General features: G+C 44.6%; 3 protein-coding genes and 1 pseudogene across 5 annotated transcripts in view; 2 read left to right on the top strand and 2 right to left on the bottom strand.

Moving 5' to 3' along the window:
- Nucleotides 1–4,325, top strand: part of rgp1 (GP1 homolog, RAB6A GEF complex partner 1) — an 18,115-nt gene extending 13,790 nt beyond the window's left edge. Inside the window, exons 7-10 of the mRNA XM_055900956.1 lie at nt 2,278–2,421; nt 2,748–2,875; nt 2,961–3,138; nt 3,747–4,325. Coding sequence (XP_055756931.1) covers nt 2,278–2,421; nt 2,748–2,875; nt 2,961–3,138; nt 3,747–3,970 — 674 coding nt within the window. The 3' untranslated portion in view covers nt 3,971–4,325. The remainder of the gene's footprint in view (nt 1–2,277; nt 2,422–2,747; nt 2,876–2,960; nt 3,139–3,746) is intronic.
- A 97-nt stretch (nt 4,326–4,422) lies between these two features.
- LOC129835248 (prostate-associated microseminoprotein-like) lies at nt 4,423–5,853 on the bottom strand. The gene is made up of 3 exons (XM_055900783.1): nt 5,706–5,853; nt 5,317–5,425; nt 4,423–4,942 (listed from the first exon to the last, which is right to left on the bottom strand). The coding sequence occupies exons 1-3, from the start codon at nt 5,821–5,823 to the stop codon at nt 4,765–4,767; spliced, it is 405 nt and encodes a 134-aa protein (XP_055756758.1). The 5' UTR covers nt 5,824–5,853; the 3' UTR covers nt 4,423–4,764.
- Nucleotides 5,854–14,736: 8,883 nt separating this feature from the next.
- Nucleotides 14,737–32,485, top strand: LOC129835457 (phosphatidylinositol 3-kinase catalytic subunit type 3-like; annotated as a pseudogene).
- A 12,957-nt stretch (nt 32,486–45,442) lies between these two features.
- LOC129835342 (dual specificity testis-specific protein kinase 2-like) lies at nt 45,443–64,082 on the bottom strand. 3 transcript variants are annotated; one of them, XM_055900950.1, is made up of 10 exons: nt 63,876–64,082; nt 61,953–62,690; nt 52,295–52,416; nt 52,046–52,094; nt 51,559–51,705; nt 50,836–50,918; nt 49,049–49,223; nt 48,655–48,741; nt 48,352–48,475; nt 45,443–47,398 (listed from the first exon to the last, which is right to left on the bottom strand). In XM_055900950.1, exons 2-10 carry the CDS (start codon nt 62,136–62,138, stop codon nt 46,320–46,322), a joined length of 2,052 nt encoding a protein of 683 aa, XP_055756925.1. In that variant the 5' UTR covers nt 62,139–62,690; nt 63,876–64,082; the 3' UTR covers nt 45,443–46,319. The 3 variants fall into 3 exon arrangements, with proteins under 3 accessions (XP_055756925.1, XP_055756926.1, XP_055756927.1); XM_055900951.1 differs by having other exon boundaries at nt 61,953–62,161; XM_055900952.1 differs by lacking the exons at nt 61,953–62,690; nt 63,876–64,082 and adding an exon at nt 54,522–54,619.
- Between the last annotated feature and the right edge of the window lie 8,007 nt (nt 64,083–72,089).

Below are 72,089 nucleotides of genomic sequence, written 5' to 3'. Positions count from 1 at the left end.
TTATTGTGTACAGTCTTCCTCCTTTTCACTGCCATGTAGGTTAGTATTGTGGAGTACGGTGTTGTTGAGCAATGCTCAGTTTTCTCATATCGCAACCATTAAACTCTAACAGTTTTAAAATCAACATTGGCCGGGCCTCCCAAGTGGCGCAGCGGTCTAAGGCATTGCTAAAGGCGCCACTATAGACCCGAGTTTCATTCCAGGCTGTGTTGCCGGTCGCAACCCGGGAGACCTGTAAGGAGGCACACAATTGGCCCAGCGTTGTCCAGGTTAGTTGAGGGCTTGGCTGGCCGGGATGGCCTTGTCCCATCGCGCTCTAGCGACTCCTTGTTGTACAGTGTTTCCTCTGCCACAGTGGTGCTGCTGGCTTCCGGGTTAAGCGAGCAGTGTGTCAAGCAGCAGTGAGGCTTAGCAGGGTTGTATTTTGGAGGACGCATGGCTCTCGACCTTCACCTCTACCGAGTCCGTACGGGAGTTGCAGCGACGGGACAAGACTAAGAACCAATTGGATATCATGAGAAAGGGTTAAAAAAAACGAACACAAAAATCTATATTGGCCTCATGGTGAAATCTATGAGCATGTTCCTTCCTCTCCAGCAACTATGTTAGGAAGGGCACCTTTATCTTTGTAGTGACTGGGTGTATTGTTACACCATCCAAAGTGTAATAACTTCACCATGTTCAAAGGTAATGTTCCCTCTGCTGAGCGCAAACTTGAACGTTGTGAAAATTCTGTGCCACTTCCAGCATGTGCACCAATGTACCCACTTTAAGTTTCAGAAAGTAGAAACGTAGGTTACTGTGGATGATCATATTGTAGGCCTACCATCAAAAACAATGGTGTAAATGCATCTCAGAACATGGAAATAGCTGTTCTATCATTCAGCCTGCATTAGCAGCCAATGTGTGGTGTTCAATGTAGGCCTACATTCCATGAGACTTTTGATAAAAACATGCAGGGCTTGACATTAACCTGTTTGTCCACAGTGTTGTGTGATGGAAGACACCACTTTACAAGATAAAATGCATTATTCCCCATACCATTATGCTACCCTCTGCCTATTGGCTACTTAGCTTATTCAACCTTGTCTCAAAATACAACACTTCCCCTGCACGTGGCTACATGCAGCTCTTGCTTTTATCTCAAAACAAGCGCATCTACTCATGACCGCTCATGCTGTAAACACAGTCAGTTCAAAGTGAATGGCAAAGTTGCATTTATGGCATCTATTTACATATAGGCCTACTGCAGCTCTGATTGGTTATGGCGCACCATTCTGTGTAGAGTACGGGCTGTCAATGCAATAGAATCCTACTCTGATGCGTTCTGCCTATAGTAAAATGTCTTGCATAATTAGTTTTGCATGCTAAGTCTGCAAATCAAACTTTATTTGACACATCCGCCAAATACAACAAGTGTAGACTTTACCGTGAAATGCTTACTTACAAGCCCTTAACTAACAGTGCAGTTCAAGAAGAAAATATTTACCTAAAATAAAAAGAAATAATAAAAGTAACACAATAATGAGGCTATATAAAGGGGGCACCGGTACTGAGTCAGTGTGAAGGGGTACAGGCTAGTTGAAGTCTTGCGTAGTTAATTTTTGTTTTCTGTATGTTGCATGGAGTTGGCTAATATTGTATTTATTTGATCAGAATTGCCACAGTAAAGGGAAATGGTGATAACTAAGGGGGAAGTTCAATCTCGTGCTTCTCTCCACAGCTTGGAGGGAGCTGCGGAGATATTCAACATCTGTTTTTTTTTTTTTTTTTTTTTTCCCCATCACCAATAGGTGCCCTTTGTGAGGCGTTGAAAAACCTCTCTGGTCTTTTGGTTGAATCTATACTTGAAATTCACTACTCGATTGAGGGACCTTACAGATAATTGTATTTGTGGGGTACAGAGATGCGGTAGTCATTCAAAAATCATGTTAACCACTATTAATAATATAGCATGGAACTGATTTATGTGACTTGTTAATCACATTTTTAGTTCTGAACTGATTTAGGCATGCCATAACAAAGGGGTTGAAATACTTATTAACTCAAAACATTTCAGCTTTACATATTTAAAAAATCAAAAAAAATCACTGACATTATAGAGTATTGTGTATAGATCAGTGACACACAATCTCAATTTAATCCCTTTGTAATTCAGGCTGCAACACAACAAAATGTGAAAGTGTGCACTGTATGTATGAAATGCCTGTTGTGGACATGTTTTTCTCCTATAAAATGACATTGTTCAAAATGAGTGACACGATGTCCCTGTCGTAGGCATGCCGGAGCCGCCGTTCCCCCAGGACGAGGAGGTGGCCCCCTCTAACCCCTTCCTGGAGGAGGAGGAGGGTGGCCGGAGAGACGATCGCCCCCTGGAGAGAGCCTTGGACATGCTGACGATCACCTCACGCCGCTGTCCCCGTGAGTCTCTTGTTCTCCTAGGCTAATTCTCCAATGACAACCTATTCCCTTTATAGTGCACTACTTTTGACCTGTGCTATGTGGCAGCTCTTCTTATGCGCCTCCTTCTGTAATGTGATTTGTGTTCCAAATCAGCTAGATGATGTACTGAGGGTTTTTTGCAGACTCCAATCCATTGATCTCTTATCTCAGTTTGTTTCTGATTAGATTTATTAGGGTCTCCATGGCGAAAGATAGTCTTACTGGGGTCCGACATACATTGCACACGTGTGTGTGTTTAGCAGCAATGTGGAATGCATGTGACCTTTGACCCCTTTCTCCCACAGATCTGTTCAACATCACCAACATGCGGGGGAAGGTGGCCAAGTTCTGCATCTTCAAGACCGTCTACAGACTAGGGGAGGACATCATCGGCACCTTCGACTTCTCAGAAGGGGATATTCCCTGTATACAGGTGTGTGTGTGCGCATGTCTGTGTGTCAGGGCCTGTCGTATTTTTACTTGAATGAGGATATTAAAAGTGTGTGTTTGTGTGTCAGTACTCGGTCAGCCTGCAGAGTGAGGAGGAGATCCAGCAGGGGTACCAGCGCCGTCCTGGTCAGTCGATCAGTGTGATGGGTCATGGTCGTCACTTAGAGTCCTGCCTCCACACAGCTTCCACCCACTTCTCCCTCCCTGTCCCCCTCAACGTCACCCCTGGCTTCAGCACAGACATTGGTACGTAGCTAAGTCAAATTTCCATCAAATGTATCTCATTAAGCCATTTTTACGTCACAAGTGGCACGAAGTGCTATACAGATACCAGCCTAAAATCGCAAAGCGCTAGCAATGCAGGCAGGAGCACAGTGACCAGGAAACATAGGAAGATACCTAGAGAGGAACCAGGCTCAGAGGTGGCCAAGGGGCATGAAAATCAGGAGTTCACCACTCATCTCTCTGCCCTATGTTTATTAATAGCAAGTAGCCTGCCCTGCTTGAGTCTGTCAGTTAGTTTTTTGTTTATCTGGCTTAGCAGAGCGGGCACTTGACAAGAGAAACCATTGTTCTCATAGATGACTGAGGATGTTGGGCATGATCCGGGCTAGTCATTGTACCGTCACAATAAAATAGTTTCCCCAGACACAGATTATACCAAGTCTTGGAAGCACTTTTGATGGTTAATCTCCATTTGAAAAAGCTTTTTAAATGTAGTCGAAGATTTGTTTTTAATCTATGCGATAAGACGCGCTTCTCAACCCTTTGTCTTTGTCTCCAAAGCTTCCCTGTGTATTTAACCCTCTGTCTACTCCTAGATAGCTTCATGACATTCTCAACTCATTCCTCAGTGACCCTGCGATGGCGTCTGCACTTTGAGTTCGTCACGTCCCGAGAGCCTATGGAATCACACAACGTGCTGCAAAACCAACCAGAGGTCACCGTGTGGACTGGGGCGGAGCATGTTGATGTGGATACCTTCAGTTGGGACCTGCCAATCAAAGTGCTCCCCACCAATCCAGCCCTGACGTCTTACGTCTCCCAGTTTACAGGGACCAACAGCATCAACATTTAACTGTGTGTGAGGAAGAATGTATTCCAGATATAAAGCAGGCAACTTCTTTTGCTGTTTTTAATATTTTAACATTATGCAGTGCATCCTATATTTTTCTTTGAATGCTCACCTTCCTGTTTTTCTAGCTGAAACATGATGATGATGACCAGTGTTTAATGCTACTATCTGTGGGGTCATTCACAGCATTTCATTTTTTACCCCTTTATTCAAAACCCCCAAAAGAGTCCATTGCTTTGTCACATGAATAGTGTGTTTTATTTTCAAGAGCTATATGCTCTACAACTGTATTTTTGAAATTGTTAATGAAACACTGTTCAATGTGAATCAGGAATTAAAATGTGGGATTTGACATGAATCTGAAAGGAGTCTTTTATCCATGCATAATCAACAAATGACTTTCACGCAACAATAATTTTATTTAGAGGATAACTGCAAGACAGGACAGAAGAAATACAACAATTGTTATATATTACTATAAAAGCTTTACAGTAGTGCATTACAGGGTGGTAAATGAGGGATTCCATTATGTGGGCTCACCTCTGCTTTCCAACTGAGTATCATTTACTGCTTATGGTATTGTAATATTCATGCGGTTTAAATGTCAACTGATCACTGATCTGCAACTGAAGTGAGAATGGACCGTTAGATTACACTGACATGGTCGGTGGTGGAGGGAGTTGATCTTGCGACTTCAGTGGAGGCTGGTGCCACTTTAAATCGGAGGACAGGCTCATTGTAATGGCGACATTCATTCCAATGAGGCCGTCCCTCCACTGTCCGACCGGGGTCCCGGTCTACTCCACCATCTGCAGGTAGTTGTTGTCCCGTGAGCTGTGGCTGGGGCCCAGGTTGTGTCCATTCCCAGGGAGGCAGGGCAGGCGAGGGTCAGCGCTCTGCACCAGGGTCACTTTACAGGTTAAAACGTCCACCCGAGCCTCGCACCAAGCTGGGAAGTCTACCGGGCGATGCACCCTGTGCGGAGAGAGGGGTGTAGGTTTTCAAAGTCCATATGTATGTATGCGCTCTGAAAGAGCATGATGCTCCCTGTACGGAGAGAGGGGGAACGTAATTGACAGCCCAGCATGCGCACTGGCATTTGTGTTCTGAAAGGACATAATGACAATATCCTGATGGAACAATGCTATGTTGAAGTTGTCCCAATTCTACACATCAAATCCAGACCCAACCCTGGTTTCCTTACATTACTTGACTCTGGGCACAATGTACATGGCTGTGTTGAATGGCAAGCTCATCCCAACCATGGAAATGACATTCCTATTACCACCACTGCTAATGCTAACACAACTACCCAGAAAGGCACATTGATTACAGGTGTGTGTACTCACGTCTCACAGCAGCCGACGCCCATGGGGTGCAGACAGGTACACTGCAGACAGCCGTCCTCCATCCAGGACTCCCCCATGGAGTAGTGTCTCCCCTCGTACACACACAGGGCTGGGACAGACCACCAGGGGTGTTAACCCAAGTCCCACACATATTATACAAATCAACCTATATTCATCCACATGAACTTTGTACTCAACTTCAAGTGGATTCATCCATCCAAGATATTTAGAATTTTGAAAAGTATACTCTGTCCTAAATGTACAATGGATGAGTTTCGACAGGTCCCCAAAACGTTTCTGCTTTACCAAATACTCTCTGAACAGAATCGGAATCTTCAACCTAAAGAAATTTGTTGAATGAAAAACACCCTTCAGTTTGATATTCTCACCTTTAGAGTTGAAGTGACAGTGCATGGGAGCAGCTAGGCAGCAGGTGGTCCAGAGCAGAGTCCCGGCCAGGAAGGTCAGTGTCCAGTTTCTCCCAACAATGGAGTCCATCATCTTCATGTTCTTTAGTTCTAGTTCTGTAATTCTAGATCTGGTTCTTAGAGTTTTCTGATTCCTCTCCTCCACCTCGCACCTCCATTTATACCCCACAATCTTTACGACAGCAACGGACGGGGGGAGGTGGGGTTAGTTAGCCTCATCAGGAGGACCGGCCGGGGCAGGGGCAGGGGTGTGAGGTGCAGGGGGGGCTTGTGGGGTGTCACAGGGTTGGGGTTGGGGGGGGCAAGGGGAAAAAGGCTGTGTCTTGGCACCACCTTGGCACTCCGGAGATCAGCTCCTCTTCGCTCCAGTGGGCATGACCTCTAAAATGATAGAAACATTGACACATCCTAAGATGACTAAGACAGGGAGGGAAAGAAAGAGGTGAGAGGAAGGAGAGAGGGAGAAGGGGAGAGAGGTGAGGGATGAAAGAGAGTGAGAGGTGAGAGGGTGGAGAGCGAGGAAAATGAGAGTGAGGGAGAGGAGGGGTGAGAGGGAGGAGAGAGTGAGAGGTGAGAGGGGGAGGAGAGAGTGAGAGGTGAGAGAGAGAGAGGGAGAAGGGGAGAGAGGTGAAAGGGGGGAGAAGGAGAGGGATAGAGGGGGGAGAGGGAGAAGGGGAGAGAGGTGAAAGGAAGGAGAGGGAGGAGAGAAAGAGAGGTAAGAGGGAGCAGAGAAAGTTGTGGGGTAGAAGAGAGAGAGAGAAAGGAGAAATGAATGGCTAACATGATTTAAATGCTGGTCGATCTAGTGATTGAAATTTTAACTATTTCTGTATTCATTCACATATAGTTTCCGTATTGGGGATGAAGTAGATATCTTCAATCTTCATTACGGTCTCACTTAGGATTCCACCTGAGAAACAAAGTGACAGTGGCTGTGTCTCCTTTGATTTTTTCCCACCAGATGTGTTACTATGTGGTTACTAAGACATTCTGACATGCAAACACAGATGCATATTGTATATGAAGTCAGCGGCCTATTGCCTCCACTGACCCCTGTCTGTCTTGTTGGGATGAGCTCATAGTGATGTCATGGCGTGCCTGCCGTGTCTCCAGTCTGTGACCTCATGCAGGACCTGTCCAGCAGCAGCAGTCAGTTGCCCCCCAGAGGAGACAGAGACAGAGAGGGAGATGGAGAGTGACCTGCTGGATTTGTGGGAAGAGGAAGCTCATAAAGGACAAGATTAGTTTTATGACTTTTCTAGTGGCCGCTGCTATGGCTGCTGCAGGCCGGTGGCAGGCGTGTGTGTTTTGTGTGTGTGTGGACCATAGAGATGAAAAAAGGTCTCAACTTTGTATCTGTGCAATTATAGTGTATTTGATAGCATGGGTGGCACCATTGAAGCTATCTACAAAAGTATATATATATATTATTTTAATGTTTAAAAAAAGTGTAAAGCTAATGGTGGTATTTTACCGCCACCTGCAGCGCTGGAGATATAGCTCAAAGCCATTTACAAACTAGGCAAAACAATTTCAAGAAAAGACAATGATCCCAACCCGTAGGAATCTCCACACAGTTGACTACTGTAAAATGGTGGAAGCCCTCAATGGCAATGTCCATGCAAAACCGTTTATTACCAAGTAGAGATCGCTATACATCTCTATGGTGTGAACCAACAACCTGTTGTGAGAGGTAGGGACACAGCGTCCCCAGCCTTCAATGACCCACTAACAGAATAGACGTCTCAGATTGACATAATGTCTACAACGAACGAGAGATTGAAACATCATTCAAATGTACTTGCTCAGAGGGCCTCAAAAGAATTGTTGCCTACTGTATCAAAATGTATCTTAGCAAGTATTGCTCTCAGAGTTTGGTGTTTCGTGATATTCTGAATTTCAGAGAGGTAGAATTATCAACATTTCTCACATATGCATTTGTAGGCTTTTCTACATCCAAAATCCCATTTAGGAAGAAATGTGCAATGAAAAGTCAAATGGAAAAGGAGAGAGACAGTCTCACTGCTCGACTATGAAGGTATCAATGGGTGTGACAATAATTCATTTATTTTTAAGAGGGCTATCCTACACAACACCTTGTCAATCAAAGTGTGTGAATCCGTCATAATATTGTATAGGATCTATAGGTTCTAGGAGGGGAGAATATTAGTGCCAATGACATGGACGTTGATTAAGGTAGCCCCCCGCACCTCTCTGATCCAGAGGGGTTGGGTTAAATGTGGAAAACACATTTTGGTTGAATGCATTTAGTTGTGCAACTGACTAGGTAAACCCTTTCCCCTTCCTTACTTTTGAGCAGGACCCATATTGCTCTGGTACAAAAGTAGTGCACTATATAGGGAATGTGGTGCGTTAGTGGTGACAAGGCCCCAGAGTCAGGACATGTTCCTCCTTAGACTGTGACAAGTTGAGCTGTGGATCTGTAGAGACCAGGGGCAACTCTGAGTCAGACACACATACACACGCACACACACCAATACATGACCAAGGCACGTCAAGGCCCTGTGGTCAGTGGCACCCCTGGCTGGCGAGGGAGAACCTATCAACACCCTCCAGACTTCTGTGGGGGTATGAGGGAACACGGGCGTAAAACACAAATTGTGAGGCCCCCGGGGTGCATTGTGAAAAACTTGTTCCTCATCGCAGGTTTTTCCTATGATCTCTGTCTGTCTGCAGACTTGATAGAGAAAGTGGAAGGAGATGAGCTAATGTTTTGTTCTGGCTCAGGGAGCGTTACCGCGCTACCTCGGATAGGACGACTCTACCCGACCAATCACATGTCCCGAACAAACCCTCCTTTTTTAGGATTGACACTGTGCGGACACAGAAGGAGCGGTTGAGTTGGGTATGAACTTTCTCTCTGACTCAAACACTTACACATTTACACACACACGCACGCACGCACGCACACACGCACGCACACACACACACACACACACACACACACACACACACTAACACACACAGAGGGCACCGGGGAGGCAATGGGCCTTGCCTTCTTAAACACCTCTTTAATTATAAGTGGAGCGTGTCGCTGCAGAGCAGAGGACACAGCTACCTCTACTCTGTGTCTCAAAAGGCACCATATTCCCTATAAAGTGCAGTACTTTTGACCAGACCTCTGTGGAACCTGGTCAAAAGTAGTGCACCATCAAGGGAATAGGGTTCCATTTGGGACGCAGTCCTGCTGTTGTGGAGACTGACTCATCAGCTTGGGTTATGTAACCAGGGGTGTGTTCATTAGGCCGTGCTGGGCAAGATACTCTGAAAATATAGTTTACCAAGCTACCAATTACTTCACACTGGAAGAAGTTAAGCTACACTGAAGCTACCCTTAACTGCCGAAAACATTACCAATATTTGAATTTAGTTCAACTACCACCAAGCTACAACCAAATGTAATTAAATGATTAGTTAAACTACATTTTTCAATTTTTTTATTTAACTAGGCAAGCCAGTTAAGAACAAATTCTTATTTACAATGACGGCCTACCCCAGCCAAACCCTAACCCGGATCAAATCAAATCAAATGTATTTATATAGCACTTCATACATCAGCTGATATCTCAAAGTGCTGTACAGAAACCCAGCCTAAAACCCCAAACAGCAAGCAATGCAGGTGTAGAAGCACGGTGGCTAGGAAAAACTCCCTAGAAAGGCCAAAACCTAGGAAGAAACCTAGAGAGGAACCAGGCTATGAGGGGTGGCCAGTCCTCTTCTGGCTGTGCCGGGTGGAGATTATAACAGAACATGGCCAAGATGTTCAAATGTTCATAAATGACCAGCATGGTCAAATAAGTATAATCACAGTAGTTGTCGAGGGTGCAGCAAGTCAGCACCTCAGGAGTAAATGTCAGTTGGCTTTTCATAGCCGATCATTAAGAGTATCTCTACCGCTCCTGCGGTCTCTAGAGAGTTGAACATAGCAGGTCTGGGACAGGTAGCATGTCCGGTGAACAGGTCAGGGTTCCATAGCCACAGGCAGAACAGTTGAAACTGGAGCAGCAGCACAGCCAGGTGGGCTGGGGACAGCAAGGAGTCATCATGCCAGGTAGTCCTGACGCATGGTCCTAGGGCTCAGGTCCTCCGAGAGAGAGAAAGAAAGAGAGAATTAGAGAGAGCATACTTAAATTCACACAGGACACCGGATAAAACAGGAGAAGTACTCCAGATATAACCAACTGACCCTAGCCCCCCGACACATAAACTACTGCAGCATAAATACTGGAGGCTGAGACAGGAGGGGTCAGGAGACACTGTGGCCCCATCCGATGATACCCCCGGACAGGGCCAAACATGAAGGATATAACCCCACCCACTTTGCCAAAGCACAGCACACACACCACTAGAGGGATATCTTCAACCACCAACTTACCATCCTGAGACAAGCCCGAGTATAGCCCACAAAGATCTCCGCCACGGCACAAACCAAGGGGCGGCGCCAACCCAGACAGGAAGATCACGTCAGTGACTCAACTCATTCAAGTGACGCACTCCTCCTAGGGACGGCATGAAAGAGCACCAGTAAGCCAGTGACTCAGCCCCTGTAATAGGGTTAGAGGCAGAGAATCCCAGTGGAGAGAGGGGAACCGGCCAGGCAGAGACAGCAAGGGCGGTTCGTTGCTCCAGAGCCTTTCCGTTCACCTTCACACTCCTGGGCCAGACTACACTCAATCATATGACCTACGGAAGAGATAAGTCTTCAGTAAAGACTTAAAGGTTGAGACCGAGTCTGCGTCTCTCACATGGGTAGGCAGACCATTCCATAAAAATGGAGATCTATAGGAGAAAGCCCTGCGTCCACTAAGCTGCACCCTTAGAAATTCTAGGGACAATTAGGAGGCCTGCGTCTTGTGACCGTAGCGTATGTGTAGGTATGTACGGCAGGACCAACTCGGAAAGATAGGTATGCGCAAGCCCATGTAACGCTTTGTAGGTTAACAGTAAAACCTTGAAATCAGCCCTTGCCTTAACAGGAAGCCAGTGTAGGGAGGCTAGCACTGGAGTAATATGATCAAATTTTGGGGTTGTAGTCAGGATTCTAGCAGCCGTATTTAGCACTAACTGAAGTTTATTTAGTGCTTTATCCGGGTAGCCGGAAAGTAGAGCATTGCAGTAGTCTAACCTAGAAGTAACAAAAGCATGGATTAATTTTTCTGCATCATTTTTGGACAGAACATTTCTGATTTTTGCAATGTTACGTAGATGGAAAAAAGCTGTCCTTGACACAGTCTTGATATGTTCGTCAAAAGAGAGATCAGGGTCCAGAGTAACGCCGAGGTCCTTCACAGTTGTATTTGAGACGATTTTACAACCATCAAGATTAATTGTCAGATTCAACAGAAGATCTCTTTGTTTCTTGGGACCTAGAACAAGCATCTCTGTTTTATCCGAGTTTAAAAGTAGAAAGTTTTCAGCCATCCACTTCCTTCTGTCTGAAACACAGGCTTCTAGCGAGGGCAATTTTGGGGCTTCACCATGTTTCATTGAAATGTACAGCTGTGTGTCATCCGCATAGCAGTGAAAGTTAACATTATGTTTTCGAATGACATCCCCAAGAGGTAAAATATATAGTGAAAACAATAGTGGTCCTAAAACGGAACCTTGAGGAACACCGAAATGTACAGTTGATTTGTCAGAGGACAAACCATTCACAGAGACAAACTGATATCTTTCCGACAGATAAGATCTAAACCAGGTCAGAACTTGTCCGTGTAGACCAATTTGGGTTTCCAGTCTCTCCAAAAGAATGTGGTGATCGATGGTATCAAAGGCAGCACTAAGGTCTAGTAGCACGAGGACAGATGCAGAGCCTAGGTCTGACGCCATTAAAAGGTCATTTACCACCTTCACAAGTGCAGTCTCAGTGCTATGATGGGGTCTAAAACCAGACTGAAGCATTTCGTATACATTGCTTGTCTTCAGTGAGTTGCTGCGCAACAGCTTTTTCTAAACTTTTTGAGAGGAATGGAAGATTCGATATAGGCCGATAGTTTTTTATATTTTCTGGGTCAAGGTTTGGCTTTTTCAAGAGAGTCTTTATTACTGCCACTTTTTGTGAGTTTGGTACACATCCGGTGGATAGAGAGCCGTTTATTATGTTCAACATAGGAGGGCCAAGCACTTGAAGCAGTTCTTTAAGTAGTTTAGTTTGAATAGGGTCCAGTATGCAGCTTGAAGGTTTAGAGGCCATGATTATTTTCATCATTGTGTCAAGAGATATAGTACTAAAACACTTAAGTGTCTCTCTTGATCCTAGGTCCTGGCAGAGTTGTGCAGACTCAGGACAGCTGAGCTTTGGAGGAATACGCAGATTTAAAGAGGAGTCCGTAATTTGCTTTCTAATGATCATGATCTTTTCCTCAAAGAAGTTCATGAATGTATTACTGCTGAAGTGGAAGCCATGCTCACTTGGGGAATGCTGCTTTTTAGTTAGCTTTGCGACAGTATCAAAAATACATTTTGATTGTTCTTATTTTCCTCAATTAAGTTGGAAAAGTAGGATGATCGAGCAGCAGTGAGGGCTCTTCGATACTGCACGGTACTGTCTTTCCAAGCTAGTCGGATGACTTCCAGTTTGGTGTGGCGCCATTTCCGTTCCAATTTTCTGGAAGCTTGCTTCAGAGCTCGGGTATTTTCTGTATACCAGGGAGCTAGTTTCTTATGACAAATGTTTTTCGTTTTAGGGGTGCAACTGCATCTAGGGTATTGCGCAAGGTTAAATTGAGTTCCTCAGTTAGGTGGTTAACTGATTTTTGTCCTCTGACGTCCTTGGGTAGGCAGAGGGAGTCTGGAAGGGCATCAAGGAATCTTTGTGTTGTCTGAGAGTTTATAGCACGACTTTTGATGCTCCTTGTTTGGGGTCTGAGCAGATTATTTGTTGCGATTGCAAACGTAATAAAATGGTGGTCCGATAGTCCAGGATTATGAGGAAAAACATTAAGATCTACAACATTTATTCCATGGGACAAAACTAGGTCCAGAGTATGACTGTGGCAGTGAGTAGGTCCAGAGACATGTTGAACAAAACCCACTGAGTCGATGATGGCTCCAAAAGCCTTTTGGAGTGGGTCTGTGGACTTTTCCATGTGAATATTAAAATCACCAAAAATTAGAATATTATCTGCTATGACTACAAGGTCCGATAGGAAATCAGGGAACTCAGTGAGGAACGCTGTATATGGCCCAGTAGGCCTGTAAACAGTAGCTATAAAAAGTGATTGAGTAGGCTGCATAGATTTCATGACTAGAAGCTCAAAAGACGAAAACGTCATTTTTTTTTCTAAATCGAAAATTTGCTATCGTAAATGTTAGCAACACCTCCGCCTTTGCGGGATGCACGGGGGATATGGTCGCTAGTGTAACCAGGAGGTGAGGCCTCATTTAACACAGTAAATTCATCAGGCTTAAGCCATGTTTCAGTCAGGCCAATCACATCAAGATTATGATCAGTGATTAGTTCATTGACTATAATTGCCTTTGATGTGAGGGATCTAACATTAAGTAACCCTATTTTGAGATGTGAGGTATCACGATCTCTTTCAGTAATGGCAGGAATGCAGGAGGTCTTTATCCTAGTGAGATTGCTAAGGCGAACACCGCCATGTTTAGTTTTGCCCAACCTAGGTCGAGGCACAGACACGGTCTCAATGGGGATAGCTGAGTTGACTACACTGACTATGCTAGTGGCAGACTCCACTAAGCTGGCAGGCTGGCTGCACCCTATTTCCTTGTGGAGCTAGAGGAGTTAGAGCCCTGTCTATGTTGGTAGATAAGATGAGAGCACCCCTCCAGCTAGGATGGAGTCCGTCACTCCTCAGCAGGCCAGGCTTGGTCCTGTTTGTGGGTGAGTCCCAGAAAGAGGGCCAATTATCTACAAATTCTATCTTTTGGGAGGGGCAGAAAACAGTTTTCAACCAGCGATTGAGTTGTGAGACTCTGCTGTAGAGCTCATCACTCCCCCTAACTGGGAGGGGGCCAGAGACAATTACTCGATGCCGACACATCTTTCTAGCTGATTTACACGCTGAAGCTATGTTGCGCTTGGTGACCTCTGACTGTTTCATCCTAACATCATTGGTGCCGACATGGATAACAATATCTCTATACTCTCTACACTCGCCAGCTTTAGCTTTAGCCAGCACCATCTTCAGATTAGCCTTAACGTTGGTAGCCCTGCCCCCTGGTAAACAGTGTATAATCGCTGGATGATTCGCTGGATGATGCTGGGCCAATTGTGCACTGCCCTATAGGACTCCCAATCACGTCCGGTTGTAATACAGCCTGGAATTGAACCAGGGTCTGTAGTTACACCTCTAGAACTGAGATGCAGTGCCTTAGACCGCTGCGCCACTTGGGAGCCCCACTCGGGAGCTCCACTACTCTCCATCACTGTCATTAGGAACCAAAGCAAACGGGACTAAACAAGGAGGGACCTACCTGAATGTGTTCAATAAAAACTCTTGTTTTCATTGCAAAATGTTTTCTGTTGTGAAACATTTTGCTACGGTGTACATAATGAATACACCTCTGGTAAGGCGGTTGGAGTACCTGGACTTCAGTAATGCAGAGAACATTACACTGAGGAAGCCTGGCCAGTACATTATAATCTGGTTTCTTGATGCCCATTGCCACCAAAACAACAACCATAGTCAAGACTACCCTACAAAGATGTGCTAGTTCATAACATATGAACTCTGGCCAATGAACTGTGGCCACCTTGAATTGAAAACTCAGTTGAAAGTAAAACATTTAATTTGCACATAGCTATATAAAAAAAGACACTTGTTGCAAATGTTTTTATTGAAATCAAATGCCATATATTTACTTATGTTGGCTATGCCTTTAAGATTATATCCAGTAAACTGGCCCCCAAACTCCCTTTCTTTAGGAAGTAAGTGAACCATCAGACCAGCTAAATCAACCGTAAAAGACAACGATTGACAACACACGCCATTATTAGCAGAGGAATAGAGATCGATTACTTTTCCCTGACGTCAGCTTTATATGCCTTTGCGGTGCTCACAAAAAAAACATAATCATGTCCGAAAAGTCATCTGTCGCTATAATGTCATTCCCGTGAATCGAGACGATTAAAGTTGACATTTCGATTGGACTGCTCGTTTATAAACTGACTGTATTTCAGTATTTTTTTTGCCAAGTGGAGAGACTATTAGTTGAATGCTAACGTAACCCATGGTGTTGTTTCACATAGGCCTTGCAAGCGAGCCCACCGTCTGTGAGAAGGCTAAAGTTAGTAGCTTCAATCCAATTTCCCGCTGTGATTTATGAATAACGAAGTCGACGAAAGATGGACACAGACAAGTTTAACTATGTCTACAGTTGTGACTTGGATATTAATGTTCAACTGAACATGTTAGTGTTTTATTACTTGGGTTACTGTCTGGCCACATTAAAGTAGCAAGTTAACATATAGCGCAAAGAAAATGTTTTACATAATGCTGTCAAGCAAACAATAGCAGTCAGTTTAGCTACTACTAGCTTTCTAACTGCGTACGATTGATTGATAACATGTTGACAGCAATGACATCGTGGACCTCGAGTCTCCAATGTTGACCAGCTAATGCCACTTTGCATGGATGAAAAATGATTGCACCGCTCGCCCAAAAGTCACATCATTTCTACCTAGTTGTTTGTCTTCTATTTACCTAAGCGAGCATGGCAACATCATGACTCAACCGATATCACGGCACCATAACGTGCCCGGTGAGGGTTCTTATTTGGGAGCACAATTCGCTTGTTGACATCATGCACATTCCGACGGCTCATCGGTTTAGTGCTCCTCTCTTGACTTCTATTAACGAGCTGGGCTCCGCTATGGTGGCCCGTAAATAACGTCCATAATTCTCAACAAACCATGTAGTGTAGCGCTTCCAGTTAGGCCGTTATGTACTGGAATAATATTGTGATGCATTTTGTCACAATTTGTCAGGGGATTGTTAACCGTCGTCTCAACACAGCAGCATGCACACATATAATCACAAGTGGCAATGAAAGTAAATAAGCCAAATGTGAATATTCTTGCAAGTGATCATTCATAGATATATCGTAAATCGACACCCACAGTGTTAGATATAACATTGATCTACTACTTTTTTCTAGATTCTAGAACCTCAGCTAAGCAGAGGGAAATATTTGTGCTTCTGAAAGGAAAGAAGACCAGGGACAACTGTGGTGGTGGTGTCAAACTACTCCTCTCCCTCATCTGTCTCTAATCCGGCTTTGTATTTCACATTGTAGTCCAATCTCTCTATAATAGATCCAAAATAATATAGTCCTTGTGAACTGTTCTGTAAACTTTCTCTTTCTCACTCTCGCTCTTCCCTTCTCCCCTCCCCAGCTGGAATGAGTGGTTGAGGCTGCCAGTGAAGTACCCAGACCTGCCCCAGAGTGCCCAGGTGGCCCTAACGGTGTGGGATGTGTACGGGCCGGGCCGAGCCACCTCTGTGGGGGGAACCACCGTCACCCTCTTCGGCAAATATGGGTGAGTCCCAAGTCCATCTCAACAAACAGGACAAATGCTTTATATTACTGTACTGTGTTGGCAAAATCAAAATTAACGATTTGTGTTGTCTGTGTATAATTTATCTATTCTATTTTACATTCGATCCTTTGCGTATGAATAGGAAGTTACAGAAAAGCCAGACTGAATACTGCTGACTGTACACTACCGGTCAAACGTTTAAGCACACCTACTCATTCAAGGGTTTTTCTTTATTTTTACTGAAAATGTGTCCTGTGGTTTGGAGTCCAAATTGGAGATTTTTGGATCTAACCGCCATGTCTTTGTGAGACGTGGTGTGGGAGAATGGATGATCTCTGCATGTGTATTTTCCCACCGTGAAGCATGGAGGAAGAGGTGTTATGATGTGGGGGTGCTTTGCTGGTGACACTGTCTGTGATTTATTTAGAATTCAAGGCGCACTTAACCAGAATGGCTACCACAGCATTCTGCAGCGATACGCCATCCCATCTGGTTTGGGCTTAGTGGGGATATCATTTGCTTTTTAACAGGACAATGACCCAACACACCTCCAGGCTGTGTAAGGGCTTTTTTACCAAGAAGGAGAGTGATGGAGTGCCGCGTCAGATGACCTGGCCTCCATAATCCCCCGACCTCAACCAAATTGAGATGGTTTGGGATGAGTCGGACCACAGAGTGAAGGAAAAGCAGCCAATAAGTGCTCAGCATATGTGGGACCTCCTTCAAGACTGTTGGAAAAGCATTCCAGGTGAAGCTGGTTGCGAGAATGCCAAGAGTGTGCAATCAATCAATCAATCAATTTTATTTTATATAGCCCTTCGTACATCAGATAATATCTCGAAGTGCTGTACAGAAACCCAGCCTAAAACCCCAAACAGCTAGAATGCAGGTGTAGAAGCACGGTGGCTAGGAAAAACTCCCTAGAAAGGCCAAAACCTAGGAAGAAACCTAGAGAGGAACCAGGCTATGAGGGGTGGCCAGTCCTCTTCTGGCTGTGCCGGGTGGAGATTATAACAGAACTATGCCAAGATGTTCAAAAATGTTCATAAGTGACAAGCATGGTCAAATAATAATCATGAATAATTTTCAGTTGGCTTTTCATAGCTGATCATTAAGAGTTGAAAAACAACAGGTCTGGGACAGGTGGCGGTTCCATAACCGCAGGCAGAACAGCTGAAACTGGAATAGCAGCAAGGCCAGGCGGACTGGGGACAGCAAGGAGTCACCACGGGCGGCAGTCCCGACGCATGGTCCTAGGGCCCAGGTCCTCCGAGAGAAAGAAAGAGAGAAGGAGAAAATTAGAGAGAGCCAAGATTTTCAAAATGTTCATAAATGACAAGCATGGTCAAATAATAATCAGGAATAAATCTCAGTTGGCTTTTCATAGCCGATCATTGAGAGTTGAAAACAGCAGGTCTGGGACAGGTAGGGGTTCCATAACCGCAGGCAGAAGAGTTCCTTGTGCAATGCTGTCAAGGAAAATGGTGGCTATTTGAAGAATCTCAAATATAAAATATGTTTTCATTTGTTCCACACTTTTTTTGGTTACTACATGATTCCATATGTGTTATTTAATAGTTTTGATTAGAGGTCGACCGACTTGGATTTTTCAACGCCGATACCGATTATTGGAGGATCAAAAAAAGCCCATACCGATTAATCGGCCAATTTTTATATATATATTTGTAATAATGACAATTACAACAATACTGAATGAACACTTTTATTTTAACTTAATATAATACATAAATAAAATCTACTTAATATCAAATAAATGATACTTGTTCAATTTGGTTTAAATAATGCAAAAACACAGTGTTGGAGAAGTGGAATAGTGATAGTGGAGTATGTGCCATGTAAAAAAGCTAACGTTTAAGTTCCTTTCTCAGAACATGAGAACATATGAAAGCTGGTGGTTTCTTTTAACATGAGACTTCAATATTCCCAGTTAAGAAGTTTTAGGTTGTAGTTATTATAGGAATTATAGGACTTTTTCTCTCTATACCATTTGTATTTCATATACCTTTGATTATTGGATGTTCTTATAGGCACTATAGTATTGCCAGCCTAATCTCGGGAGTTGATAGGCTTGAAGTCATTAACAGCGCTGTGCTTCAAGCATTGCGAAGTGCTGTTTGAATGAATGCTTCTGTTTGGAAGTGCTGTTTGAATGAATGCTTCTGTTTGGAAGTGCTGTTTGAATGAATGCAGTCTGACCGCTCAGTCAGACTGCTCTATCAAATATCAAATAATAGACTTAATTATAATAAACACACAGAAATACAAGCCTTAGGTCATTAATATGGTCAAATTCAGAAACTATCATTTCGAAAACAAAACGTTTATTCTTTCAGTGAAATACGGAACTGTTCCGTATTTTATCTAACGGGTGGCATCCATAAGTCTAAATATTGCTGTTACATTGCACAACCTTCAATGTTATGTCATAATTATGTAAAATTCTGGCAAATTAATTATGGTCTTTGTTAGGACGAAATGGCCTTCACACAGTTCGCAACAAGCCAGCCGGCCCAAACTGGTGCATATACCCTGACTCTGCTTGCACTGAACGCAAGAGAAGTGACACAATTTCACCTGGTTAATATTGCCTGCTAACATGAATTTATTTTAACTAAATATGCAGGTTTAAAAATATATACTTGTGTATTGATTTTAAGAAAGTAATTAATGTGTATGGTTAGGTACATTGGTGCAACAATTGTGCTTTTTTGCGAATGCGCTTTTGTTAAATCATCACCCGATTGGCGAAGTAGGCTGTGATTCAATTATAAATTAACAGGCGCCGCATCGATTATATGCAACGCAGGACAAGTTTATTAAACTAGTAATATCATCAACCATGTGTAGTTAACTAGTGGTATGTTAATATTGATTGTTTTTTATAAGATACGTTTAATGCTAGCTAGCAATTTACCTTGGCTTCTTGCTACGCTCGCGTAACAGGTGGTCAGCCTGCCACGCAGTCTCCTCGTGGAGTGCAATGTAATCGGCGTCTAAAAATGGCGATTACCGATTGTTATGAAAACTTGAAATCGGCCCTCATTAATTGGTCGACCTCTAGTTTTGATGTCTTCACTGTTCTAAAACTTTTGACCAGTAGTGTATATGCTAGTAGTATGTGGCTATTATTTAAACTGATACCATCTGACTGATACTATCTCACATCCCCTCTCAATCTCCCCTTCCTCTCTCCCAGAATGTTCCGGCAGGGGATGCATGACCTGAAGGTGTGGCCTGGGGTAGAGGGGGACGGAGGGGAGCCCACCAGCACCCCAGGTAGGACCAGCAGCAGTCTAGCAGAGGACCAGATGGGAAGACTGGCCAAGGTAGTCACGGGGTCAGGGGTCTCCTGGAGGTTTGTCTGTCTGTGTGCGTGTGCGTGTGCGTGTGATATACTCCCGTGACAGGATCTGTCTAAATCACTGTCTATTCCAGCCCTCTGACCTGGAGTTTCTCAGTGATGTGAGTACTAGGGATTGGAAGGAGAGGAGTGAGGGTCAGAATGCTGGATGTGTGTGTATTTGCCTGTGTGTGTTTGCCTATGTGTGTGTAGGCCTGTGTGTTTCTCTAGGTCTTAGTTGGTACACATATTAGGCCCAATAGCTACTTCTTGATGACTTTTTGTTGTGTGTGTGTGTGTGGGTGTGTGTGTGGGTGTGTGTGTGTGTGGGTGTGGGTGTGTGAGAGGAAGATGGTCCATCAACCCCCCTGCCATTTTTCATGAGAAACAACTAAGAAGCACCACCTTTGCATATAATATAATAATCCCAATCGTTACAAAATGTGTCTTTAGCCTTTGGTGTGCTTGTTTTCATTTTGTAGTTTTTACAGTGCCTTCAGAAAGTATTCATACCTCTTGACTCATTCCACATTTTGTTGTGTTACAGCCTGAATTCAGAATTTAATACATTTATATATTTTTTCTCACCCATCTACACACAATACCCAACAATGACAGTGAAAACATGTTTATATATTTTTTCAAAATGAAATATCTAATTTACATAAGTATTCACAGCCACACGTTAGAATCACCTTTGGCAGCCATTACAGTTGTGAGTCTTTCTGGGTAAGTCTCTAAGAGCTTTGCACACCTGGATTGTACAATATTTGGTATTGTTATTAAAAAAAGTATTCAAGCTCTATCAGATTGGTTCTTAATCGTTGCTAGACAGCCATTTTCAAGCCGATTTAAGTCAAAACTGTAACTAGGCCACTCAGGAATATTCAATGTCATCTTGGTATGTAACTCCAGAGTATATTTGGCCTTGTGTTTTAGGTTATTGTCCTGCTGAAAGGGGAATTTGTCTCCCAGTGTCTGTTGGAAGCAGACTGAACCAGCTTTTCCTCCAGGATTTTGCCTGTGTTTAGCTCTATTCCGTTTCTATTTATCCTAAAAATCTCCCTTGGATTTTCCCTAAACATAACGCTTTGTATTCAGGACGTAAGGTACATTTCTTTGCCTTTTTTTCAGTTTTACCTTAGTTCGTGTAACGGCTTTCCTCCTCCTCTTCATCCGAAGAGGAGGAGCAGGGATTCGACCAAAACGCAGCGTTTGAATAAGACATGATTTTTAATTAAACAAAACAGAAAACACGAACGAACACTTGAAATACAAAACAAATAAACGATGTAGACAGACCTGAACGACGAACTCACATGAAACACGAAGAACGCATGAACACGAAAATTGCCTACATAAAACGAACGAACAAACAAAACCGAGACAATCCCATGTGGCGCAACGACATACACAGACACAGGAGACAACCACCCACAACAAACAGTGTGAAACACCTACCTTAATATGACTCTCAATTAGAGGAAACGCCAAACACCTGCCTCTAATTGAGAGCCATACCAGGCAAACCTTAAACAAACATAGTAACAGAAAACATAGACTGCCCACCCAAACTCACGTCCTGACCAACTAACACATACAAAACTAACAGAAACAGGTCAGGAACGTGACAGTTCGTTATTGCAAACAGGAATATTTTTATTCTGTACATGCTTCCTTCTTTTCACTCTGTCGTTTAGATTAGTATTGTGGAGTAACTACAATGTTGTTGATCCATCCTCAGTTTTCTCCTATAACAGCCATTAAACTGTCACCATTGGACTCATAGTGAAATTCCGTGAGCGGTTTCCTTCCTCTCCGGCAACTGAGGAAGGACGCCTGTATTTTTGTAGGGATACACCATCCAAAGAGTAATTAATAACTTCACCATGCTCATTCATTGTCTGCTTTTTTATTTTTGTTTGACCCATCTACGAATAGGTGCCCTACTTTGTGAGGCATAGGAAAATTTCCCTGGTCTTTGTGGTTGAATTTGTGTTTGAAATTCGCTGCTCGACTGAGGGACCTTACAGATTTGTGTGTGGGGTACAGAAATCATGTTAAATACTATTATTGAACACAGAGTGAGTCCATACAACTTATTGTGACTTGTTAAACACATTTTTACTCCTGCACTTATGTAGGCTTGCCATAACAAAGGGGTTGAAAACTTATTGACTGCATACTTTACATTTTTTATTAATTTGTACAAAAAAATAATAAATTGGACATTATAGGGATGTTGTGTGTAGACCGGTGACATTCTCAATTGAATCCATTTTAAATTTAGGCTGTAACACAACAACAAAAAGTCAAGGGGTGTTAATACTTTTGGAAGGCACTGTAGACCCACGAGTGTGTAGACTGATTGTAAATAGTGAAAATGAACTGTACCAAGTTCCCGGTGAGTTCTAACAGCCCTGGTGAATGGTGTTCTTGTGTGCCCCGGACACATACACTGACGCTGAGCTGAGTTTCTGTTCCGTACTTCCGTTGCGCTGGATTGGCCGCTGCACCCAAACTGCGCTCTGATTGGCCGAGCTATCTCTGCACATCTCTGCTACACCTCTGTTGCATCCTCTATTCCTAATCTCACTACATCTTTCCTCCACTGCTCCGTCTTTCTTTTTCTCCGTTCCTCTCCCTCTACCTCTCTTCATTCTCTCCTTCTAGCTGACCAAGGCTCACCGGCAGGGTCACATGGTGAAGGTAGACTGATTGGACCGCCTCACCTTCAGAGAAATAGAGATGATCAATGAGGTGAGTTAGAGGATCTGGTGTCAGTTCTTTAAATCACTATAAATCATATATTGCATCATACACTTACAATCAGTTGGGTCAGACCCCATCCATCACAAATGCTTTTGCGTGTGAATATGTAAAGATATTAATCTCTCCTTTCTCTACACTGTTGTGTTATCTTCCTCTATCAAAAGTCAGTCGTATGTTTGTGTTCCCACAGAGGGAGAAACGCAGTTCCAACTTCATGTACCTAATGGTGGAGTTTCCTCGTGTCAAAACTGGTGAAAAGCCAGAGTACAGTATTGTCTATTATGAGAAGGTAGGTACTGTATACACACACACACGGTTGGTATTATGTTTTTGTGGCATTAAAATGTTGTGGTAGTTCTGAAAGGGATTATTGATTGGTTGATGGCCATGGTGATGTGGTAGCTGATTGACTTGAACTCCTCCCCTTCCAGGATGGAGATGACGCCTCACCTGTGCTCACCAGCGCTGACATCGTCAAAGTCCCTGACCCTCAGATGTGCATGGTGAGAAACACACACACACACAAAGGGAGACGTTCACTTATCGACATATTGATCATGTATTGAGTTGAATGCATTGTATTGATTCTTTCCCTGCTGTAGGAGAACCTTGTGGAGAGCAAGCACCATAAGCTAGCCCGTAGCCTACGGTGCGGACCATCAGACCACGACCTAAAGCCTAACGCTGCCACACGAGACCAGCTCAACGTCAGTACTGTTACTCGACAACAACCACGTGTGTGTGTGTGTGTTCGCGATGTGAATGTGTCTGATGTTAGCAGTAGACTCAACCGTGTGTGTGTCTGTCTCTGTCTGTCTACAGGTCATAGTGAATTACCCCCCCAACGAAGCAGCTGAGCTTTGAGGAACAGGACCTGGTGTGCAAGTTCCGTTACTAACTCACCACTCAGGAGAAGGTGTATATCCTGCTATATTTCAACACCTTTTATTGTCCCATGGGCCATTTCTTTGAGTGTAAAGTGTGCGGACACATGGACAGTGTTTATGTGTTTACAGCAGAATATATTTATATATTTTTCCCTACAAAAACGGAAACAAAGTTGGACAGCATCTAGGGCCCTGAGTTTTCCTGACCAGGAAACCATCCTAGTTTAAGCATGGTCCCAGTAAAGGACCCAGAGTTGTTCCTGGTCAAGTCACGTGGTCAGAAAATCCAGAGCCCTATTTTCACCACAACACTCAAGGACATTCCATCTCTGTTAACGCACTGGTCTAAGAAGCGCTCCTCCCCTCCGCTCTCTCCTTTCCCCTGTCCCCCTCCAGGCGCTGACTAAGTTCCTGAAGTGTGTGAACTGGGCTCTGCCCGGGGAGGCTAAGCAGGACCTTGAGCTGCTGGGGAAATGGAGGCCCATGGACGTAGAGGACTCCCTGGAGCTGCTCTCCTCCCAGTTTACCAACCCCACCGTACGACGCTACGCTGTGACCAGGCTGCAGCAGGCCGACGACGAGGTAGGTGGGAGTGGGGGGAGTGTGTTGAGGTGTTTGGAGGTGGGGTGGGGTGTGTGTGTGTGTTTGTAGAGTGACACAGCAGAGCCATACATATGCAGTATGTACACACACACTAACACCAACGTCTCTCCCCCTGTGCTCCAGGATCTGCTGATGTACCTTCTCCAGCTGGTCCAGGCTCTGAAATACGAGATCTTCACTGACATCCAGGGAGGGCTGGAGCCAGGCAGCAGGAGGGACAGCCAAGGCCTGGGAGAGAGCTCCAACCTGGGGGACCTGGACAGGTGAGAGGGGGGTCTGTAAGGGTGGACGACTGGCTTTGTAGAGTAGAACTTTAGGCACGAAACAGGAAATATTTTAAAACATGAAACAGAAATGTGTGTGTTCTTTCAAAAACAGGTCAGGTAAATGTTCCAGTTCAGAATTTGTTGACCTTCTGCATTTAGATCATTTTTAATATATAGAATTGTTTATCATTACTGTGTTCTAACAGTGTAATATGATAGGTTTACAGGCATCCTTGCTCGCACACACTTGTTCAGTTCTGCCCACACATTTTCTATGGGATTGAGGTCAGGGCTTTGTGATGGCCGCTCCAATACCTTGACTTTGTTGTCCTTAAGCTATTTTGCCACAGCTTTGGAAGTATGCTTGGGGTCATTGTCCATTTGGAAGGCCCATTTGCAACCAAGCTTTAACTTCCCGACTGATGTCTTGAGATGTTGCTTCAATATATCCACATAATTTTCCTTCCTCGTGATGCCATCTATTTTGTGAAGTGCACTAGTCCCTCCTGCAGCAAAGCACCCCCACAACATGATGCTGCCACCACCGTGCTTCACGGTTGGGATGGTGTTCCTCGGCTTGTAAGCGCCCCCCCATTTTCCTCCAAACATAACGATGGTCATTGTGGCCAAACAGTTCTATTTTGGTTTCATCAGACCAGTGGACATTTCTCCAAAAAGTACGATCTTTGTCCCCATGTGTACTTGCAAACCGTAGTCTGGCATTTTTATGGTGGTTTTGGAGCAGTGGCTTCTTCCTTGCTGAGCGGCCTTTCAGGTTATGTCGATATAGGACTCGTTTTACTGTTGATATAGATACTTTTGTACCTGTTTCCTCCAGCATCTTCACAGGGTCCTTTGCTGTTGTTCTGGGATTGATTTGCACTTTTCGCACCAAAGTATGTTCATCTCTAGGAGACAGAATGTGTCTCCTTCTTGAGCGGTATGACGGCTGCGTGGTCCCATGGTGTTTATACTTGCGTACTATTGTTTGTACAGATGAACGTGGTACCTTCAGGCGTTTGGAAATTGCTCCCAAGGATGAACCAGACTCGTGGAGGTCTACAGTTCTTTTTCTGAGGTCTTGGCTGATTTCTTTTGATTTTCCCATGATGTCAAGCAAAGAGGCACTGCGTTTGAAGGTAGGCTTTGAAATACATCCACAGGTAAACCTCCAATTGACTCAAATGATGTCAATTAGCCTATCAGAAGCTTCTAAAGCCATGATATAATTTTCTGGAATATTCCAAGCTATTTAAAGGCACAGTCAACTTAGTGTATGTAAACTTCTGACCCACTGGAATTGTGATACAGTGAAATAATCTGTCTGTAAACAATTGTTGGAAAAATTACTTGTGTCATGCACAAAGTAGATGTCCTAACCGACTTGCCAAAACTATAGTTTGTTATCAAGAAATTTGTGGAGTGGTTGAAAAACAAGTTTTAATGACTCCAACCTAAGTGGATGTAAACTTCCGACTTCAACTGTATGTAGCCTACGTGTGTGCATGTGTTAAATCTGTGTGTACCCTTTCAGGTATGTAATAGTGGAGTGTGAAGACCAGGACACCCAGCAGAGAGACCTGAAGACCCACAATATGTACCTCAACGTCATCGGGAGGTTCAGCCAAGCACTGCTCAAGGTCTGTCTTTCACAACTCCTATTTTACTTCACCTTGCAGTTTGTAATGTGAAAGTTCAGCACTATGAATTTGCATGTGCAGTGAGTGATACAGCACAGGATGTTGAAGAAACACTGGAGTGTTTATGATTGGTTACGCACGCACGCACGCACACACACACACACACACACACACACATCAAGAAGTAGCTATAGGGCCTAATATGTGTACCAACTAAGACCTAGAGAAACACACAGGCCTACACACACATAGGCAAACACACACAGGCAAATACACACACATCCAGCATTCCGACCCTCAAGTCTTCCTTCCTTGTGACTATAGGGTGTTATGATTGGGATGGTTCACAGTGGCGCCCCCTGTGTTTCAGACGGAGCGACTGCAGGCTTTGCTAGCGGACAATGAGAAGTTGAACCTGTGTGAGATTGACCCCATCCCTCTGCCTCTGGAACCCGTCCTCTCAACCTCCTATCTCTTCTTCTTCCTCTTCCTCTCTTGCTCTTCTCCTTTTCTCCTCCCTCTCAACCTCTTCTTTCTCCTCCCTCTCAACCTCTTCTTTCTCCTCCCTCTCAACCTCTTCTTTCTCCTCCCTCTCAACCTCTTCTTTCTCCTCCCTCTCAACCTCTTCTTTCTCCTCCCTCTCAACCTCTTCTTTCTCCTCCCTCTCAACCTCTTCTTTCTCCTCCCTCTCAACCTCTTCTTTCTCCTCCCTCTCAACCTCTTCTTTCTCCTCCCTCTCAACCTCTTCTTTCTCCTCCCTCTCAACCTCTTCTTTCTCCTCCCTCTCAACCTCTTCTTTCTCCTCCCTCTCATCTTTTATTCCTGCTCCACCTCTACCTCTCCCCCGGATTAGTGTGTAGTAGTCGTGTTTGGGCCATACATAGACAATGCTTGCTGTGTGATAGTGTAATGGGTACGTGATAATGTACCTTTATGTGTTTCTGTAGTCTCGTCACTGTATCTCTGTGTATTATAGAGTGCTCTGATGCCAGCCAAGCTGATCTTCAAGGCTGAGGAGGGGAAGATGTATCCTGTCATCTTTAAACACGGAGACGACCTGAGACAAGACCAGCTCATCCTACAGATCATCTCTCTCATGGACAAGGTCAGAAAGTTACGTATTATTACCATATAAACCTATTATTACAATATTATCAACATATTATTATCATATCAAATAAACATAATACTGTATTATTATGGACAAGGTCCGAAACAAACATTACTGCCAAACAGACTGCTGTTTATTTTATCCTGACTCAGAAGGTTAAGTGGCTGTGTTCTGTTAATGGAAATCTGATGGAAATGATCTCAGCTGCTGAGGAAAGAGAATCTAGACCTGAAGTTGACGCCTTACAAAGTGCTGGCCACAAGCACCAAGCATGGTGAGCACCAATGATGTAAGATCGAATACTGTCTCAGGAAGTGACTTCTGACCTTTAACCTCTGATCTGGGTGCTGTTGTTCCTTTAGGGTTCATGCAGTTTGTCCAGTCGGTGCCTGTGGCTGAGGTCCTGGCCACTGAAGGAAACATCCAGGTAGGAGATCAAGATATTTCTGTCTAAGAGCCTATTTACCATTGTATCGTATACAAGATGTTTGTCTACCATCTTCACTCTGTGCACGTCTGTGTCTGTAGACCTGTCTTGTGATATCATGTCTGTGTCGGTAGGCCTGTCTTGTGATATCATGTCTGTGTCGGTAGGCCTGTCTTGTGATATCATGTCTGTGTCGGTAGGCCTGTCTTGTTATATCATGTCTGTGTCTGTAGACCTGTCTTGTGATATCATGTCTGTGTCGGTAGTCCCGTCTTGTGATATCATGTCTGTGTCGCTAGTCCTGTCTTGTGATATCATGTCGGTAGTCCTGTCTTGTGATATCATGTCTGTGTCGGTAGTCCTGTCTTGTGATATCATGTCTGTGTCGGTAGGCCTGTCTTGTGATATCATGTCTGTGTCGGTAGACCTGTCTTGTGATATCATGTCTGTGTCGGTAGTCCTGTCTTGTGATATCATGTCTGTGTCGGTAAGCCTGTCTTGTGATATCATGTTTGTGTCGGTAGTCCTGTCTTGTGATATCATGTCTGTGTCGGTAGTCCTGTCTTGTGATATCATGTCTGTGTCTGTAAGCCTGTCTTGTGATATCATGTCTGTGTCGGTAAGCCTGTCTTGTGATATCATGTTTGTGTCGGTAAGCCTGTCTTGTGATATCATGTTTGTGTCGGTAGTCCTGTCTTGTGATATCATGTCTGTGTCTGTAGACCTGTCTTGTGATATCATGTTTGTGTCGGTAGACCTGTCTTGTGATATCATGTCTGTGTCGGTAGTCCTGTCTTGTGATATCATGTCTGTGTCGGTAGGCCTGTCTTGTGATATCATGTCTGTGTCGGTAGACCTGTCTTGTGATATCATGTCTGTGTCGGTAGTCCTGTCTTGTGATATCGTGTCGGTAGTCCTGTCTTGTGATATCATGTCTGTGTCGGTAGTCCTGTCTTGTGATATCATGTCTGTGTCGGTAGTCCCGTCTTGTGATATCATGTCTGTGTCGGTAGTCCCGTCTTGTGATATCATGTCTGTGTCGGTAGTCCCGTCTTGTGATATCATGCCTGTGTCGGTAGTCCCGTCTTGTGATATCATGTTTGTGTCGGTAGACCTGTCTTGTGATATCATGTCTGTGTCGGTAGTCCTGTCTTGTGATATCATGTCTGTGTCGGTAGGCCTGTCTTGTGATATCATGTCTGTGTCGGTAGACCTGTCTTGTGATATCATGTCTGTGTCGGTAGTCCTGTCTTGTGATATCGTGTCGGTAGTCCTGTCTTGTGATATCATGTCTGTGTCGGTAGTCCTGTCTTGTGATATCATGTCTGTGTCGGTAGTCCCGTCTTGTGATATCATGTCTGTGTCGGTAGTCCCGTCTTGTGATATCATGTCTGTGTCGGTAGTCCCGTCTTGTGATATCATGCCTGTGTCGGTAGTCCCGTCTTGTGATATCATGCCTGTGTCGGTAGTCCCGTCTTGTGATATCATGTCTGTGTCGGTAGTCCCGTCTTGTGATATCATGTCTGTGTCGGTAGACCTGTCTTGTGATATCATGTCTGTGTCGGTAGTCCTGTCTTGTGATATCATGTCGGTAGTCCTGTCTTGTGATATCATTGCTGTGTCGGTAGTCCTGTCTTGTGATATCATGTCTGTGTCGGTAGTCCCGTCTTGTGATATCATGTCTGTGTCGGTAGTCCCGTCTTGTGATATCATGTCTGTGTCGGTAGTCCCGTCTTGTGATATCATGTCTGTGTCGGTAGTCCTGTCTTGTGATATCATGTCGGTAGTCCCGTCTTGTGATATCATGTCTGTGTCGGTAGTCCTGTCTTGTGATATCATTGCTGTGTCGGTAGTCCTGTCTTGTGATATCATGTCTGTGTCGGTAGTCCCGTCTTGTGATATCATGTCTGTGTCGGTAGTCCCGTCTTGTGATATCATGTCTGTGTCGGTAGTCCCGTCTTGTGATATCATGTCTGTGTCGGTAGTCCTGTCTTGTGATATCATGTCGGTAGTCCCGTCTTGTGATATCATGTCTGTGTCGGTAGTCCTGTCTTGTGATATCATGTCGGTAGGCCTGTCTTGTGATATCATGTCTGTGTCGGTAGGCCTGTCTTGTGATATCATGTCTGTGTCGGTAGGCCTGTCTTGTGATATCATGTCTGTGTCGGTAGTCCCGTCTTGTGATATCATGTCTGTGTCGGTAGTCCCGTCTTGTGATATCATGTCTGTGTCGGTAGTCCCGTCTTGTGATATCATGTCTGTGTCGGTAGTCCCGTCTTGTGATATCATGTCTGTGTCGGTAGTCCCGTCTTGTGATATCATGTCTGTGTCGGTAGTCCTGTCTTGTGATATCATGTCGGTAGTCCTGTCTTGTGATATCATGTCTGCCGTAGCTTCTTATAAGTGATAGTGTGTAATGTGTAAGACTCTATCTTTTCTCTCCTTTTGTACTGTGTCTCTCTAGAGTTTCTTCAGAAAACACGCCCCCAGTGATAAGGGGCCCTATGGCATCAGCTCTGAGGTGATGGACACCTACGTCAAGAGCTGTGGTGAGTCTACTGCTACTAACACCCCCCCACCTCACTTTCTCGGACCAATCCCAGGCCTTGGTGTGGGTGACATTAAAGACGCACTCCAGCAATTTTTTAAAACTTTTCCTGTTGAAAAACAATATCCCACGTTTAAATGCAGTAATGTACACACACTCAAAGATACAGTATGCAGAAATCGCTCCGCCATTTCCTGGTTGCAAAAATGTGAATGTTTAGCTTAATTTCAGTTGGTGACAAAACAAGCATATTGTAGAGAATCATTGTACCATCTAAATCTCTGTGAAATATATTTTCAATAACCTAACATTTTTGCAGCTTTTTGAAGCTGGTGTACAAAGCCGACAGAAAAACGAAAATTAAGAGAAGCATAGAAATAGTGCACATAGAACGGATATACCGCTTCTGACTTGCTGTTAATGAGAATGACAGATTAAGAACTCACATTTCTATGTGAATTTGGTGGGTCGCACAAAAAGCTGCCTACTGCGCCTTTAAGGGTAAAACAACATTTCTTTCCAAAATAGAACTTCAGAAGTAGGCCATTCAACGAGTTGGCATGGTGCCCTCTGTTTTCATCCTCCTAATGTGTGTTTTTGGATGACTACAGAGATGTCTGTTTTGTCATTCTTTTTCCAGCTGGTTCCTGTGTCATCACATACATCCTGGGAGTGGGAGACAGACACTTGGACAACCTGCTCCTCACAAAGACTGGTGAGTCTATAGGAATTATGTGTGGTTGGATTTGTACCATACATTGTCTGATCACTAGTTCTTTCCTTCAAAAGCTACTCTACTCTGTTCTGCATGACTAAATACACGTTGTGACAACTGCTGTTGTAAAAAGGGCTTTATGAATACATTTCATTGATTGAATACCTTTCCATCTTCCTATTTCAGGAAAGTTATTCCACATAGACTTTGGCTACATCATGGGTCGTGACCCCAAGCCCCTGCCTCCCCCCATGAAGCTGAGTAAGGAGATGGTGGAGGGGATGGGTGGCATGCAGAGTGAACAGTACCAGGAGTTCAGGAAACAGTGTTACACAGCCTTCCTTCACCTCAGGAGGTAGGACACACACAGTATACACACACACAGTATACACACACAGAGTATACACACACACAGTATATACACACACACAGTATACACACACACAGTATATACACACACAGTATACACACACACAGTATACACACACACAGTATACACACACACAGTATACACACACACAGTATACACACATACAGTATACACACATACAGTATACACACACACAGTATACACACACACAGTATATACACACACACAGTATACACACACACAGTATACACACACACAGTATACACACACACAATTTTATCATCTGTGATGAACCTTTTTCATTTCTCTCCCTCTTTCTTGTCTCTCTCTCCAGGTACTCTAACCTCATCCTGAATTTGTTCTCTCTCATGGTGGACGCCAACATTCCTGACATCGCCCTGGAGCCTGACAAGACTGTTAAGAAAGTGGGTGGGAAATACTGTGTGTGTTTTTCACTCTGCAGACATACTGTAATGTACACTTGTGTGTGGATTTTACATGTCTCCACATGAAAGAAGAAACCCAATGAATGTACTTAACAAGGATTTATCTCTCACCTGAACATTCTGTCTCCTCCCCCTCCAGGTGCAGGACAAGTTCTGATTGGACCTGTCGGACGAGGAGGCCGTTCACTACATGCAGAGTCTGATTGATGAGAGCGTGGGGGCTCTGTTTGCTGCCGTGGTAGAGCAGATACACAAGTTTGCCCAGGTGTGTGTGTGTTTGTGTGTGTGTCACAACCGAAGTTCATTGTGTATCAAAACTGGGACAAATATACTGACCTTTTCTGTAGCAGTGTTAATGTATGTGTCCTTAATAGCCTTTAAGAACCAATTCTATTTTTACAACAATGACTACCTGGTTTGAGGTACTTTTACAAGTTTACTTTTTGTTTTTATTTATTTCACCAGGTAGGCTAGTTGAGAACAAGTTCTCATTTACAACTGCGACCTGGTCAAGATAAAGCAAAGCAGTGCGACACAAACAACACAGAGTTACACATGGAATAAACAAACTTACAGTCAATAACACAGTAGAGAAAAAGTCCATATACAGTGTGTGCAAATGAGGTATGTTTGAGGTATGATGTTTAGGTGTTATGGGTTGGTAAATATTTATTTGTGTTTACATGTGTTAAGCGTCTACATGACTAGTGTGTCGGCTAACGGTGTTGTCTGTCTCCTATCTCTCCTCAGTACTGGCGCAGATGAGAAGGACAGAAAGATCATCCGACTTGGACAGTGGATGGGTGGACAGAGAGGGGGAGCTGTTGCCATAGTAACACCAGGTCCCCCGACCCTCCCCTGCAGGTGGTGTGTGTGTGGGAGATTGACAGGATCCATCCATGACACTGATGAACGGAGGCAAATGATGCACTGCCAACCTCTGTTCACTGCAAGAATGAAGAAAACTCAACCCGGACTGTGCGGTAGCATTTTGTATATATTCTGTATATTATTGATTCAACATGAGATGTATGGCCAAATAAAACCCTGTTACTACAGTATAACACTGATGTTGCCTTGTCTCTGTGTATAATACCAGGCTGTGTGTGAGGCTTGCGTGTTTCGGGGCGTTTACACCTGGCATTCATAAGTATCCTGTGATTGTGTCCATATATTGATTCGATGGTTAAAAGATGCATCGCTGCAATCTAATGATGATCAGATCCAACGACACAGTTGATGGTAAGCAACTCATTTTAATAATGCCAGGTAGATGCAATAAGCCATGAAGTTTGTTCTGTAAGCGTTTTGGTGCGTACAGATTCCCATAAGAATCCATTGTGCAACAACCGTGTAAACGGAGCCTTGTGAGTCTCACTGTGGAGTATCAAGCAACAGAGGTCTGTACCAGTACCTCCTGTATATAGCCTCGTTATTATTTTATTGTTGCTTTTATATTTCGTTTATTTAGTAAATATTTTCTTAACTCTTATTTTTCTTAAAACTGCGTTGTTGGTTAAGGGCTTATAAGTAAGCATTTCACAGTAATGTCTACTACACATGTTTGCATTCGGAACATGTGACAAATACAATTAGATTTGACTGGAGTGTCTTAGTCAGTGATGCCGAACAATAAATCAAATCTTTATTACCTTTATGTCTGGCATGATGAATATTTATATGACTGGCAATGGCAATTGCGCATCAACACACATCAGGGGACGGTTATTATATCTATGCTGGGGGTTAAGCCTGTGAGTCAAGCCTGTGAGTCAGTGAGCGAGTGACTCAGGGTTTCCTGCACGAGAGAGAGATGGACCACAACTTCCTCTCCTTCATATAGGCACATGTAGTTCTGAATATGGCCTTTATCTCGGTCAAATGCATTTTCTGAAATGATTTAAGGCATTTTAAAGTATCTATTATTCCTAGTGAGGACCATAAAGCCGTTACTTTTAAAACTCCACCGTTAAAAGCTATGTTTTATCTTTAGAAATGTAAGGTAAATGTATTTTTGAAAGTTTTTCTATCATGTATTTAAAAAAAAAAAATGGTATGTGTCATATAGACATCTATTGTGGACATAAGATCACATTTTGTAAGTAAGTAGAGCATGCAACTTGCTTTATGAATTAAAGGGTACACGTGCTTGATTTCATTCTCACACTACAGCGTCCTAACTTTAACCGCTTGTCATCTGAATTGGTCGGTGTGGTCATGCCTGTGTGGTTCTGTCACTTGAGCTATGTCTCAAATGGTACCTTGCTGCCTTTATAGGTTATACTTTCTGGTCAAAGGTAGTGCACTATACAAGGAAACACTGCCATGTGGGGTGTAAACTGGGCCTGTGTGTCAGCTCAAACACGAGCAACACAACATCAACTGGTTTGAAGGAAATAGTAAAGCCTATCACAGGTGCAATTATAACATTTGTAAATTGCTTTTTATTTTTTATAATTTTTGTATGACGTATAAGAAAGGACACTACTACACATTGCATTTACACTTCTGTATTTTTGAAAGTACCAGGACTTTGACTTGACCATCACAGTTGCAATTGTAACCTTTAAGTTGCTTTTTATTTATGCACAATGAACAGCAGTACTCACTTCTTTCATTATTCAACCAGTTAGGAAAACAAAAACAGAAAGCAAGATACAGTATTTTAACAAACTTGTTACATATTTATCACACACAAACTCACTTCAAATGACTCTGAAATATTTCTTATCTAATTGTACACCGACTCATGGTGTTAGAAAGTATACAGAAAAAGAATCCATCAATTACACGTATCTAGCATTGTGCAAACAGTTCTATAAGCTGAACTGAAATACTTGCCTTCATCTGCACTGAATGGTACCTCATTTCAAGCTGTTTTTATTAGGCTTGTGAGTTGTGTTTTTTTCAAGCTCCGCTTTACTCTCGCATATGCATTTGTCTCTTTTTCCCCTCTCTTTGGTTAATTTACATTTACATATGAGCAAACTTGACATTCAAAGAACGGTATGCACTGAATTGAAAGTAAAAATGCAAATTGTATTTAATGTCAGATACTCTAGCAGAGACGGTTTCAGCTGACACATAAATTAGACTTTTTCGAGAAAGGTCACCCTGTTGAACACCACATGAATCCCTAATCCAACTTCACCACCTCAGTTGCAAAGCAAGCCAGCACACATCAGTGGGGAGCCGAGCTACAAGGCGTCCATCTTGGTTCAATTTTCCACTAAATTGACTGCAAATACAGCAGGGCCCATAAAAAGCTCATCCAAAAACCTCAGTTCAAGGTTAGATGTGAATTCTCTGTTGGACGCCTGTGGAATAACGTTACAGCTATGTGATTGGCAGGCAGACATACACTGCTTAGTTTGGATTCACTGACGGTCCAACATTAGCCTAACATCAATCAAAATCCCCCTGACACAGTTCTATTATTATGAATATGAGTGTTCCAGAACTGAGGAGGATTTGAATGGGGCCACTGTTTTAACTCCACCATCTTCCATGCCTCTCCTCCGTCTCTCTCCTCTCACTCTTTCTCCCACCCCCCTGGGTTTCCTAATGTTCCAGAAAAAGTGCACCACCAGCAAAAGAGATGTGTAACCCACCCCCCCAGGAATGAGGTGTCAGACACGGGTAAAAGACAGCGGGTCAGGCCAGAGGTAGGACGGGGCAACAGTGAGTCAGAAGCAAGGCAGAGAGAGAGCCAGAGGGGGAAAACAACCTCCTGTTATCACATAGAGAAAACAGGAGAAACATTGAGGTAGAGACTTCACACAGTACAGTAGGTAGAGGAAATACAGGGGGGGTCAGAATAATAAACCCACCTTGGTATATGTTTATGATAGTCCAGTTGTGTCCATACGTAGTGGAGACCCCACATGTTTTGATCCCACAAATTTTGGAAAAAAATACATATTTTTCATGTTATTTTGGCATTAATACGTGTCACATATCAGTTTGAAAACAATGTAAAAAATATATCATTGAGTTAATAAAGCCGCATACAAACATGGCCTCTTTTTGTTTTCTTGCGTAAGGCAGCTCCAAAATGCAGGTGTTTCAGCCTAGCTCAGTGCTTTCTGTGGTGGTGGGGCTGCCAGCAGAAAATATTCAAGCCCCTTGGGTGCTGCCATAGAGTTACATTAGAAGTGCCCATCCAAGAAGGCTCAAGGTCATTGGCCACAGAAATGACGTCAAATCACATATCTACCGTAGCTTTGATTGGACTGATCATGTCAACATCATACTTTCAAAATCTTAGCTAGCAGACGTCATCATGAATCAAGTCGACAACCTACTGGCAAATCCTTTTTAATCCTCGTCATATGAAGAGAAATAATGAAGATAAATTATAGATAAAACGTATTGGTGCTCATAGGCCATTAACATTACACAAGTTGGAAATTGCAAATTCAACAATGAGTGGTTTGGAAGGAATCAGTGGCTAACTGGAAGAGCTCAAAACATCTGTTAATTCGGAACTGCAAAATCTGACTTTAGTGAGTTCAAGACAACTGGGAACTCGGGGAAAAACAAGCTACGACTGGGAAAATACGTTTTGAACTTTCATCCAATTCGGAATCGTACATTTGGAACTCGGGCTTCTATCTAGAGCTACAACCTGAAGATTGCTGACGTCATCATGATTCAACCTTTTTTTCCCCCTGAGTTCCCAGTTGTCTTGAACGCACCATAAATCCAGAGAATGACAGACTTTGATGACAAAGTTTGATGACAAAATTTACCCACATAGGACCGCTGTGCCACCTTCCTGTTCAAGTGAGCACAGCACAACAAGGTGAGTCCAAAAATGTATTGTATGCTGCTGCATAAATGATGTGCCAGGGAGATATGTATACTGTAGCTATACTGTAGCTAAGTGTATGTTGTGTAGTAAGCTGTTAGTAGCCCATGTGCCTCACCCTAATGATTTGGTCCATTTTCACCTTTTAATTTTTTGGTGGTGCACATGTAACCTATAACCTGTTTTTGGGGAAATGTAATCATTGAATATTGTAAGAGCTTTCATTGTATGCTTATATGCCCCCTTTATTTATCATACGGTTCTGACTTGGTGTACAGGAAGAACATTGTAAGAACGGCCCATGTTCTGAATTCTGTTGCTGTACATTTCAAAAGTGCTGAACAAATAGTTGCATTCAAATCAAATCAAAATCAACTTTATTTTATATAGCCCTTCGTACATCAGCTAATATCTCGAAGTGCTGTACAGAAACCCAGCCTAAAACCCCAAACAGCAAGCAATGCAGGTGTAGAAGCACGGTGGCTAGGAAAAACTCCCTAGAAAGGCCAAAACCTAGGAAGAAACCTAGAGAGGAACCAGGCTATGAGGTGTGGCCAGTACTCTTCTGGCTGTGCCGAGTGGAGATTATAACAGAACTATGCCAAGATGTTCAAAATGTTCATAAGTGACAAGCATGGTCAAATAATAATCATGAATAATTTTCAGTTGGCTTTTCATAGCCGATCATTAAGAGTTGAAAACAGCAGGTCTGGGACATAGCGGACTATGTCCGTCCTACTGTAGCTCGCTCATTAATGTCTTCATAGAAATTACAGATGGCCTCTTATCCTCTTGTCTTTCCCTTATGCCATAGTTCATACATCTCACTTCAGCCATATCAGCTATGCTTTTTTTAAAAGGCAGTAAATGAGGCTGAATGAACTGTTTCGCTGCCAGACAAGGCTCCGCTGATAGTCAGGTGTAGCAGTGGTTCGGACTGCTGTTGGGAGTCTGCTGTTGGGACAGCTTTATGTTGGCCCTAACAGTTTGTGGGCACCGTTTGTCACCGTTATAGTGCAATTAATGTATTGTTTAGTGTTGTGTTGTGTTGGGGCTTTGCTGGCATGCATCCCGCATCTTTTTTTTTGCACCACCTAGATTTACATGCTACAATCGCCATTATCCATACCACAGTCCAGTTAAGGGTGGGGAATCTCCTGAAACAAATATTGCCCCCCCCCCCCCCCCCCCCCCCCCCCCCCCTCGGCTGTAACTGAAAATGTATGCCCGTAAGCCAAAGATAAATTCCCATTTTAGACATACATGGACAATAAAGTTTTGGAACTTGAAACACTACTCTCAGCACCCCTCAAACAAACCCTCCCAAAGACCCAGCTGGACCTGTGAATCAGAGGCTCTGCTCGCTCCAACAGGGGCCCTATTGATTTGTCCATCAATCTGTCATCACCCCGGCTCTTCGGATGACAGAAGTGATCCATATTGTGAACCCTACTAAACAAACGGTGTAAAACAAAGCTGTGGTTGTCAGTGTTGTTGTTAAAACTGAGCTTGGCGCTTCAGTTCCCAGCCATGTCTTCTTCGACTGCTATATACGGCAGAACCAGGTTACCATTGCCACTCAGCAGGCGTTCAACTTGTATCCATAGCAACCTACACTACAGTGAGTGCATACATTTTTAGTATGTGATTCTGGCGAGAATCTAATCCACAACCCTGCCGTTTGATAGTGCCATTGCTTTTTAACAACTGAGCTACATAGGACCACCATTACTCTTCATTGGGTCCAGTTCTGTCCCATCTCATCTCCTCCAAAATCAATGCCCTGTCTGCCAAAACCTTGGACTCAACTGCACTGTGGAGTTCATCAGAATATGTTGTACAGAGCATTATGGGTACTGCAGTTCAACATGCTACCGGTTACACCACTGTAGTCCCTCCAGGTTCTCACCCCGTTCACTCGCCCCCCCCAAACCTCACTGAGCACAGCGGGACCCCCTGGGCCTCCCCAGCCTCTGACAGAGAAAGAGAATCAAGGTAGGGTAGTGTTGGCACCGTGGGCCTTGGATGTGGTCGTAGTGGTGAATCGAAGTTGCACTGGGTCATATGTAGCCCTATAGGCACAGTGGAGCATGGCAGGGATAGGGTGCTGCCAGAGTTCAGGCCCAGCTCAGTGTCTCTCCCAGTGTGCCAGTCCATGTTGCCCGACCTGTAGTCACCGGGGAAGGGTTTGCTGCTGTACCCGTCACCCAAGCTTGGGGCCTGGGCGTTGGTGAAGACACAGCCGGACAAGGAAGACATGATGGAGAGGTGGTCGTCCACAATCTCCACATGGATGTCACTGGGGTCAACAGGGTCTGAAGAGGACTCTGGGGGGTCCTGGAGGGATGCCTGGAGAGATGCCTGCATGAATACACAGAAACACTGCATTGCATTCCCAATTACATACCCAAGGACTATATGTACTGTAATATATAGAACTATACACTTTGTTTAAATCAAATATATACACTGCATACTGTGAGTGAGTGAGTGAGTGAGTGAGTGAGTGAGTGAGTGAGTGAGTGAGTGAGTGAGTGTGTATGTGTGTGTGTGTGTGTGTGTGTGTGTGTGTGTGTGTGTGTGTGTGTGTGTGTGTGTGTGTGTGTGTGTGTGTGTGTGTGTGTGTGTGTGTGTGTGTGTGTGTGTGTGTGTGTCAAGAGAACAAGGACAGTTTACTAGAGTCTTGGGGAGTCTGTTAATGCGAGGTGCATCTTGTTTCTGTTTCAGCTGGCACAGAGCCAGAGCAAGGAGAGCAGAGAAGAGCACAGCACACACTCCTATCCCCAACAACACTGGCTGCAACCCTGATGAACACAGACACACATTTCATTGTGAAATCACAGTTGTATACATTAGCTCAAACAGTAGCTTAATGTCCACACCCTGGATCAACCCTAACCCTAGCTTAATATCCACACCCTGGATCAACCCTAACCCTAGCTTAATATCCACACCCTGGATCAACCCTAACTCTAGCTTAATGTCCACACCCTGGATCAACCGTAACACTAGCTTAATATCCACACCCTGGATCAACCCTAACCCTAGCTTAATGTCCACACCCTGGATCAACCGTAACACTAGCTTAATATCCACACCCTGGATCAACCCTAACCCTAGCTTAATATCCACAACCTGGATCAACCCTAACCCTAGCTTAATATCCACACCCTGGATCAACCCTAACCCTAGCTTAATATCCACACCCTGGATCAACCCTAACCCTAGCTTAATATCCACACCCTGGATCAACCCTAACCCTAGCTTAATAACCACACTCTGGATCAACCCTAGCTTAATGTCCACACCCTGGATCAACCCTAATCCTAGCTTAATATCCACACCCTGGATCAACCCTAACCCTAGCTTAATAACCACACTCTGGATCAACCCTAGCTTAATGTCCACACCCTGGATCAACCCTAATCCTAGCTTAATATCCACACCCTGGATCAACCCTAACCCTAGCTTAATATCCACACCCTGGATCAACCCTAACCCTAGCTTAATATCCACACCCTGGATCAACCCTAACCCTAGCTTAATATCCACACCCTGGATTAACCCTAACCCTAGCTTAATATCCACACCCTGGATCAACTGTAACACTAGCTTAATGTCCCCACCCTGGATCAACCCTAACCCTAGCTTAATGTCCACCACACCTTGGATCAACCCTAACCCTAGCCATAACCTTAACCTCTGACCTCTCACCTGGTCCTGGGGCAGCCTGGTGGACACAGTGTGGGTGGGAGGGGGGAGAGGAGGCCAGGGGGAAGGTGGGGGGTCCAAAGGAGAAGTTAGCCAAGGCACAGTAGTCCTGTCCTGGGACCAGGTCTGAGAACTCAGCCATGTACACCACCTCCTGGGCCCAACCAGTACGCCTCTGAAACAGGATCAGGGAATTGGGAAGGAACATGTGAACATGAGAGAGAGAGAGAGCTTGTGGAGCTTGTACTAACCGAATGCACACGAACAACACACAGCAGACCATAGACTGGACAACATGACCGTTTATGGTTGGAGCACTTTAAGAAGTGCACTCCACAGATTAACTTACATAGCAGCAGGGGAAAGGGAGGGACCATGAGTGTGAGAGAGAGACAGAGAGAGAGAAGATGGAGGGTGAACAAAAAGTGGTATTGCAGATGGCACAAGCGGGGGTACCTTGTAGTCAGAGTGGTTCTGTTGGTTATATACGGTCACTGTGACCCAGGGGTCAATCAGTTCTGACAGTGGACAGCAGCTCTGCAGAGGAAAGCACCCTCTGTTGGTAGAACAGGGGAAGTGCACCTCCACTACCAGCCTCTCTCTAGACAGAGACACAGAGACGGAGGGGCGGTTGAAGGCTGAGGAGAGGGGAGGAGAGGGGAAGGGAAGAGAGGAGAGGAGAGGAGAGGGGAGGGGAAGGTGAAACAAAGAAGCCACTTTGTCATTTCAATCACACCAACCTACTCATGTCAGCAGCTTTAGCAGTTTTAGCCATATCCATTTGAATTCTGCAGTGTAATGAGATGTTTAAATGCTCTCTACGTGACATTCGATTTATTGGAACGACAAACCAGCATTTTAGATATGTGATTGGTCTTGAGAGGTAGGTTACTAACTGAAATCACTTGGGTCAAACTTGTGTGGTTTTGTCCAGACTGGGCTCCCAGGGCCCTGGTGGAGGCCCAGGCGGATCATGTTGTAGAGTTCAAAGTCAGAGAAGGCCTGGGACACGTCACAGTGCTGGGCGGAGATCCGCACACACCCCTCCACGTCCTGCCATGGATCTCTGTAAAACACACACACACACACACACACACACACACACACACACACACACACACACACACACACACGCACACGCACACGCACACGCACACGCACACACACGATCAACAATATAAATCCATTCCAATCTATTCATGGGTTTCATCTTAGGCACTCACTCGAAATGTATGTGGAAATGTCCTTTCGGAAAATACCCACACAAGATAACACACATCCCCCTGGTTGTTGGACTAGTTGGGTGGTGGTGGTTATGACTGAAACCAGTTGAGAGTAGAGGAGCAGGCTGAGTGCGACGGGCTTGGTTTCACAGCTGTGGTAGAAAACAGTAGTGCCTCTCTATCAGTTCCTATCTACTTATAAGGCCAAAAAACCATAGACTGGAGTGACTGATTCATCTCTCTGATTAAAACCCTTCTGAGGTTTCTCTGATAAAACCACACGTTATCAATTCTCTCATGCTACCTCCCTCTCTCTCGCTCTACCTCTTTCCTGCTCTTCTCCCCTTCATCAGAGCCAGTTGTTCTATCACCAATCATGTAGTTTCCCTTTCCATTCTAGGCTAGCTTTCCCTTACACTCCAAACCGTTTCGCAATTCATATTAACTTTCATTGTTCAGTAAATGAGTATCAGGATCCCGTTGCTTGTTAGAACCCTCAACCAAGCAATGACTTGACTTCAAATATTAAATGTAAATGACTAGATACTAATTACACACTGAACAAACATTACACTGAAAAATAAAACGTCATACATTAACATATGGATTTTTCAGTAAAACAATGAGTTACTAATTCTAGAAAATAGGGCCACAGTAATATAGCATTCCACAGAGCTAGATACTGGTCGATTAGATCAGTGAGCACAGACAGAGACAGACAGACCCACCCCTGAGTCTTAGTTTGGACGGTGTAGGTGGTGGTGTTAGCGTTGGCCTGAGGACAATCCCACCGCAGGAGGCATCCTAAATCCAGGGAAGCCACACTGGTGGTACAGAAGGTCCCAGATGATCCTGAGAGTTCACACGAAACAGTTCACGGTCAACACACACACACAGGAATAGATCACACACACTTCCGGCATAGGCTACACTTTCATATTTACGATCTCACAGTAACAACAATGACTATGTCTAAAGACGCAACTCATACGTACTTAACATAATTGACTTAACTGTTCCTGAATGGATTACTACAGTAGAACACACTTTATACTATTTGAATCTTTAGTTGGCCATTTAAGCCATTGAGATCAAACCCTATATATAGAGGATCCCTGTGGTGAGCCCCCCATAGACAGTGTGAGAGGACAGTGAATTGGATCAGTTACTGCACCCAAAATGGATGGACAGAGAGCAAGTCAGACTCACCTGTGATGAGAAGAGCGACACACAATCCTGTTAACACAAGGGTCGTCGGTACACCTGGCACCGTCACCATGGTGACACAGGGAAGCTAGTAAACTGGACCACCGGGTGGGAAGGACAAAGGACATAGACTGAGGAGGACTCAGACAAAATATTTTTCCAAAACAAAATCCCCTGTAGGGAGGGATACATGAATGTGGTAAGTCCACTGATGCACACAATGTAGCTGTCTATAAAATTCTTGACAAATAATTTGTAAAAGCTGAAAAGGAGAGAGGTAGAGTAAGCTGTCACTTACCTACATCCACAGACAGTAGTGAGAGAAAGAGAGCGAGAGAGAAAAAGAGAGAGATGATAGAAAGAGAGAGAGATCAAGGGTGGAGGAATCAGGACGTGATACAGTACTTGTGCGTTCAAGAGGAAATTACATAATCTGAAGCTTAAAGGTCCAATGCAGCAGCTTTTATCTCAATATTAAATAATTTCATTTAAGTACCTTAATGTGATTGTTTTCAATTAAAATGGAAAAAAGAAGCAAAAATAGCTTCTTAGCAAAGAGCAATTTCTCAAGCAAGAATTTTGCTAGGACTGTCTGGGAGTGGTCTGAGTGGGAGGGGGAAACTGAAAACTAGCTGTTATTGGCAAAGGGGTTTGTAAGTCTCTTATTGGTCTATTAAAGACATGCTACAGAACTTTGGCAACTACTAAGTATTTTTTAAACCTCCCGCTTTGGACTGGATGTGTCAATGTGTAGTTCATACATGCATAATCTATGAGCAGAATTATTATTTTACCTCAATTAGCCACGAAGTCCCTAGTTTGAAAGCGACTGTATTTATGGAAGCTGAGCTACGACATTTTCCCTCATGTGTGCCAGCCCCCCAGCAATTCCAGTTCAACCAATGAGCTTCAGCCCTTCGCCATGAGAGTGATAGTTAACAATAGGCACATATTGCATCCACAGCAGAGCGAGAGAAATGACAATGACATGGTACGCAATTTTCGGGGACCACTTTTAGCTCGTGAATACTACTTTCAGAACTACTGGCTAAAAAGTATACAAAAGTACCGGAGAATCTCTTGAACTAATTTCCTGCCTGGTGATGTCACCAGGCAAACCAAAACTCCATCCCATCAAACAGGCTGAAATTTCAAACGGTCTTTTCAAACAGCTCTTACAGTAAAGGCATCATTATTTGCACAATTTTCACAGTACTATTCTAACCTCAGTGTGGAAATATACTGTATTCAGCGCCTTCAGAAAGTATTCACAGCCCTCCACTTTTTCCACATTTTGTTTTCTAACAAAGTGGGATTCAAATGTTTTGTCAACGATCTACACAAAATACACTGTAATGTCAAAATGGAAGAAAAATTAACTTTTTTTTTATTGATGTAAAATAAAACATTACTATATTTCGATTAGACAAGTATTCAACCTTGTGAGTCAATATGTTAGAATCAACTTTGGCAGCAATTACAGCTGTGAGTCTTTCTGGGTAAGACTTTAAGAGCTATGCAAACCTGGATTGTACAATATTTCCCATTATTAAAAGAAATCAAGCTCTTTCAAGTTGGTTGATGATCATCGCCATTTTCAAGTCCTGCCGTAGATTTTCAAGCCCATTTAAGTCAACTGTAACTAGGCCACTCAGGAACATTTAATGTCTTGGTATGTAACTCGTGTATAATTGCAATTGCGTTTTAGGTTATTGTCCTGCTGAAAGCTGGATTTCTTTGCCACAGTTTTTACGGTATTGCTTTAGTGCCTTTTGTGAACAGGATGCATGTTTGAAATTGTATTCTGTACAGATTCCCTTTTCACTGTCAATTAGGTTTGTATTGTGGAGTAACTCAAATCTGGAAGTTCTCTCATATCACAGCAATTTAACTAAAACTGGTTTAAAGTTACCATTGACCTCATGGTGAAAACTGAGCGTTTTTCTTCCTCTCGGACTGAGTTAGGAAGGACGCCTGTATCGTTGTAGTGACTGGGTGTATTGAGACACCATTCAAAGTGTAATTGATAACGTCACCATGTTCAAAGGGATATTCAATGTCTGCTTCTTTATTTGTACCCATCTACCAATAGGTGCCCTTCTTCGCAAGGCATTGGAAAACCTCCCTGGTGTATGTTGTTGAATCTGTGCTTGAAATTCATTGCTTGGCTGAGGGACCTTACAGATAATTGTATGGGGTAAAGAGATGAGGTAGTCATTCAAAAATCATGTTTAACACCATTATTGCACACGGAGTTAGTCCATGCAACATAGCATGACTTGTTAAGCAAATGTTTACTCAGTTCAGGCTTGCGATAAAGGGGTTGAATACTTATTTACAAGACATTTCAGCTTTAACATTTTGGTAATTTGTACAAATGTCTAAAACATTTGGGGGTATTGTGTGACAAATCCTAATTTAATCCATTTTAAATTCAGGCTGTAACAAAATGTGGAAAAAGTCAAGGGTTGCAAGTACTTTGAAGGAAAACCACAGTGCGAAAGACAGGAGAGAAAACCAGAGGTACAGAGACGAGCAGCAAGACAGAAAAAGAAAGACAAGCAATAACATCTGCTAACCCTGTGTATGTGGCCGATAAAACTTGATTTAAACCACCTTGCAAGCTTTGTGTTAGTATAAATGTTTTGTGTACAAGTGCCTAGTTGAGTCACTAATTTTCTAGAAATGTTGGTACAGTACAATGTTGGATCTTAATTTGAGTCTCTGCTAGAGCAGGAAAATAATCACACAGCAACAGCAAATTATAGTTAAGACATGTGTAGGGTTTGTTATAATTTCTCATTACAGAAAATCAAGTCAAATTTTAAAAAGGGGAAATTAAACTTCAGAAGCCTTTTTAAACCTCAAATACACAACTTTTAAATGTCCTGCATTGCAGGAAAGTTCCCCTGCAACAGGGTGATCAAATGAAGATCCTACATCTGTACACAGACACACTACTACAAAATAAATTAACATACATAATGCTTCTTAGATATTCATGACCATATGGGCCAGCAGAGTTGGCTCGAAATCCTGCAATCCAGCTAAAGAAAATAAATCACACGGACAGTCTGTTCATTCTATAGTTTTATTCAATGCCATTTAAATAATATTAATCTATACATCACTTTGTTTAAGTGGGTCTTTGACCATTCATTCTCAAAAATAATAATAAGTCACAATATAATACAAGTGCTGTTAGAGGATGAGGGACATGAGACATCATACAGCGTCAGTCACATACTGTATCAGTCAACAGAACAGTGTATGGCTCACTGGTGCGCACATACTGCCCTGCTCATGGCCTCTCCAGGGCGCACCATACAGCTGTCTGAACACAAAGGCAAACTGCTGAGCCTAAACCCATTGAGAAAGACAGTATCAAAACATACAAATCATAACACTTATCATCGTAAGCCAAAAATATGGTTTACGACTGACTGTCAGGGAAGGAGCCATAGACCTCCACGATAGGAGGATATCAGATCACACATAACCCAGGGGATTGGTCCAATACCAAAGCCATGTATACATTTAAATATGGCTCTGACCAATACATGTTGCCATGCTGAGGGAAAGTATTGATCGTTGCTTCTTTATGAATCAGTCAGTCTACAAGCCTGCATCTGCTGTAGGAAACAGTGGGATCGCCGCTCACTCCTTTACAGTCAGTACAGCATTATTAGGTTATAGGTGTTGGCTATATTAGTACAGCATTAGTACAATCATTACCGCCTCAGTCCAGCAGAGGGCGCCATATCACTCACAGGCCACCAGCACAGCAGTGCATCCACACCAGCAGCTTTACCTCCCATGTCAACGTCTGAGTAAGAATGGAAGGAAGTAGCCCCCTAGGCACTGATCTAAGGTCAGTTTAGAGTCTCTCTCCTAAGAAATATGGTTGGGATTTGGTGTAATCTGATCCTATATCTGTGGTTAGGCATTCTGTATCTATGTTTGCGCCCTAGGCAGGGCTAGGCCAGGCTCTGGGTTGGTAGGCGAGGACGGTTGCCCCTTAGTACCTTTATAGAGCAGCCCTCGGTTGGCCCCCGTACTGTCCCTGTTCAGGTTCTTATAGGGGTTCCTGTGAGGGGGAGCGCGGAAACACAGCGAGGGGAACCGGAGCCCCGCCAGGCAACAACCAGAACATGAGATAACCTCCTCCTGCTCCAGAGAGGGAGCGGAACCGTTACCGGTGCCGAACGGCGAGCCCCCTATGGGCTCCCCAGGAGTGGAGTGGTACCCGTTGGTGTCCCCCCATCCCAGGTGAGGCAAGGGTAGGGGGGGCAAGCAGGGAGGGTCATTGGACATGGGGGGAACATTACCCCAGCCATTGGTGGATGTAGGGGGGGTGGGTGTGGAGGGTTTGGAATAAGGCAGGAGTGTATGAGTGCCATCTAGAGTGTCGGGGGAGCTGGTGCAGTCCATGGGTTCTTCCTCCAGGCTGCTTGTGTCCACTTCCTCCTCTTCACATAGCTGGTCTAATGACAGCAGCTCTGGGTCAAGAGGAAGCCCGGAGTCATCGGCAGTGAGGCCCTCGCTGCTCTTCCTCCTCTCCACATCCTCCTCGTCTACGAACTCAGACTCAAAGGTAAACCTCTCTTCCACAATTTCCCTCCCCTCATTCTCCCCATTCGTCTCTAGGTCTGTTTTCTCTGCACTATTGTCTTTGGTGGTGGGGGGCAGGAGATCTGGAAGAGGGGTGCAGGGTAGGGACAGGCAGCGTCTATGGAGCCTTCCTCGGGGCATACCCCCACCCCCCGCTCTGTCAGAGGGGGTGGTACAGGGGTCCAGAGGTTGGGGTAAGGTGAACGTTAAAGAGATGACTGACTTGCTGGGCGTGTCAAACAGTTTGATCTTGCCTCCGTTCAGGTCCTCGCGCAGGGAGAAGGGGTTGACACGGGTGGGAGGGGCCAGAGTGGGGGGCGTGACCGGAGGTAGCATGTCTGATTTGCTGCGGCAGAGGCGGGGGTCACCAGGGAGACAGAGGGACCGTCTTCGCAGCAGGCTGAGATCTGGAGAAAGAGATGCTGAAAGAGATTCAAAAAAATAAATCATACATGGCTAGCAATGCACCTTAGAAATTACATATATAAAATTGAATAAATGTGTCCTACACTATCTACATCTATACTGAACAAAAATATACATGCAACAGTTCTATATTTTACTGAGTCACAGTGCAGTCAATTGAAATAAATTCATTAGGCCCTAATTTATTAATTTAACGCGACAGGGCAGGGGTGTAGCCAAGGGTAGCCTTGGAGGGCAGCGGCCCACCCACTGGGGAGCCAGGCCCAGCCAATCAGAATGTTTTTCCCCCCAAAAAAGGGCTTTATTACAGACCGAAATACTTCTGTTTTATCAGCTGCCTGGTCTCATAAAATCCCTCTGGTAAAGAAGCCGGATGTGGAGGTCCTGGGTTGGCATGGTTAAATGTGGTCTGCGGATTTTGGTGGACATTCCTGCAGTCAGGATGACATTTGCACACTCCCTCAAAACTTGAGACATCTGTGGCATTGTGTTGTGACAAAATTGCTAATTTTTAAGTGGCCTTTTGTCCCCAGCACAAGGTGCACCTGTGTAATGACCATGCTGTTTATTAATCAGCTTCTTGATATGCCACACCTGTCAGGTGGATGGATTATCTTGGCAAATGCTCACTAACAGGGATGTAAAGACATTTGTGGGGAAAAATATAAGAGAAATAAGCTTTTTGTGCATATGGAAAACATATATTTTTGTTCAGTATATATAACATTCCTAGACATGTCCCTATGCTAGACCCCATCCCACCGAGCTGAATTGAAAAAAGTACCACTTTCTTATTCATTCTCATCATGACTGATGATAAATATTGAGAGCAGCATTTCTTCTTAGACCCCAGAAAAACAGAACCCCCCCCCAGCACATAACCAACAGCTGGATCTTAATGACTCCTGTCTGAACACGGTTGTGTTTTGGAGAACCCTTTCAGACTGACCTCCCTGTGCTCCATACCCTCCAGGACCCTTTAGTGGCGCTTCATCTTTCTGCGTCCTCTCCGTCTCTCTTCTCTCCAGCTCATTTACGACCGCTGAGAACGATGGACGACGCTTTGGATCCATCTGAGAGCGAGATGGACAGACGGAGAGAGATGAGCAAAATATATATATTTTAAGTCAGTCAGTTACTCAAGTCACAGTACGAAGGAGAAGGAAAAAAGGGGTAACAATAAAACGAGAGAAAAGGTAGATGATTTGTGCGTGTGTGAGAGACGGAGTGTCTTAGTGCGCATTTGTCATACATGGCAGCAGGTGACCGCCAGGTTCAGGAAATCAGGGGGACAGTCTCCCACCATGTGCTGAAACGTCTCTATGTCCAGACCAAAGTCCTACAGAGGGAAAGATCATCACACACACTGATCAGCGACATCACTCAGTGAAAGAGCCCTAGAGAGACTCCAACAGGAGCTCCGATTTGCTGTACTCACTTCAGTCCCTAATTTACACAATAGAACAGAAGATGACGCTGTCGGCGACTTCAATGAAAGTACTGTGACTTACTACCTGATGGGAGCTATTAAACTGCAGTTTCATACAATGGCCAGGAGGAGACGTTCAGTCTACATCACATCATACCATATTGTGAACCGTGATTGTGTGCTAGTGTGTTGGGGTGTGCGCGCGTTGTGTTCAAACCTCTGTGCGGGGGAGGACGTCAGGGTCGGCCTGTATCCTAGCGATGACCTCACACAGGATGATACCATACGCAAAGACGTCCACTTTCTCATTGTACACCTCTCCTCGCAGTACTTCCGGTGCCATCCAGTAGGGGGAGCCCACCACAGCCAGAGGCTCCTGGTCGGACTCTTCACTGTTGACAGAGAGAGGAAGACAGGCCTGGACATTATTACAGGCGGTGAAGTTGCCTTTAGATGCTGGTCTAGGGTCAGCGTAGCATTTCCCCCCCACTAATAGGACTGGGGAGGGGAATCTGATCCTAGACCTGAACATAGGGGGAAACCCCAGAGCCATTATTTATAGCTCCAGTTCAGACTGGAGCTATAGCTCGCTTCATCGCGCTCTAGTTCAGTTACAACCATCCCAAAAGGAAGGTTTACATGGGGTAAATCTATTATGTGTAAAGGCATAAAGGGGCAGACAAACACAAGTCACTGCAAGGCGCATGCTCTGAACACCCCCCGGCAGTCACTTCCTCTCTGTGCTATTTCCATCTCACTAAACCATGATATTGCATAAATAGTGAGGGAAGTGATGGGAGCTGAGAGAGAGGAGAGCTCCCAGTGTAAACACTATTTGGGGAAGTGGAGGGAGAAAGGGAGGGAGAGCGCGAGAGAGTTGACGTTCAGCCGGGGAGAGAAAGAGACCATGTGTGCTTGAATAGTTTGACCATATTTGGAAAGCTTTCCTAAACTCCATCTCTGTCTCTCTCCCCCTCTCTGACAAACAGAGTTAGTTCACACACACACACACACACACGTTGACAAACGCAGAATTAGAGGAAGGTCATCAACACACAGCAGACGTTGCATTCACTGGTTCGTCATTTTAATGTTTTGTCAAATCAATTTCATTTGACCTAAAAGCACCGTAAATAAACAAAAACACGTTGTGGTGCATCAACACAACGTGGCTGTACAAAAACAAACACACAAGGTAAACACTGGGGTGACCGGAGACAAACAACAGGAAATGGTGCGCACACACACGGGTTAACGCGACAGCTGCTTCCTCTCAGACAGTGTTTACAAAAAGGATACTGACCCATTTACCAGGCCAGGGGGTATGTGTGTGCCCAGCTGATATTGGATCTGTGCCCACTATGGGCAACTTCTAAATAATTAGCAGGACACCAACTTGTCAACAGGAAGAAGCTGAGAGGATTAAAACAGGCTGGAGCGATGAATACAACATGTGGTGTCAATGTTAGCATTATAAACTAGTTATATCTGGAGTCTGTGTGTGTGTGTGTGTGTGTGTCTCTCAATCCGGCCAGATTAAATATTGACACCATCGCAGTAAGTCAACGAACGATGTACCCCTTCCCCCCTGAAACAGGGGCTTAAATCACACATAGTTCCACATAGCCGACAAACCACAACTTCTTCAGGGGGAAGTGTGTCTCGCATTCTTTGGAAAATGGGACTCCGCTTTAGTGTGATGAATGATTCCTTTTTTAGACCCAAGACAGTGATAAGGTCAGTTTGTGTTTTTTATGTACACATTACAGTGAGGATTGGGGAAAGGGAGGCTGAGCCTAGAGCTGTGTCTACAGGCAACTTCTACCTGGGGTTTCAGTGACTGAGTGAAAGATTGATGGAGAGAGCAAAAGGCAGAGGGAGCGAGCGAGCGTGAGCTATCAAGACAGAGAGCGTGAGAAAGAAAGAGGAAGGTAGAGCAACCATTCAGGTGTGTTATCTAATCAGCTTGTGTTGATAGACGGATGAGGAATAAACTCCACTGACCTGTACTCCGGTATTTTCTCTGCCAGGCCAAAGTCCCCCACCACGGCCGTACACTGGCCACTGGCCCAACGCACCAGGCAGTTCTACAGAACAGAACCAGAAAGACGGCGGTCAGGCCCCGTATTCACAAAGAGTCTCAGAGTAGGAGTGCTGATCTAGGATCAGGTCACTCCTGTCCATGTAGTCTTATTCATTATGATCTAGGATCAGGTCACTCCTGTCCATGTAGTCTTATTCATTATGATCTAGGATCAGGTCACTCCTGTCCATGTAGTCTTATTCATTATGATCTAGGATCAGGTCACTCCTGTCCATGTAGTCTTATTCATTATGATCTAGGATCAGGTCACTCCTGTCCATGTAGTCTTATTCATTATGATCTAGGATCAGGTCACTCCTGTCCATGTAGTCTTATTCATTATGATCTAGGATCAGGTCACTCCTGTCCATGTAGTCTTATTCATTCTTATTCATTCTTATTCTTATTCATTATGATCCAGAAGGTAAAAATGATCCTAGATAAGCACTCCTACAAGCTTTATTAATACGGGCCCTGGTAAATCCATTTATAGTTAACTGTGTACTTGAGTACGCACTATTTAGTGTTAAGGAGTGTATGTATGTGTAGCGTGCCACCTGTGTGCCTGCCCAAGTATGTACAATTACCAACAGGAGGTGTATACATATAAGTGAGTGTACCGTCGTGTGTGTGTGTGTGTGTACCTTGGATGTGAGGTCTCTATGGAAGATGCCTCTGCTGTGGAGGTACTGCAGGCCCCTAGCGATGTCTAGAGATAGGCCCATCCTGACTGACCACGACAGGTACTGGTCACTGTCCAGCAGCTGCTCAAGGTTACCCCCGTTAATGTACTGGAAGTAACCATGACAACCACAGACAAGCGTCAATCAAAAGCAGGTGACTGGGCTGTAACCATGACAAACCCACGCTAGTGTCAAACGACAGGTTTCCCTAACCTTTACCACAGGTGACTCTCCATTGAGATAAAATATATATTTTTTGCAAGACAGGTACAGGTCACTGTGCGGCAACCTAGACGACGTCGAATCAAGTAACTGGCTGGAGTTCAGACCCCCCCCCCCCCACGTAACCATGACGACAGATAAGGAAGGAAGCATCAAGTAGCTATAACAGGACCAATAGTTTCTACATCCTAGTCGGTCTACCCTAGTTATAAAGAGGGGATCTTACCTCTGTTAATGCATGGAGCTGTCCCTCATTAACACATACCCCTACAAACCTGGGACAGGAGACAGGAAGATGATTAGGAAACATAATAGGGGGAGGGGGGGGGGGGTCATCATACATGCCTTATGACAAGTCTTACAATCCTTTATAAGTGCATGGTTTAAAATGTGTATACCGAGGGATTTCCCCTGCAGACCAACGCATTGATGGATATAGACAGAGTGTGTGTTTTCATAAAAGCAGAACACAGACCTGAGGATGTTGGGGTGAGACAGGCGGTTCAACAGTTGGACCTCCCTCAGCATGTTAGCTCTGTTACTGGCCATGGTGTTCATCTTCAGAGCCATCACCCGCCCACTGATACGGTGCTGCACCTGCACAGAGAGACCGGAGGAGAGAGAACCATCACTAGGGTCAGACACCGGCCGTATGTTACGGACATGACAACCAGCGTTAGAGAAAGGAAACCATTGGACATCAACTGTAATGTGAGGAAGAGTTGAAAATGAGGTGAGATCTTATTGGTCCAAATTAGGCTCCAGCGTGTCTAGCCCCCCGAGGGTCCTACAGTCAGGACTACGTCTGGCTAAGCTGGGTGCTTTGGTGGAGAGTGTCTGGTGGTCACCATGGTGACGTGGCATCTCATCCCCTATATCCTTGAGTGTGTTCTGAGGGGCTTGGACTCCTGCCCATCTCCCTCTAACTAAGACCATATGGATAGATACCCACTAAGTAGTCCAACAGTCCACTTAGTACTGGGAGGGTGTACATGTCATGTTTGTAGGTATGAGAGAGAGACACATCTAGTGGTGGTGTGTGAAGAGAACAGCGAGCGCGGTTACGTCAGTGTGACAGTGGCCTAGTAGATATGAGTTGGCCAGCAGATCAGTGGAGTGATGGGAAATCCAGAGTTTGTTAATGGATCTATTAAAACAGACAGTCTGGCCTCTAGGTCTTAAATCAAGGCTATAGCATAGTCACCCAGTGACCATTAGGTCCAGCCTACTCTGAACTGCAGTCCGAAATGGGGCGCGGGTACAGAGTGGCCGCTGCTGTATTGAGGCAATCTGTGCCTTTACACATTTATGACCACATTTCCAGTAAGAGCTTGTGCCGTCTGAGGATTAGCACTATGGTTCGTTCCCTCATCTAATTTATTAGATCTGGCTATCCATATTAGATCTGGCTATCCCATCGCTCACTATCCCCCTCGCTCACACACACACCCTAATGCAGAGATGAGCCAACCTGGCGGGTAGAGGCTGTGCCGTCCCTCTACCGGCGGGTAGAGGCTGTGCCGTCCCTCTACCGGCGGGTAGAGGCTGTGCCGTCCCTCTACCGGCGGGTAGAGGCTGTGCCGTCCCTCTACCGGCGGGTAGAGGCTGTGCCGTCCCTCTACCGGCGGGTAGAGGCTGTGCCGTCCCTCTACCGGCGGGTAGAGGCTGTGCCGTCCCTCTACATCTAGGCCAGGGGTGGGCAACTCCAGCCCTCGAGGGCCTGATTGGTGTCAGTTTTGCCCCAGCTAACACACCCGAGTCCAATAATCACCTAATCATGATCTTCAGTTTAGAATGCAGTTTGATTAATCAGCTTTGGTTGCTAGGGATGGAGAAAAAGTGTGACACCAATCAAGCCCTCAAGGACTGGAGTTTCCCACCCCTTGTCTAGGCCATCTGCTTTGTCCCATCCACATGCAGAATTTCAGCTCAAATAAACAAGTCCTCCGTAATCATGGATACAGGCCGTTGCCCAGTGGCCACAAGCAAAAATAGTCCTGCCATGGCAATGTGGTGTGTGAGTCTACCTCAGGTAGGTAGGGGTGTGTGTGGCGTCAGTGCTCCAGTCACAGCTAAACAGTGAGTAGTGTGATATCAGCAGTCTAGTGACAGGAACATGGAGATGCCCAATAAATCTTACTCAGATCTATTTGGCTAAAATCAACATTTTCTTGGTGACCTGGAGATGAGACCAGGGGATTCATGTGGGGCTGGTAGTTTAACAAAGTCCACAAACAGGCAGGGAGGACCTGACTGTCTAGCTGGGTAGTCTTTAAATAGATCATGATCCACTGTCTAAACTCTAGACCAGGACCTGAAACACTCCGCACCATTTAGTGTTCTGCACAACATCGGTAGTGAGCTCCTCACACACACCGCAACTCCAGTATCTAATGATATGACAGCCCTTCCCCACTCTTGCTGTGTGTGTGTGTGTGTGTGTGTGTGGTAAGCCTAGCAGGAGCAAGTAAGAGCATGCAGCTTCAGGACATCAAAAGAAGCCCCCTCTTTCTTCTGCTCCACAGTAGAAACATTATCCACTAAGCCTTTCCTCCTCCCCCTGCCCCTCTCTGGGCTGACTCACTGAAGGGCCAGTCACACCTCCACAACCACCTGGATCGTGTTCATTAGGGCACACCTGTTGAAGTCAGTTGTGTCCCAGTTTGGTGCGAAATGAACACATCCCTGGTCTGTTTACCTACTGGAATGCTGAGGGTGGGGCCAGGGTGCTGGGGCGTAGCAGGGACAACACGATTCTTACACACTACAGAACGTGGAGACAGAGCACAGGGAAATGGAAAGAACAGTCAAGTAGGTACGCGTGCATTTAAATACCAAGTAGGAACGCGTGCATTTAAATACCAAGTAGGTACGCGTGCATTTAAATACCAAGTAGGAACGCGTGCATTTAAATACCAAGTAGGAACGCGTGCATTTAAATACCAAGTAGGTGCGCGTGCATTTAAATACCAAGTAGGAACGCGTGCATTTAAATACCAAGTAGGTGCGCATGCATTTAAATACCAAGTAGGAACGCGTGCATTTAAATACCAAGTAGGTGCATGTGCATTTAAATACCAAGTGGGTGCGCGTGCATTTAAATACCAAGTAGGTGCGCGTGCATTTAAATACCAAGTAGGTGCGCGTGCATTTAAATACCAAGTAGGAGCGCGTGCATTTAAATACCAAGTAGGAGCGCGTGCATTTAAATACCAAGTAGGAGCGCGTGCATTTAAATACCAAGTAGGAGCGCGTGCATTTAAATACCAAGTAGGTGCATGTGCATTTAAATACCAAGTAGGAGCGCGTGCATTTAAATACCAAGTAGGTACGCGTGCATTTAAATACCAAGTAGGTGCGCGTGCATTTAAATACCAAGTAGGAACGCGTGCATTTAAATACCAAGTAGGTGCGCATGCATTTAAATACCAAGTAGGAACGTGTGCATTTAAATACCAAGTAGGTGAATGTGCATTTAAATACCAAGTGGGTGCGCGTGCATTTAAATACCAAGTAGGTGCGCGTGCATTTAAATACCAAGTAGGAACGCGTGCATTTAAATTCCAAGTAGGTGCGCATGCATTTAAATAGCAAGTAGGTGCATGTGAGCTCATGTGGAACATAAACAAAATGAACACACACACATCTTGATTGACAGGAGCACAATCTCTGACTGGAGGGGAGAAATAATAGAAGTAGGGAAAAGTGCTAGCTAAGTCACACCTCCTCCAAACCCCAGCCAATGAACAGCCTGGCTGACTCATAATGTCACTCATTGTAACAGATCACAAACACATGGGTGACAGTCGATGATGGATAGGTGTGTGATGCTTGGTCTGTCTGGGTAAAAGAAATCACTGCTGAGTTCGCACAGAGGAGATTACTGACTCAGACAGAGGAGGGTGTGAGTGCATGTGGGTATGTGCGTGTCACAGAGTGTGTGTGAATGTGAGCAAGTATGTGTGTGCATACGAGTGAGAGTGTGTGTGTGTGTGTGTGTGTATATAAAGGTCGGTTTAACAAGTAGTTTCTCAGGACGGCTGATTTGGAAATGGCAGACGTTCCACAACCGGACTCTCCTCTGATAGAACTCTGTTCAGTTTTGACAACAGGACCCTGGAGGAGAGCACTTAATCCAGCCCGTCAATCAAACACAGACTTCCTCACATGAGCACAGACTCATGTTCACTCAAACGCTGTCCGAGTCGGTCATCTCCTCTGCAAATGCAGTAGTGATTTTACGCTGACAGTTCTAGCATCATCAGTGTCCTCAGGGGTTAAAAGAAAGCGAGTGAGAGAAATTTAGCAAGAATAAAGATATAACATAGAATGTACCACAGAATGTACCACAAAGAGAATGTGAAGCAAGAAAATAAATAGGCCAATAAATTCAAGAGATAAGAATGAACTGTTGTTGCAGATCAATCTGTGGCAGTAAATGGAAAGCAGAGATATATATATATATAAATATAATATTACCAATATGATCATGTTGACATTTGAGGTATTTAGCTAAGAAAGCGTCTGCATGTTGTTCTGGCAATGAAAAGCAGGTGAGTGGGAATGGGGCGGCAGGTAGTCTAGAGGTTAAGAGGGTTGGGCTGGTAACTGAAAGGTCGCTGGTTCGAATCATATGCCACACCTGTCAGGTGGATGGATTATCTTGGCAAAGGAGAAATGCTCACTGACAGGGATGTAAACACATTTGTGCACAACAAATTGAGAGAAATAAGATTGTGCGTATTGAACATTTCTGGGACCTTTAATTTCAGCTCATGAAACATGTGACTGACACTTTACATGTTGCATTTATATTTTTGTTCAGTGTAGAATAACTAGAATGGAACATTCTAATTCTAAGTGTGTTCACCTCACTTCATTAGAACAGTAATATCATTACTATTAATTGTATTATATTTCCGTGGCCAAAACAATGATCATTTGTGATTCAGTCAGATGATCTGAATAAGGAAGTACCAGGACTCCTGCCTGCCTGTACAGGAAGTAACAGTTACAGTACGGCAGACAGGTCGGTCTAGGGAGCTCTCACAAAAAGATAAAAAGCAGAACCTGAAGGATTAGTCTTGACACGCGCACCCCTCCTCATATTGCACAATGGCAGAGTTGAGGTATGAATACCTGCCTGACTGCTGTGGGGAAAGCATCCATTGATCCAGAGTGTGTGACAAAGAAGGTGCTGAATAACACTAGAGATGGCAGGATGCCAAGAGTTTTGTGCAGCTCTGTTTATAATCCAGCATCAAGACTCAACGCTTCAGAGGGTGTGTGAACACAGAGTGGCGAGGATCAGTTATGGCTCTATTACCACACAGTCTGTCATGTCATCTGAACATTATAACAGTTAGATTGGAGCTCCATGTAATTGCTGCGGTAAAAAGAATTTGCATTCATATGCAGTTATCAAAGGGCAGGTTGCTCAATCAAGAGGCATCTTTACAGCTGACAGTTTTAAACCCCAAGTCATTTGCATGCTCACTGCCCAGTCAAAGGGCAACATGGCTGGGAGGAGTGATCAGAGTATGTGATACAGTAGGAGCATAACTCAGCCTCCTAGTCTAATGAGAGGTCTAGAATAAAATGTTCCTTAACCATATAGTTAACTGTGCTAACAAGGTCCCAGAACAGTTGCTTTAAAAAGGGGCCTGAGTGTGAGATTCTTAACAGACCTCATTACCTTAACCATGACCGTAACAATCATGGTTAACTGGACTCAGTTGTTGACAGTATACCTAGGGCCCAGGGTTTTTCCTGACCAGGAAATACTACAGGAACCTAGTTTATATGCTATAATGTACACCTGGAGTTTTTCCAGGTCAGGACACATGTTTAAGAAAAACTCCTGGCTCAATGTTATGAACATCACAATGCTCTGTGAAACAGGAGCAGGACAAGATGAAGTTGACACTATTGCTTATGTAACCCATAGAGCTCTGAGCTATGTAGGGAATAGGGCAGTGGTTCCAAAACTTGGGGTTGGGACCCCATGTGCGGTCCCCTCAAATTGAAATGAGGTTACCTAAGAAAATCTGTAATCTTATCAAACAAAATGTTTCCCTTCAAATGGGTATAGAATACAACCTTTAAGTATCAACTAATGACCCCTTACACTAGTTGAATGGGGTCTAACCCCGTGAAATTCTGGAAACCAGTTAAAGACCTGGAGAATAAACCCTCCTCCTCACAGCTGCCCATGTCCCTTAACGTTGATGTGGTTGTTACTGACAAGAAGCACATGGCTGAGCTCTTTAAATCACAACATTAAGTCAGGATTCCCATTTGACTCAGCCATGCCTCCTTGCCCGGCCAACATTTCCTCGTCTCCCACCCCTTCTAATGCGACATCTCCCGATGCTTCTCCCTCTTTTTCCCCTGCCCTTCTACACAGTTTCTCCCTGCAGGCAGTCACTGAGTCAGAGGTGCTAAAGGAGCTCCTGAAACTTGACCCCCAAAAAACATCTGGGTCAGATGGTTTAGACCCTTTCTTCTTTAAGGTTGCTGCCCCCATCATCGCAAAGCCTTTCTCTCCTTTATGGGGAGATTCCCATTGCTTGGAAGGCAGCCACAGTTTGTCCTTTATTTAAAGTGGGCGATCAAGCTGAACCGTACTGTTACAGGCCTATTTCTATTTTGCCCTGTTTATCAAAAGTGTTGGAAAAACTTGTCAATAATCAACTGACTGGCTTTCTTGATGTCTATAGTATTCTCTCAGGTAAGCAATCTGGTTTCCGCTCAGGTTATGGATGTGTCACTGCAACCTTAAAGGTCCTCAATGTCACCATTGCCCTTGATTCTAAGCAATGTTGTGCTGCTATTTTTATTGACTTGGCCAAAGCTTTAGATAAGGTAGACCATTCCATGCTCATGGGCCGGCTAAGGAGTATTGGTGTCTGAGGGGTCTTTGGCCTGGTTTGCTAACTACCTCTCTCAAAGAGTGCAGTGTATAAAGTCTGAAAATCTGCTGTCTCAGCCATTGCCTGTCACCAAGAGAGTACCCCAAGGCTCAATCCTAGGCCCCATGCTCTTCTCAATTTACATCAACATAGCTCAGGCAGTAGGAAGCTCTCTCATCCATTTATATGCAGATTCAGTCTTATACTCAGCTGGCACCTACCCAGATTTTGTGTTAAATACTCTACAACAAAGCTTAGTGTCCAACAAGCTTTCTCTACCCGTAACCTTGTTCTGAACACCTCCAAAACAAAGGTCATGTGGTTTGGTAAGAAGAATGCCTCTCCCCCCACAGGTGGGGGTTTAGAGCTTGAGGTAGTCACCTCATACAAGTACTTGGGAGTATGGCTAGATGGTGCACTGTCCTTCTCTCAGCACATATCAAAGCTGCAGGCTAAAGTTAAATCTAGACTTGGTTTCCTCTATCATAATCGCTCCTCTTTCACCCCAGGTGCCAAACTAGCCCTGATTCAGACGACCATCCTACCCATGCTAGATTACAGAGACATCATTTATAGATCGGCAAGTAAGGGCGCTCTCGAGCGGTTAGATGTTCTTTACCATTCGGCCATCAGATTTGCCACCAATGCTCCTTATAGGACAAATCACTGCACTCTATACTCATCTGTAAACTGGTCATCTCTGTATACTTGTCGCAAGACCCACTGGTTGATGCTTATTTATAAAACCCTATCTGAGATATCTACTGCAGCACTCATCCTCCACATACAACACCTGTTCTGACAGTCACATTCTGTTAAAGGTCTCCAAAGCACACATCCCTGGGTCGCTCCTCTTTTCAGTTCGCTGCAGCTAGTGACTGGAATGAGCTGCAACCAACACTCAAACTGGACAGTTCTCAATCTCTTCATTTAAAGACTCAATCATGGACACTCTTACTGACAGTTGTGGGTGCTTTGTATGATGTATTGTTGTCTGATGTATTGTTGACAGCCCTTTGTGCGGTTGTCTGTGCTCAATAATGTTTGTACCATGTTTTTGTGCTGCTACCATGTGTTGCTACCATGCTGTGTTGTCGTCTTAGGTCTCTATTTAGTGTTGTCTCTTGTGATGTGTGTTTTGTCCTATATTTATATTGTATTTATTTTTTAAATCCCAGCCCCCCCCCCCGTCCTACAGGAGGCCTTTTGCCTTCTGGTAGGCCATCACCGTAAATAAGAATTTGTTCTTAACTGACTTGCCTAGTTAAATAAAGGTTAAATAAAATAGAATGCTCGTTCATGTCATTGTGTCTGGACAGCCGGCGGGACCTAAAATTGAGTGAATATGAGCACAGCAACCAGGGGGTATAATTTTTCCAAGTTGGGTCCCCTGCATATTCGTGTGTCAATTTAGGGTTGTGTAAAGTAAAAGATTGGGAACCCCTGGAACAGGGTGTCATTTAGGGACACAGACCAGGCTGAACCCCCTGGACTTTCTCCTCATGCAGTTTAGGGGCAATTTCACATTAAAGGAATGAGGCAGAGAATCAGATTTTTCACTTTGCCATTTCTTTGTTTGACGTATTTTCTAAGTTAAAAACCATACACCTACGCAAAAGGACGACTTAATTTTCACATTTATTTCAAAAACACATTTACTTGAACAGTGCAGATCCAAAGTTTAGGAACTGAATGATTGCACAAACAGCAAAGCAGTCAATCTGTTAACAAACTTTGCATATGTTCAAGTAATGGAGACTTGCTCAGTGGAAATTGTTATATTAGCAGTCCCTCCTGGATTTTACGGGGATTTGTGATATTTTTAGGCATAAACGCTTGATTTTGCTGCTGCTATTCTTTACTATTTTTAATGGCAATATGCAATGACTGTCACATTTTTTACGTGTGGGTTGATTAAACCATATTACACAGCTAATGTGCAGTGATAAGTTGAAAATGCGAGCCCTCTTAGTAATGCAGTGATGGATCAGTTTTAAGCGATAATATTGCGTTGATTTGACCGTTTAATGCAGAAATAGTGGTGATTGGTCAAATTTGTAAACCAGGCCTCGCATAACATCCAGGGAATGGGATTCAAGTAGTCCTTGTGCAGAGTCCTAAAGTTTGTTTTAAAGTCATTGGCTTTTGTTTGACCAATGTTGAAGTGCAAAATCAGCGTCAGCATCCTTCTGTTGTCGTGAAATTGCCCTTTGAGTAGGGTTAACATCTATCTCTGCGTACAGACCGACAGGCCAGGAACAGGTATCACTTTCACACCAAAACACTGTCCCTTTCCTGTAATCTGGGCTATAGGGTTGGGGTCAATTCAATTTTAATTCAAGTGAATTCACAAAGTATACCAAATTCCATTTCCAAATTGTCCTCATTGAAAAGCATTGGAATTTCAGTGTAATTCCTGAATTGACTGGAATGGAAATGACCCCAAACCTGGTGAGTCACAGACACAGCTCTGGTGGGGGTCAATGTTGTGTTGTGGTCACCAGCAGCAAAATCATCATCAAGCCCATCACCATGTAAGCGTAAGCCTACCTTATCTAACGCCTTGAGTGTCAGGTATTTAGAAGCTTCTTGTTTTCTACATAACATTATCTTATATTTAAAAAATATATATATTTATATTTTAAGTGTTTCTGGAAAATGTGCTTCCAAAGAAGGTCCCTAATTTAAGCCGCCTCCACACACACAGTAAAGGGCAACTAGCCACTAGCCAACAAGACCTAGATTATGTCCCAAATGGCACCCCATTCCTTATTTAGTAAACTACTTCTGACCAAAGCCTTATGGGGGCCCTGGTCAAAGGTAGTACACTAAATAGGATGCCATTTGGTACCAAGATATTGTTACCTGATGCATCAGGTAAGAATGCATGGTCATCATGTTTCATGCTTGGTGCCAATGATGACCTTTACAGGGATGCTCAGATGCCCAAACAGAGTTAGGTTGGCCATCTCATCCCCCACTGTTTTGCATAAAACCCTAGACTTGCTAAAACAAGTCAGTACGCCAAGTTAGTCTGGACCCATATTTAAAGCTTCTCACAGTAGGAGTGCTGATCTAGGATCAGGACCTTTTCTCCATATTAATTATGATCAAGTAAAAACTGATCATAAATCAGCACTCTTACTGTAAGACGCTTTATGAATAGGCTACAAGACCGGCCCTGAGTTCCAAACTCTTACATGTAATTTATAGGTAACTTACCTTGAACACTTCTGAGAAGAAGCCCGAACCAATCTTCTCGCAGATGAAGTCATCTATCCGGGCCAGGCTGGACACAGCGCTGCGCAGTGCCCGGTAGGAAGAGGGCCTGATCCGGTTCGGCCCGTGGACCGCGTGGATGGGTGGCTCCGCCGCCTCCTGACACCGGTCCGGCTCGACTCGCTCCATCTCGGTTATCCCGGGACTGCGACCTGCACGCAGTTTAAAATCCAACGTTTCTGTTTACATTTCTCATGTCCTCCGCAGCAGCGCGACGGTCCTGTGAAACGGATGAGCTTCACACTGGATGCTGAATTTCAGAACGAGGGTGAAAGACCGATTAATATCGCTGCCGAAATCCCATCGAACTCTAACGCAAACCACTGCCGTCTGTGTCCTCAAGTTCGGGTATTTCTTCCTTAGACTTTAGTTTCTACACAGCTTCCTTCCATCATGCCGCATCCGACAGCGGTTGTGCGCGGTGTGTTTGATTCCGTGTGATTCCGTGACTGTAAAGATTTAGGCAGGCTATCCCCTCGCTCTCTCCCTCTACCCAATGCTGTAACTGCGCACTCAGGCTGCAGCAGTCAAAATCAGCTTCCTCTGGTCTGCATACGTATACAGCGAAAAGGGTTCATATTCTGCACCAATTGAAACCTTGTTTCCAGTGCGTATTTGTTGACAGAACGCGAAGTAGACAGACTCGCCGTTCGTTCGATGAGGAAATGAGAACAGAATTCCCTGTAAAATAGAAAATGGGATGTTAACTGTGGCTAACCGGTTATTTGTGTAGCCTAGGCCTACTTATCTGTGACTGGTCTGTCCTGTTACAGGTCATGGAAGCAGTTAGCCCTTGACCACGACTCAGTTTCATTACACTACACGTATGGGTCGTTGGACAAAGGAGTATTCTGTACGGGGAGTTCTGTTATGAGCCCCGACCCTTGGTCTGAACATTAACACGCATCGCTTGCGGTAAGGTTTTGGAAACATAAGGACCATATGTCATATTAGTGAGAAATAATTTTGAAAAAACAAAAGTGTAGATTGATATACACCTTTATAGGGATAGGGTAAGGGTTCCCACACGGCCGCATTTCCATGTTACAGCGCTTGTTTACGGAAAACTGACAAGACAGAGTGGACAACCTGTGCCAATTCGCCATCTGCGTCGCTGAACACCTGTGTGTCAAGGGAAGACAGATGCCAAACTGTTGACAGGGAAAAATACTGTCAGCTGCAACTGTTAAAACAGTGTACAGTAAAAGTGTGTATTTTGCATTTATGGAATAATTTGTGTTATGTTTAAGAGGGCTGTGTGTTTCTAAAACCATACCGCAATTGAGACTCAATTCACGTTTATATGGAGTATAAAGAGCCAATTCGCCATTACATTTTTTTTTAAAGGTCCTTGGACTATATGAAGTAACGTTAGGCTACTTTAGTCCATTATTGGGATAGAAAGTAGTGCGATATCGCATCATCATTGTTTTAGACACTTTAGATAGGCTACAGAGATGCTCTAGGCCTAATCTGAGCCAATCGCACAGGCGATTAAAGGCTAGGAGTCTATTCAATTGTACAGTATTTTGATTAATCACTCAATAGAAACGAGACTGACAGGCTGTACAAACACAAGCAAATATTCAGTTTGAAAACAAACAACCGATGGACGGGCGGCGAGAGCTTGATGCTGTCCGTAAACAGTGAGCGAGCATATCGTGAGAGACCTTCGGCCACCGTCAGTTTGACTGCGAGACGTAAATTATAAATGCTGGGCTGAGTTGTGGGGGTTTGCCAGTCTCCCACACAATTCGTTATGCACTAAATATAAGCCTACACCATTTCAAAATTGAAAATAATGACAAAAACACTATATAGGGGAGAAATCATGCGTAACTTCTCGAAATCATGGACGCGACTTACCTGCAATTGATCAAATCTACAGGTAGCCTAGCCTACTGTAACCTCAGCCTCAAGCGCCCTGAACCGACCGAGGTGTTTGGTTACCGGGCCTTTTATTTTACTAATTAATCAGCCTTGTCTACCGTCCCGCTGCAGCACGGTTCTCGTTTTACGTCCCTTTGCCTCCATTTGTCTTGGCTCTGCAGTGCACTGAGAAAAAAAGTGCGACTTTTAGTGTGGATTCTTATTGGAGGAGAAGATACTGGGCGGGGCAATACGTCATCACCTTCAGAAACTTCACTTTCGGGGGCTTTCAAATTAAAACAATAAAAATTTCAGCAAGTCAAACACACTTTGCCTGTCATATCCTACAGTAGTCTATGCAATCAAATTAAATCAATCAAATGTATTTCATTAAGACCATGATACATCTGCAGTTGTCACAAATTGGTTTACAGATAGCCTACTCAGCCAAAAATCAAAAAGAACTAGCATTGCAGAGGCAGAAGCACAGTGGCCAGGAAAAAACTCCACAGAAGACAGGAACTTAGGAAAGATACCTAGAGAGGAACCAGGCTCAGAGGGGTGGCCACTCCTCTGTAAGCCTATCAGGTTCAGTGACACTCCACATAGCCTAACCAGACACCTATTTATAATTTTTCTTGCAATTGACTGTGAACATCGAGGAACAGAGCTCAGCATTCGACCTAGGTGCCACCCTGTGATAAATTGCTTCTTACTGTAGACCCATCTCACACCACATACCGACATAGTTCACATTATAACATGCTGTGGCCACATTTGGCCCTTGGCAACACTTTGTGCCATTCAGTACCCACTGCAACATTTGAGTAGGCTGTAGGCTCCACAATGCATCATTTATCAATTTGTTCATTGGCTCTTTTAATCCACACATACTCTACAGTGACTATGCCGGAAACATAATACTCAAGTCACACCATTGTTGTAGATAATGACATGTTCCATGTATTATTCAGTGCTGCTGTTCACTTATTTATTGAGCCTCAAATGTTATTAATTTTGACAACAGCACAGTCTCAGAATAGAACTGACTATACTTTCCTCCTAAATGGCACCCCGTTTCCCACATCAGGAATCCCCAAACTCTGTCCTGGGGCCCTCCCGGTGCACATGTATTGTTGTTGTCCTAGCACGACACAAGCTCTTCTCTGTCCTGACATCCTAATGGTGGAACCAGCTTCCTCCTAGAAGATACGACAGCAGAGTCCCTGCCCATCTTCCGAAAACATCTGAAACCCAACCTCTTCAAACAGTATCTTAAATAATCCAGCTCCTCACCTTGACCCCCCCAATTATAAAAAATAATAATAATTAACCAGCATTTGCACTTGACCCACTTGACTCTAATGATAGCTACATTATAAAGGAAAAATGTACTTTCTATGCCTGTAATATGTGGTTGTCCCTTCTTAATTCATCTTAAGATGAATGCACTAACTGTAAATCGCTTTGGAAAATAACATCAGCTAAATGACAAAAATGTACATGTAAAATGTAAATAACTAAGTCATCATTTAAATGTGATTATTTGAATCAGCTGTGTAGTGCTAGGGCAAGAAACTAAACATGTACCCAGGGGAGGGTCCCAGGACCTAGTTTGGGAAACCCTGCCCTACATAATGCACTAGCCTACTTTAGGGCACTAGGGCCAGTCACTAGAGGGGACACTGTGGTTAGTGGTACACCCTGGAAGAGAGACAGGGCACTAGGGTCAGTCACTAGAGGGGACACGGTGGTTAGTGGTACATCCTGGAGGAGAGACAGGGCACTAGGGTCAGTCACTAGATGGGACACGGTGGTTAGTGGTACACCCTGGAGGAGAGACAGGGCACTAGGGTCAGTCACTAGAGGGGACACGGTGGTTAGTTGTACATCCTGGAGGAGAGACAGGGCACTAGGGCCAGTCACTAGAGGGGACACGGTGGTTAGTGGTACTCCCTGGAGGAGAGACAGGGCACTAGGGTCAGTCACTAGAGGGGACACGGTGGTTAGTGGTACACCCTGGAGGAGAGACAGGGCACTAGGGTCAGTCACTAGAGGGGACACGGTGGTTAGTGGTACACCCTGGAGGAGAGACAGGGCACTAGGGTCAGTCACTAGAGGGGACACGGTGGTTAGTGGTACACCCTGGAGGAGAGACAGGGCACTAGGGTCAGTCACTAGAGGGGACACGGTGGTTAGTGGTACATCCTGGAGGAGAGACAGGGCACTAGGGTCAGTCACTAGAGGGGACACGGTGGTTAGTGGTACATCCTGGAGGAGAGACAGGGCACTAGGGTCAGTCACTAGATGGGACACGGTAGTTAGTGGTACACCCTGGAGGAGAGACAGGGTACTAGGGGCAGTCACTAGATGGGACACGGTGGTTAGTGGTACACCCTGGAGGAGAGACAGGGCACTAGGGTCAGTCACTAGAGGGGACACGGTGGTTAGTGGTACACCCTGGAGGAGAGACAGGGCACTAGGGTCAGTCACTAGAGGGGACACGGTGGTTAGTGGTACACCCTGGAGGAGAGACAGGGCACTAGGGTGAGACACTAGAGTGGACACGGTGGTTAGGGGTACATCCTGGAGGAGAGACAGGGCACTAGGGTCAGTCACTAGAGGGGACACGGTGGTTAGTGGTACATCCTGGAGGAGAGACAGGGTACTAGGGTCAGTCACTAGATGGGACACGGTGGTTAGTGGTACACCCTGGAGGAGAGACAGGGCACTAGGGTCAGTCACTAGAGTGGACACGGTGGTTAGGGGTACATCCTGGAGGAGAGACAGGGCACTAGGGTCAGTCACTAGAGGGGACACGGTGGTTAGGGGTACATCCTGGAGGAGAGACAGGGCACTAAGGGCCAGTCACTAGAGGGGCCACTGTGGTTAGTTGTACATCCTGGAGAGACAGGGCACTAGGGTCAGACATTATGGAACAATAAATTGTCAGGAAAGCAGATCATAATGAAGTATGTGTGTTCTCCTCCTCTCACCCAATGGAAATAGAAGATCATGATAAAAATAGCTAAATTACTGTGAACATTATGCAGAGAGTATAGGGTCGTATTACTGTAATAATACCTTATAAGGCAGTCTATTTAGTGGGGTATATTTAGAAATAGACATGTGTTTGATATTGAAGTACAATGAAAAGACTCATCAATATAATGAGATGGGATGAGTTGCCCTGGCTTCCATCCATTATAGTCTAAATGGCTTAAAGATTAAAAGAGAAATCAATAGAATGGGCCCCTTGAGGATTATTATTCTAGTGTGTGTGTATGTGTGTGTGCATGTGTCGGGGTGTGTATGGGAGAGAGAGAGATCAATATCATATTACCCTGAGTGCTCATGTCAGCAAAGACGTATAAAACACTCATCAAACATGAAACTGTGGTAGATCCCAACTGCACTCTGTGGAGCTCAATGTTAGTAATGAGACAACTACAGTGTTCTATTCACAGAATTAGAATGAGTAGAACTGGCATCCCCTTCTACAGCTTCTATTTCTATTGTCTATCCTGCATGTAGGCTGTTGATAATCAGGGACAGTGGGTCGTAGAGACTGGAGAGACACAAACACAGTCAATTAGCAGTTTAAGACCTCCCACCCACTGCTCTCACTCTTTCCTGTCTCCACATGCCCCAAAATGTTACTTCTCTACCTATCCTACAACAGAGAGTGTGGGGGTGGGTGATTCTCACTTTACAGGAGAGATAGACCCACTCTCTACTCAGGTTTCTATGATTGTGAATGTCTGGATTAAATTCTATTGATTATGTAAATATTGGGTAGATCATTTTCTCCATAAATCCTCATAAGCCTATGTGTGTGTGTGTGTGTGTGTGTGTGTGTGTGTGTGTGTGTGTGTGTGTGTGTGTGTGTGTGTGTGTGTGTGTGTGTGATGCTAAATTGTTGCATTTCCAATAAATTAAACAGGTCTAAAAATTTATTTGGTTATTGTTGATGTTGAATTTCATTTGTCTTTTATAGACTATGTGTCACTTTGTTGGCTAATTATGTTGCATGGCAGTAGGTTTTACTGGGGTGACTGATTGTCCATAAATAATATATGCAGAGGACTACAGTAAAATAATCTGCATCATTGAAAATACAGCAACTTGCATTGCCCCTTTAAACGGGCTAGATGAGATATTGATTTGGCCTCGTTTCACGGGAATTAAAACATCCTTTTTCATAGCTTAAAAGATTTGTGGCCTATGCAATTTAGCCAAATGTAGCCCATAAGAAAATATCCAGCAAAATGGCCCCGGGGACCCTGTCCTTTTTGGGAAACCCTTTCCTAACCCACTGACTTGCAGTGCGAATGGTGTTTCCCCCACACCTCTGAATACCCCTCTGTTTGTTTGGCAGACGAGTTGGTTGCGCAGTTTTTATGCATAACAATACTGCCACCATGTGGCGCAATGTAGGGATGACATTGTGGATCGCATTCAGGAAAGGATTATAGTAAATACTGTGATTTGTGTGGATTTGTGAGCGTGCGATGTGTCACTATAATGATTGGTTGTCTACTACGTTGTACATGTATTTGCTTTTGTGGTATACTTGATAGACGTATGTACATTACAAATTACAAGGTGCTCCAGCACCCCCTGTTGGTGAGATGGTAAAACTGAAATAATTGGTGTTGCAATAAAAAACGATTAAAAAATATTTTCTGTTGCATTAATGATATACATGAACATGTTTTGCTCATGATCTTATTTACTCAGTTGTGGGGGTTTGGAGTTGGACATGCCCTTGCTGTTTAGAGTTTAGTTTAGCTAAATCGGGTCTCTCGCTCTTCCTCTCTGTCCCTCCACCTCTCTTCTCGCCCCCTTGTGGTGGATATCAAGTAATTTGGAGCGGTGATCGCAATAGTTTTCCACTATTTTCTATTTTTTTACAATTCTAAACTTGTCGAAAAGGGAATAAGAACTATATAAAATAAGGAACATGGCATTCTGAACAGCTAAGCGCTCCGTCAACCTCCATTTGGCAAATCTGACCATAACTCTATCCTCCTGATTCCTTCTTACAAGCAAAAATTAAAGCAGGAAGCACCAGTGACTCGATCTATAAAAAAGTGGTCAGATGAAGCCGATGCTAAACTACAGGACTGTTTGCTAGCACAGACTGGAATATGTTCAGGGATTCTTCCGATGGCATTTAGGAGTCAGTCACTGTGCATCGAGGACGTCGTCCCCACAGTGACTGTACGTACATACCCCAACCAGAAGCCATGGATTACAGGCAACATTCGCACTGAGCTAAAGGGTAGAGCTGCAGCTTTCAAGGAGCGGGACTCTAACCTGGAAGCTTATAAGAAATCCCGCTATGCCCTGCGACGAACCATCAAACAGGCAAAGCGTCTATACAGGACTTAGATTGAATCATACTATACTGGCTCCGACGCTCGTCGGATGTGGCAGGGCTACAAAGGGAATCACATCAACACCATTATCCCAGAAACCCTAGACCTACTCCAATTTGCATACCTCCCCAACAGATCCACAGATGATGTAATCTCTATTGCACTCCACACTGCTCTTTCCCACCTGGACAAAAGGAACACCTATGTGGGAATGCTATTCATTGATTACAGCTTAGCGTTCAACACCATAGTGCTCTCAAAGCTCATCACTAAGCTAAGGACCCTTGGACTAAACACCTCCCTCTGCAACTGCATCCTGGACTTCCTGACGGGCCGCCCCCAGGTGGTAAGGGTAGTTAACAACACATCCACCATACTGATCCTCAACACGGGGGCCCCTCAGGGGTGCGTGCTCAGTCCCCTTCGGTACTCCCTGTTCACTCATGACTGCACAGCCAGGCACAACTCCAACACTATCATTAAGTTTGCTGATGACACAACAGTGGTAGGCCTGATCACCGACAATGATGAGACAGCCTATAGGGAGGAGGTCAAAGACCTGACCGTGTTGTGCAAGGACAACAACCTCTCCCTCAACGTGATCCAGACAAAGGAGATGATTGTGGACCACAGGAAAAGGAGGACCGAGCACACCCCCATTCTCATTGACGGGGCTGTAGTGGACAAGGTTGAGAGCTTCAAGTTCCTTGGTGTCTACATCACCAACAAACTAACATGGTCCAAGCACACCAAGACAGTCGAGAAGAGGGTACGACAAAACCTATTCCCTCTCATGAGACTGAAAAGATTTGGCATGGGTCCTCAGATCCTCAAAAGGTTTTAGAGCTGCACTATCGAGAGCATTTTGACGGGTTGCATCACTGCCTGGTATGACAACTGCTTGGCCTCCGACCTCAAGGCACTACAGAGGGTAGTGCGTACGGCCCAGTACATCACCGGGGGCAAGCTTCCTGCCATCCAGGACCTCTATACCAGGCAGTGTCAGAGGAAGGCTCTAAAAATTGTCAAAGACTGCAGCCACCCTAGTAATAGACTGTTATCTCTGCTAACGCACAGCAAGCACTACCGGAGCGCCAAGTCTAGGTCCAAAAGGCTTCTCAACAGCTTCAACATAGCCATAAGACTCCTGAACATCTAGTCAAATGGATGGCTACCCAGACTATTTGCATCCCCCCCCCCCCCCCCCCTACGCTGCTGCTACACTCTGTTATTATCTATGCATAGCAACTTTAATAACTATACCTACATGTATATAATTACCTCAATTACCTTGACACCAGTGCCCCCCGCACATATTGACTCTGTACCAGTACCCGCTGTATATAGCCCCACTATTGTTATTTACTGCTGCTCCACTATTTGCTATTTGTTATTCTTATCTCTTACTTTTTTTTAAGGGCTTGTAAGTAAACATTTCACTGTAAGATCTACACCTGTTGTATTCGGCGCATGTGACAAATAAAATTTACTTTGATTTCATTCTCTCGTCTTCCTCTCGCAGGCCTGCTCCTTTCCACGTCAAACACGTATGTTTAGGCCCAGCAGCCCTAGTCTAGCAAGCAAGCAACAAGGTGAGTGGTGCTTTCCACCTGCTGGTGCTGGTTTGAGGTGAATCCTTTTCTCTGCGATGGATCGCATAGATGTCCATTTGTGCTCAGTTTTAATAGGCACAATCTTAGTGACAACATCCCTCTCATTATCTCTCTCTCTGTAAGGGCTGTTGTCCTCCTCTTCCTCAGATGAGGAGAGGAGAGAAGGATCAGTGGACCAATACGCAGCATTAGGGAAATAAGCCATCTCTTTATTATAAACGACGGCAACACGAAAACAAAACACTTACAAAATACAAAACAAGAAAACGAGGTAGACGAAAACCTGAACATGAACTTACATAACTAAAACGTAAAACTCACGGACAGGAACAGACTACATCAAAAACGAACGAACAGCCAAACAGTCCCGTATGGTACATACATCGACGACACAGGAGACAATCACCCACAAACAAACAGTGAGAACACCCTACCTAAATATGACTCTCAATTAGAGGAAAACGCAAAACACCTGCCTCTAATTAAGAGCCATACCAGGCAACCCAAAACCAACATAGAAACAGAAAACATAGACTGCCCACCCAAAACACACGCCCTGACCATAAACACATACAAAAACAACATAAAACAGGTCAGGAACGTTACAGAACCCCCCCCCTCAAGGTGCGAACGCCGGGCGCACCAGCACAAAGTCCAGGGGAGGGTCTGGGTGGGCAGTTGACCACGGGGGTGGCTCAGGCTCTGGACGCTGTCCCCCCACCACCATAGTCATTCCTAGCCTCCATCTCCCCCTCAGAATGTCCACCCTCCTTTTACCCCCACAAAATCTTCTTAGTAACATCACTGATAGGGACAGCACCTGGACAGAGAGATAGATCAAGACAGAGGGATAGATAAGAATATAGAGGTAGATCAAGATAGAGAGGGAGATAATGATAGAGGGGCAACTCCGGACTGAAAGGCAGCTCCGGACAGAGAGACAGCTCTGGACTGATGGGCAGTTCTGGGTATATAGCCGTTTCAGGCTGAAGGGCAGCTCCTGGCTGACTGACGAATCTGGACGCTCATGGCAGGCTGACGGCTCTCGACGCTCATGGCTGGCTGACGGCTCTCGACGCTCATGGCTGGCTGACGGCTCTCGACGCTCATGGCAAGCTGACGGCTCTCGACGCTCATGGCAGGCTGACGGCTCTCGACGCTCATGGCTCGCTGGCGGCTCTGGCAGATCCTGTCTGGTTGGCGGCTCTGGCAGATCC

This window comes from Salvelinus fontinalis, chromosome 36, assembly GCF_029448725.1.
Source record: "Salvelinus fontinalis isolate EN_2023a chromosome 36, ASM2944872v1, whole genome shotgun sequence".
Lineage (NCBI taxonomy): Eukaryota > Metazoa > Chordata > Actinopteri > Salmoniformes > Salmonidae > Salvelinus > Salvelinus fontinalis.
Note: the sequence above shows the minus strand (reverse complement) of the source record. Positions and strands in the feature narration are given on the sequence as shown.

Bases quoted from the DNA above. Each gene is read 5' to 3' on its own strand.
- LOC129835248 (XM_055900783.1), bottom strand. From the start codon at position 5,823: ATGAAGATGATGGACTCCATTGTTGGGAGAAACTGGACACTGACCTTC. The intron at 5,426-5,705 runs GTGAGAATATCA...GGTCTGTCCCAG, and splicing joins CTGTCACTTCAACTCTAAAG to CCCTGTGTGTGTACGAGGGG. The intron at 4,943-5,316 runs GTGAGTACACAC...CTCTCCGCACAG, and splicing joins GGCGTCGGCTGCTGTGAGAC to GGTGCATCGCCCGGTAGACT.
- LOC129835342 (XM_055900950.1), bottom strand. From the start codon at position 62,138: ATGGAGCGAGTCGAGCCGGACCGGTGTCAGGAGGCGGCGGAGCCACCC. The intron at 50,919-51,558 runs GTACACACACAC...TCTGTTCTGTAG, and splicing joins ATAGAGACCTCACATCCAAG to AACTGCCTGGTGCGTTGGGC. The intron at 48,476-48,654 runs GTATGACAAATG...TCTCGCTCTCAG, and splicing joins TGGCGGTCACCTGCTGCCAT to ATGGATCCAAAGCGTCGTCC.